The following is a 66,823-nucleotide window of genomic DNA, read 5'->3' as shown; positions in this document are numbered from 1 at the left end:
GACAAAACCAGATTTCAACATATATACTGAGGCTGTGCATGTGTTTGTATGTACATACACACATATATATTCAGTATTAATTTTGACTCTATGACTAGATCATTTTACATGTAAGGTTCTGTAAACCACATAGTTCATTAAATATGTTGTAGATGCCACTCCACAGAAGTATATGTAGAGCTTAACTGCTTTCTACTAATCGCACAACACAGTACTGAATAACTACAATTTAATCAATCCACTTGGAAGGGCGCTGAATTCTTATTTGTCATAATTAAAACAATTCTACAAGAAAACATTATTTATATCTACCTATTTATTCCAATGGGATAAAATTCCTAGATCTGGAATTACTGTTTGAAAAAAATTCACGTTTATAATGTTGATAGGTCATGCCATCCAAGGAGATAGGGGACGAAGTTACACTGCTAATAATGATCAAGTACCTGTTTTCCCACACTAATACCATTACTGGATATTATCCAAATTTTATATTGTAATCTACCTAAGAGCCAGGAAAATGTGGTTTCATTCATATTCTTCTGATTAATGAGGTTAAGAATTTCACGAATTTTCTTTATTCATTTCGATTTTTCAGGGTGATTTGCCTATCAGTGTGCATGGCCAGTTGTTCCCCACTGCTCTGTATATGTAACAGCATTCTGTTATTTTCTATAAGTTGTATACATTTTCCTTCAATTGTCTTTTACAAGTTTTTGGTGACTTTCACCATGCTGAAGTTTTAGATCGTTGCATAACCCAACTTGTTCTCGATTTCTTTATGGCTTCTAGGACTCCATGTCCTACTTGATAATAGGTTCCTTTTTTCTACATTTGCCTCTAACATGTTATTTTATGATTAGATATGTCAAATATGATAGTCATATTTCTCTGTAAGGTGTAAATGTGCTTCTAACTTTTTTCTTTGAGAGGGTGGATAACCAATTGTCAAACATAATTTCCCCGATATTGAAATAATAGTGCCATTATATACCAAAATCTCATATGCAAAGAAATCTATTTCAAATAATTTTGGGGAAGGGTGAGGCAGGAGAACCACTTGAGGCAAGGAGCCCAAGACCAGCCTGGGCAACAAAGCGAGACACAGTCTCTACAAAAAAAATATTTTAAGGTTACAGTGAGCTAGGATCTTAGCACTACACTCCAGCCTGGATGATAGAGTGAGGCCTCCATCTCTTTAAAAAAAAAAAAAATTCTTGGCCGGGCATGGTGGCTCATGCCTGTAATCCCAGCACTTTGGGAGACCAAGGCCGGTGGATCACGAGGTCAGGAGTTCAAGACCAGCCTGGCCAAGATGGTGAAACCCCATCTCTATTTAAAATACAAAAATTAGCCAGGCGTGATGGCAGGTGCCTGTAATTGCAGCTACTCGGGAGGCTGAGGCAGAGAATTGCTTGAACCTGGGAGGCGGAGGTTGCAGTGAGCCGGGATCATGCCATTGTACTTCAGCCTGGGCAACAGAGTGAGACTCCATCTCAAAAAAAAAAAAAAAAAAAAATCTTGCTATTCTTGCTTCATTATGCTTCCCTGTTACCGTCAAAGCAAATATATCTTACTGGGACTGAATTATAATTTACAAACATTTTAACAATGTTGAGTATTTCATCTAGAAAAATATCATTTCTCCTTTTATTGACATCTTTATTTTTCAATATAGTTTAATAATTTCCTTTCACCTCTATTGATGAGTTCCTTTATCATTTGTTTTGTTTCTGATGTGACAGTTGTATTGCCCTCATAAAATTAGAATATTTTATACATTTCTCTCTACTCTAGAGCAGAGGTTGGCAAACTTTCTGTTAAAGGATAGGAAATATTTGCAGTTTTGCGAGCCATATAGTCTGTCACAGTTGTCTAAAGCAACCATACTCAATAGCTAAACAAGTAAGCATGGCTGTGGTTTGATAAAACTCTATTTACAAAAACAAGCAGCAGATAGGACTTGGCCCATGGGCTTTAGTTTGATAACCTCTGCTCCATAGCAGGGATCACACACATTTTCTGGGTAGGATCAGACAGTAGATATTTGAGCTCTGCAGGCCACATGGTCTCCCGTCACAACTGCTCAACTCTGCTGCTACAGCCTGGAAGCAGCACAACCAAGGTGTAAATCAATGTGTGGCTGAAGCCAACAAAACTTTATTTACAGACACCAAAACTTAAATTTCATATAATTTTCATGTTGAAAATATTCTTTTCACTTATTTCAACCCTTTAAAATTTTTTTAAATTCTAGATCACGGACCATACAAAAACAGTCAGTGAGACTGTGGCCATGAGTCATAGTTTGCTGACCCCTATTCTGGATCAGTTTACCTCACAATGAATGGTTCCTTAAAAGTTTTAATACAGTTCATTTATAAATGTGATTTTTAAACAGGTCAAATCTTGCAAAGTTTTCTAATTCTTGAGTAACATGTCAGTTGTTTTAACTTTATGTATATAAATCTTGCATTTTTCTGATTTTTAAAATTCATTTGTCCCAGGTGGCCTATTCATTCATGGTCCCTAGACTTTCTAAAATAAATCAAGTCAAATGTAAAGTTTAATTTTCTCACCAACAAGGTCACATCACCTTACATTCACATAGGGCCAGATGGAAAGCCACAAAACTAACTTGGCATTATAGAATCAAGTTTTAAACCAACATAGGCAAAACCTCACCCACTACTAGAAAATGCTGTTCCTGATCTAAAATGTGTTTTTTCCTACCCTCATCCTACGGCATCATTTTTTTTTAATCAGAGCTGACTACTGTAACTTTTCAATGTTCAAATACAAAGTTTTTAAAACAGCTAAGTTTACTGAGCACTTAATATGGACCAGGCACTGTGCTGAGCACATCTCACACATTAACCAATTTAAAGAAACTATAAGTTTTACAAGAGGAGTGAATAAGTTACATTTACACTTATGTGAAGAACAAACTAATAAGGGACAAAAAGAAAATAAAAGGGCAGGGAGATGAGGTTTTAAACTGCTGGAGTAGTCAAACAGAAATGACGTCTCAAGGCTATGGTGACGGGAGGGAGGATGGATTCCAGAGAAATTTGGGAAACAGATCCACAGGATTCGACGTGGAAGGTAAAGAGGGGCATGTTGACGACTCTCCAGTATGAATTCGCTGATGATGAGCTAAGTGTGCAGTTTGCCTGAAGACTTTTCTGCTTTTCTTATAGTTATAAGATCTCTCTCCAGTATGAACTCTCTTATGTTGATTAAGGTGTCCAATTTGGATGAAGGTTTTCCTACATTCCTTACATTCATATGGTTTCTTTCCAGAATGGATTCTCTGATGTACACTAAGGGATTGACGATGACTAAAGGCTTTGCCACACACACTACATTCATAAGGTTTTTCTCCAGTATGACTTCTGCGATGACAAATAAGGGAGGATTTTGTCTTGAATGCCTTTCCACACTCAATACATTCATAAGGTCTTTGGCCAGTGTGCAGTCTTTGATGTTGAGTACAAGATGAGTTATCACCAAAGGCCTTCCCACATTCCATACATTTATAGGGTTTCTCACCAGTGTGAACTCTCTGATGTTGAATGAGGTGTGTGGTCTGGCTGAAGGCTTTACCGCATTCCTTGCACTCATATGGTTTCTCTCCTGTATGGGTTTTCTGATGCTGTGCAAGGTGAGCCTTCTGGGTGAATGCTTTACTACAAACCTTACATTCATAGGGCTTCTCTCCAGTATGGATTCTCTGATGAGTGGCAAGCTGAGAACTGATGCTGAAGGATTTTCCACACTCCCCACATTCAAAAGGCTTCTCCCCAGTATGAATCCTTAAATGACTGGCAAGGTGTATATTCTGCCTAAAAGCTTTTCCGCACTCTTTACACTTAAAAGGCTTTTCTCCAGAATGTACTCTTTGATGTTGAGTGAGTGATGCATGATGGCTGAAGGCTTTTCTGCAAACATCACATTCATATGGTTTTTCTCCGGTATGAATCCTTTGATGTACAGTAAGGGAGGAACCATACCTGAAGGATTTGTGACATACATCACATTTGTAAGGTTTCTCTCCAGTATGAATTCTCCTGTGTTGATTAAGCCCTATGTGGTCACTGAAGGCTTTCCCACAATCGATGCAATCAAAGGGTTTCTCCCCAGTATGATAGTATCTCCAGTGACGGATAAGGGATGTGTTCTGTATGAAAGCTTTCCCACAGTCAATGCACTCATAGGGCTTCTTGCCAGTGTGACATCTCTGGTGTCGGGCAAAGGATGAGCCGTCACTAAAGGCCTTCCCACATTCATTACATTTATAAGGTTTCTCTCCAGTGTGAATTCTCTGATGAACAGTAAGAGATGAGCTCTGGGTAAAAGTTTTCTTACATTCATTACACTTGAAAAGCTTTTTTCCTGCACAGATACCTGTTTGTTTTATTACCACCGAACTTTTTTGAAAATTTTTAATTGAATCACGATTATGAACTTTCTCTTCTGAATCGTCCAAATAGAACCATCTTCCAGATTTGTTATACGTACGTTCTCTTTCCTTAGAGAGGGTTTTGTTATGAGTAATTGGCTCTTGCCTGAATTGTGTCTCTTGACCCACTGCAAGCTTCCTTCCAAACACATAGTCAGAATCCCAATTTTCTCTGAAACTGGAACACTCAAGTTTAGTGTTTGAAGTTCTGTCTGTTACCCCTTCAGCATATGAATCTTGCTTTGGAAATAATTCCTGGGTCTCACGTACAGATCGCTGGCCTGAAAGATACCAAGAAAACACATATTTCCTTTTTCATGTGCTAAGAAAAAGGAATCTGCCAAAAGGAAAACCAGTGAATTAATTCACTAATTGGTGAATTCATCAACATACATTTTACAGCTCTAAAAACTATTACATTTAGGGCCAGGCACAGTGGCTTACACCTGTAATCCCAGTGCTTTGGGAGGCTGAGGCAGATCGCTTGAGGCAGATCACTTGAGGCCAGGAGTTGAAGACCAGCCTGCACAACATAGCAAGACCCTATCTCTAAAAAACTTTTTTTAAAATTAGCCAGGCATGGTAGTATGTGCCTGTAGTTCCAGCTACTCAGGAGGCAAAGGCAGGGGGATTGTTTGAGCCTAGGAGGTTGATGTGGCAGTAAACTATGATCAAGCCACTGCAATCCAGCCCGGGCAACAGAGCCAGACTCTGACTCAAAAAAAAAAAAAAACAATTATTTTCACATTTTCCTGGTTACTTCCACAAGCCTGAAAACATCCTCAAATCTCTGGCCATTCCATAATGAAGCCTTGCAATTTCTCTCTTTTTGGCAATATTTTTCCAGCTTTATTGAGGCATAGTTGACAAATAAAAATTGTATATATTTAAGGTATAAAATGTTTTGATATGCTTATACATGCTGAAATGTTTGCCACAATCAAGCTAATTACCATATCACCTCACATAATATACTGTCACTGAATTGTACACTTTAAAATGGTTAAATTTTATGTGTAGTTTTCTATAATAAAAATATGTAAATAAAACAAAAAATAGACCACACAGCAAAATACAAAAGAGAAAGGTAAGGAAAGAAGGGAAAAATGAGAAGGAAAGAAAGAAAAGGAAGGAAGGGGATAAAGGAGAGAGAAATAATTAAGTTACAGAAGGTCAAACAAATGTATTATATGATTCAAATGGGACTATACATCTATTCATTTTTAAAAAGCTAGGAGTGAAACAAATGAAAAAATCAACAAAGTACATGCTTCTATAAATGAAGATAATTCCCAAGTTAAGCTACTATATAGTAAGAAATACCATATGCAAACTTCTAGACCACACAAAATTGGGGAAAAATTTTATCAAACTTATTAAAAAATAGCATTCATATAAATGTTGCATAAATACAGGAAAATATACAACCCAATAGAAATGTGACTAATGAGTATAAACACACTATGAGTAGAATACAAACTCTAAACAGATTTAAGAGCACATATTCTCAACATCGTAAGTAGTTGGGGAAATGCAAATTAAATAAAACATTTTTCATCTAGCAGCTTGGCAAAAATTTTTTTAAACTACAAAATACCCATATTGGTGATGATGTCTAGAAACAGTATTCTCATATATTCTTTACCAATGGTACAGCAAAATATCCATGACACTTTAAAAATATGTATACTTTGACCATGCAAATTCATTTCCAAGCATATATCTTCAAGAAATATTCTGACATGTAAGCAAGAAGATATGTACAAACTGGACCACTGTTGATTATAGGTGAAAACTGGAGAAGACCTCCTAAATGTTTAAATATACTCAACAGTAAATAATTTAAATAAATTATGTATATTCACATAATACTAAATAGTCATTAAAAATGAAATAGAACTATATGTGTCAAGTTGTTAGCCACACAAACAGGAGAAATCACATTAGAAATAATATACTGGACTATATAAAAATTGAAAATTTTTACATGTCATAATTTTAAAAGACCTAATTAAAATTAAAACTCTTATTGCCATATGTGAAAATAGTTTGAGACAATGTATCACAGAATTAGTATGCTTATATACATAGCAATCACTGAGACTGTTAAGAAAATATTTAACACACAAGAGAGAACTGGGTACAAATGACAGACATTTTACAAGAAGATAAGAGAAAAACCAAATTTACGAAAAAATGTTCAACTTCTTTCGTAAAAAAAGAATAATTTTAGTGTATAAAATTATAAATTATTGTATAAATTAGTGTATAAAATTATAAATTATTCTTTTATATTATATAATATATAATATATATATTTATTATATATTATATATAATTATCATATATTAAATATATATAATTATATATTATGTATATTTATATTATAATATAAAATTATTCTTTTATATTATAATATAAAAGAATAATCTTTCAACAAATAATGAGCAAAAGTTTTCATGTAAATAACCAATGCTTTCAAGATGCAATTAAACTCATACATGTAATTGCTGCTAGTCACCAAAAACAAAAAAACTTTCAGAGCCTAGCAGGTGCTCATATCCAGGAATACAGCAATCCCCAAAATGTGTAGTTTTCACTTAACTTGAAAAAAATCTACTATAATTGTATCTTTAATACTAAGAAATGTAAAGCAACCTAACTGAACAATGGTATATACAACGTGGAATCCACGTGAAAAACGTGTATGCGTAACTAAATATACACTGTAATTTCTACTATGTGAAAAAATCTGTGTTTATCCTAACTTAAATGGGTCTAAGGTGTATGTTGTGATAACGTCACGGTTTTCTATTCTTTTGCCAAACAGTAAACAATTACATTTTCTACAAACCATTATTTTCTATGGAAATTTCCTTTCTTTCCCTTGTGTATCAAGAGGAAAAGATCCTTTACTTCCACCTTCTTGCAATTCAACTTCTACCCGCCTGTCCTACTAAGACATAGACGCCATTGGGAACAACATCTCCTTCATCTCTATAATGCCTTATTTGAAATTCTGCAAACTCTACTTCATGCAAGCTATCCATAAACATGTCTTATCCTTTCCATTAGAGTAATTCACTGATGGCTTACATTTATGTGTAATTCTCCCTTTTTCCAGTCGCCTGCCAATACTCAGCAGAGTGGCTCAATCCCATAACTTTCAATTTGTGGTTCTCACAGGAATGGATGCATGATGAAAACAATAGGCCATTTAACCATAGAAGAGAAAACCTTTGGAAGTCAGCTCAAAAGTGCATCAGGGTCCGGAAAAGATCATTTAAGGAAGTGAGTGGATGATACACGTCCCAGTGGCCAAGAAGAGAAGGAACTTCAGGGAAATGGGAGTTACTGGAGAGAAGGGGGCAAAGGAGGAGGAAAGAATTATTTGGAACTCCCAGAGTTCAATTTTCTTTCCAGACCCAGAGAGCCTGGGTAAAGTTTCCTACTGTATATTAGTGAGGATGCAGCCTTTTTAATAAAAGCTCCCCTCTCTCTTGCAGTAGATTTTCCACACCAGGCTCTCCTGCACTCACCTGAGAACAGGCTTCCTGTCAGCTCACGCTTCACCATCCAGGACTCCTTCTTTTGCTCTAGTAAAGAGATTAAATCTGGCTTAGCCACACAATGTCCTGCAAAAGTGAAAAGAGACGAGGTTTGGCCAATAGTCTTGGCATCCTAAAATTGAGAACCACTTCCTTGTTGATAGAAAAAGTGTTACTGCTGAAAGAAGCAGAAAAACAGGTGAGCAGGATCTGAAAGACACAAGAAGATAACGCTTCAAGCCTAACAAAGACATCAACTTTCACCTCTACAAATGCCAAATTCTTATCTTAGGAATCCACAAAAAAATTCAGGCCAGCACGTCAGAAGACACCCCCTCCCTCCTCCATAATTCAAAACTGAAGTTTGAAAATGGAGGTACCCGACGATAGATTCAGATATGGGAGAGGGACAGCCTTACCTGCTGATCCCAGGTCACTGTGGTTCTCCCATATCCCATTCTTACAGAAATTCTTCTGAGCTGGGTGTAGCTTCTGGGGGAAGTCAACAGCCAGGTTTTTGATAGTCACCAACCCCTGCAATGGTAAAAGCACGTTTTTAAAATCAAACCATGTTCGTGAACCCACCTGGTCTCAGTGGGATGGACTGTGTCCACACTGCAAAAAAGGCACTCCATACCAAGAACTGCAACTTAAGTTCTGGTACACCAGGTCACATAATGACAAGGCTTAGTTATAGCATATATGTTTAGGGAAAAACACAGAAAAATAGGAGAAACTTTCTGCTATGGAGAATTTGTCATACTTACACACAGTATGAACCTTTTAACACAGACGGAAGGCTTTCCCATATTCATACAAATTATTCAACAAGTCCACAGAGTTTTTCTCTTGTATGAAATCTTTGATGAAAAGGAGGGGTTGATATTCTGCTTAAAGCTTTCTTTTTTTTTTGAGATGGAGTCTTGCTCTGTTGCCCAGGCTGGAGTGCAGTGGCACGATCTTGGCTCACTGCAAGCTCCGCCTCCCGGGTTCATGCCATTCTCCTGCCTCAGCCTCCTGAGTAGCTGGGACTACAGGTGCCCGCCACCACACCCGGCTAATTTTTTGTATTTTTAGTAGAGACGGGGTTTCACCGTGTTAGCTAGGATGGTGTCGATCTCCTGACCTTGCGATCCACCCGCCTCGGCCTCCCAAAGTGCTGGGATTACAGGCGTAAGCCACTGCGCCTCGCCTCTGCTCAAAGCTTTCTTTTGTTCATCACAAGTCAAACATTTCTGACCTTGACAGATTTGTTTGTAATTCATTACAACTCAATTTCCCCCTCCACTGTTCTTATGTGTATCGAGATTAGGCACTCTCTGTTCTGAGGGGATAATCTGTCTATAAGAAGTATTGTATTCAAATGAAAACTTCTCCTATAGTTATTGTAGTCATGGTCTCTTCCCTCAAGAAGAGTTTCCTCATGAAGGATCCTTCCTCTTGCCTGAAATTGGACTTACCGGCTGTGTCTCAAACACAGCATCATAATCCCAGTGTTCCCCTAACAGAGAGTACTCCAGATTATAGCTTGTGAGTCTCTCTGTTATCACTGCCTGGGATAGCTTTCCTTCACAGAAGTCCTTCTTGAGAGGTAACTCCTTGATCTTCTGCACAGCCTTCAAGTCTGAAAGATGTAAAGAAGGCAAATATATCTTTTATCATGTGTTAGTATGAAGAAAAATTCCAAAATGCAACCATTAAATTAAAAGCCACAAAAAAGCATATAGTCATTTATTTTTATGGAAGAAAATGAAAAGCATATCATTTTGAAAGCTTTCTTATATTACTAGCAATATTCAACCAACCCTACATTCCTAAATTTGTGTAGCCATAGTCCTAAAGGACACAATAAGACCTTTCCCACCTAAAAGTTGTACAAGAGTTCACATTATGTTTTTAGCACAAGACTGGAAAAAGCAATTAAAGATCAAGAGATAAGGGAGCTCACAAAGACTTAAATGTAAAATAAAATGTCTAATATAAAGAGAAAGTGGAGGCTATAGAAGAAAACTGCTATATGATCCTTATTTCAGCTTTAAGTCAACTCTTTCACTCCTTGTCCATTTCATCTAGCAAAAATTTCATCTCTATCTCTACACACCTCCTTTTTTTTTATTACAATGCTAACTAATAAAAGTCCAGATCCTGGCCTTAAAAATGTAAGTCTTCATAATTAACTAGTCTCAACAAGAGATGAATGATCTGGAGGAAGAAAAAACAGTTCTATCTCATTAAACTAGCTCAAAGTATGTGATTTCATATGACGTTAAATTGGAAACTTTCACACATTCTTGTTCTCTTATGCCATATGATGACCCATGTGAGTCACTTTAATTTATACCTGTCAGTAACTTGTCCTGTTGTCAATGCAAGCGTTTCCTTTGAAGTGTGAATTGAACAAAGAAACCTTGTAAGATTCTCAATTCTTTAGAAACTGTTACCATTTCCTGTTAGGACAAAACCTCTGAAATAAATCTATAATTCTAATTCCTTGTCTTACTTGATAACTTGCTGTTCTGGAAATAATGCTGTAGTTGAAATTTCTGTATTCCTAAATAGTAAAAATAACAGATATTCCTAAGCAAGAGGCTTAGGAAGAGTCTGCTGAAGATGTTGCGTGTCTGAGTCAGCTGAACTATGACCAGCAGTGGCCTCACCCTACCTGGTTCTCCCACACTCACCTGGGCACCAGGCTCTTGTCATCTTTCTCTTCACTGTCCAAGGCTCTTTTCCTTGTTCCAACGAGGAGATCACATCGGGCTTAGAAACACAAAGTCCTAGACACATAAAAAACCACCTGGTCATACTGTGTGGCTGTCCAGACTGAGATGCAGTCCCCTTGGCTTGGCGCAAGAGGGCAGTGCAGGTCTTGGTGATAAAGGCATGAAAGGCTTCTTAGTCCAGGACGTGGGTAGGGTGAGGGGTGGGAAAAGGGGTGGGAGCCCTTACCCAGCGATGCCAGGTTCCTGTAGTTCTCCAACATCACCTTCCTGTACAAGTTCCTCTGAATGGGGTTCAGCCACTCCCACTCCTCTTGGGAGAAATCTACGGCCACATCCCCAAATGTCACCAAGCCCTGAAATGATATAACCATGTTCTTGCTCAACCAGTGCTTATGCCCCCACATGACTGGGGGTTTTTATAGAAAGAAATGTGTCCCCTGACAAAACTCCTACATTAAAGTCCTAATCCCCAGTACTTTTGAATGTGACTGTATTTAGAGACAGGGCCTACAAAGAGGTAATTAGGGTTAAATGATGTCATATGGATGGGGCCCTAACCCAATCTGTCTGGTGTCCTTATTAAAAGAGGAAGAGATACCACGGTGTGCAGGCACAGGGAAAAGGCCACGTGAGGACACAGAGAGAAGACGGCCGTCTGCAAGCCAAGGAGAGAGGCCTCAGGAGAAACCAAACCTGCAGGCACCTTGATCTTGGACTTCCAGCCTCCAGAACCTTGAGAAAAGAAATTTCTGTTGTTTAAGACACCCACTCTGTGGTATTTGTTCTGGCAGCCCTAACAAACTAATATAGGGGTCTAAAGATTCCTTGTCTTCATTTTGAGTAAGACACTATAAACTCAGTACTGTGGAGATCTAGTTAGGTATTGTACAGCTAGCCTCATTCTGTCTTAAACTCCAGGGAAAAGAGAAAAATATGGAGACAGCCCCTGACTTTGGAGAACTTGCAGTTTTGTGGAGGTGAAAGGAGGCAGCCACAAGAAAAACCCCTGACATCAATTCAAAACTATAAATAACAAAGACTAACTTGTTCTATGCACAACAGGTACTACAGCACTGTCCAATATGGGGACATTTGAGTGGCCTGAAGCAGCACAAGAATGGGGCAATAAACTTGAGATAAACCTCAAAGCATCAATATTATTCATGACTAAACTGGGTTCTAAGAATTTCTATTTTTACTGTTAGTCTTCAGTAGAGGTCATTAAAAAAAATCTAGCAATTTTTTTTTCTAAAATGAATATGTAATAAGAATGAAAAACAAAAAGCACTATAATGTTTTTAATTAATGAAATGCCTTTACGAACCAAGGTGCCATCTTGGAGAAGCTAGGCATTATGAGGAGCTATCAGGAGCACATTTGCTAACAGCTTCGCATGAGCAGGATTTTCTTGACCGACTGGCAAGATGGGGCTGCTCAGCTCCTGCTGGCAGATTTTTATGGAGCGTAGTTGTACAAATCCAGCCTACAACTCTGATACGTTCCAATGTATTTTAAACATCTATTCAGTTGCAACTCTAATCCCAGGAACCTGTGGCTAACAGAAGGCAGATTTAACTGACTAGCAGCTGTGGGATTTTCAAAGTCTAAACTGAAATGAACAAGCGAAACAGTTGGACTACCCCAAAAGCTGAATTACGATTCCAGCACTCACCAGCTCTGAAACCTCACTTGGTTACCTAACGCCTCTGTGCCTCAGTTCCCCAGCTATAAAATGGAAAAGGCAACAATACCAACCTTATAGATTATGTTTTGGATTAAATGAGGCAACACATACACAGCACTTAGAATGTGCAAGGCACAATGGAAGCATGCAGTGAACATGGCTTATGATGATGCTGACTGTCATAACTCTCATTCATAGGGATGCTGCCTCTTCTTGTCACCCTTGACCTATATATTTTCGGGCAGTCCTCACCCAGTCCCCATTTGTGTGTTCTAGATAGAAAAGGCCCCATACTATGAAATGACCACTGTCCTTCTGCATGAAGCCTGGTGAACCTGATAATGTAACCTTCAAGTTCCCTTACTGAGCCTTGAGCTCCCTTCAAAGTATCCAAGCCAACCCTGTCTTGGGAAACTCACCTAGATAATGCCCTGAACCTCAATAAAGGCTCCAGCCCACAGGTCCCTCCCTCTCTCTCGGTCCCCACTCTTTGGCTGGGCATGTGTGTCCTCAATGTCTCCAAGCCCTTCCAGTAAGCCCTGCAAGGTGTGCTGGCCACCGTTCTCTGGAATCTGTGAGTAATAAACAATCTTTTTGCCATTCTGCTCTGAGTGTCCCTCAACATGCTGCATCTGACTACACAAAACCTAATTTAAATACCTCACTTAACAAACCACAACACCAACCAAGAGCTGAACCTTTTAAAGATTCACATTATTCTACTAGAAACAAAAGTCCCTTTGAGGTTTGATATCTGCTGAATAATATACAATCACTTGTTCTTTAACCTGCTACCAAACTTTAAGGACATTTTTAACTGAATTGTGTAAAGATGGGTCAAAAGGGTTTTGTAAGTGATATCCCAATTTGAGTGAATATCAACTGCAGAGGGCGTTGAATCAGTCAGCCGCAGAGCTACACTCTTGACGGTAAACTCATCATGGAGAAGTCTCCTAAGCTGGGGACTGAAAGGCCCCCTGCAGTGTAAACCATGAGGTAATACTTGCAGGAAACAGCCAAGAACTGCTTAATGTCCTTGAGCAAAAGACACACTAATGTGGCTACCTGAGCAAGCTAGTCTAAAACAAATGCTGGTCAGCTCTGAGCAATAATTTTGCAAGTTGAAGCATCTTGGCATAAAAGAAGAGGAACGTATTTGCTTGCCAAGAAGAATCAACCCTAGTTTCCCAGGTTGATCATGCTTATGCATTAGTGATCTGTTTTTGTACCAGTGGTTTGTTAAATGCCTTCAATGTAATCACGTAGAGGGACCCAACATTAGCAATATACATATATCCTCCTAAGACATTTTGTGTTTATTTGGACAGCTCTTTATGTACAGAATCAATGACTTTTGTTTTAAAAATGTCTTTTACTGTAAATAACAGGAATAACAATAGCTGAAAGCACAACACTTCAGACACAATTCTATATACTTATATATTAGCTTATTTAATCCTCACAACGATCCTAATAGTCAGTACTATTACTATTCCCATTTTACAGATAAGGAAATATTGAGCTGTAATGTGCCCAGGATCACAGTCAGTCAACTGTAGAGCTGGGTTTTGAACCCAGGAATCTGACTCCACAGTCCATGCTCTTAACCTCCACTTCAGGTGTCAGCAAAGCTTTTCTGTAAAAAGCCAGAAAGTAAATATTTTAGGCTTTGTGGGCCACGTGGCCTTGGCCACAGCTCTTCAATTTTGCCACTGTAGCATAAAAGCAGTCATAGATAATACATAAACAAACAAGTATGTTGTGCTACAATTAAATTTTTTTTATGGACACCAAAATGTGACTTTCATTTAATTTTCACGTATTCTTCTTCTTTTGATTTTTTTCAACCACTGAAAAATGTAAAACTCATTTGTAGCTTGTGGGCCACACAAAAGGAGGTGGTGGTGGGCTGGATTTGGCCCATAGGCCATAATTTGCCCAGTTCTGTCCTATAGTAAACACTTTTTTTGAAGTACGCCATCTAAGTGTCTTGCCTGTAAATTTCTAAAACCGTCATGATGACATGAGGATGCTGCCAGCTAACACTAGTAAGTCCTTACTATGTGCCATGTACCTCGTTCCAGGCACTATACACATCTTAACTTAATCCTTACAAGAACTGCTTGAGGCAGGTCCGATTATTTTCCTCATTTTACAGATGAAGAAAATGTGGTCACTTGAGTTGCCTGAAGGTTAGGCAGTGATTAGATGCTAGGGCTAGCATGTGAACCTAGTCCATGATCTTTGACCACTTTGCCATTCTACTTCTATTAAAAGGTTCTACTCTGATAATAGCAGTAATACTTAGCATCCATTCACCCTGACAGTGAAACAAATTCCAGTAGAAAACATGTTTTCAGATAAAAATAAAACGAACTTTCCCTAACTGATGTCTGGATCAACCTACTTAATTTAGGTGGAGACAAAACATTGTCAAATGTGCAGGTCCTGTTCTTATTCCTGTCGCTGCAACATAAATATGCAGACTTCAAAATGGGTTTCACATTTTTACACTATACCACAGAGAAAACATTATACAGGCACAGAATCTACTCCTGATACAGGCATCTGATGTAAGTTAACTCATCTTAATATACATATGAACTGGGTATGGTGGCACACGCCTATAGGTCCAGCTACTTAGAAGGCTGAAGCAGGAGAATTCCTTGAGCCCAGGAGTTTGAGGCTGTAGTACACCATAACTGTGCCTGAAATTAGCCAATATACTCCAGTCTGGGCAAAAGAGTGGGACTCCCATCTCTTAAAAAAAATTATATATACATATATATATAAAATACATACATATATTAATATATATAACATACATATACATATATAATATATTCTATATAATATATAAACACACGTACACACACACACAAAGAGACATTAAAAGAATACCAACAAAAAATAAAAGCAACTTTATGCTTACAGAAAAATCTTTCTGTTGAAATTTCATAGAAAAGAATGAATAGGAAGTACGTTATAGAAAAAATACACTAAAAAGATTTGTTTAAATTCAATTCAGTTAATTTTTAAAATATATGAATAAACATTTATTTGGTAATAACTGTTTTTCCTGAGGAAGTGTACATTTTTTTCAAAGCATGAATTCTAGCTTTTGAGGCACCACTGCTGTTCTATCCAAAAATAATTTTAGAAGTATTCTGATTTCACATAAGCTTAGGAAACCTTAATCCATGAGGAAAGAAAAACTTCTAGGAATGTATTCATACAAAATAATCAGGGGCTGGGCATGGTGGCTCACACCTACAATTCCAGCTCCTTGGGAGGCCAAGGTGGGAGGATTGCTTGAGGCCCAGAGTTTGAGGCTGCAATTAGCTATGACTGTGCCACTCTACTCCAGCCTAGGTGACAGAGTGAGACCCTGTCTCTAAAAGCAAAAAACAAAACAAAAAAACAAAATCATGGACAAAGCACATTTTCGGGTATAAAAATGACTATTCTAACACTATACTAAATATCAAAACACTGGCCACAAGAGAACTTTAAGACTATATTCAAACATTCATCCACCAAATATTTTCTGTATCAGACATTGGGCAAAACTGCCCCAAATCCTTGCCTATGAAGTAAGGGAATGAGAGAAGAGAAACCGAGATAAATTAAGTAAAGTACATTTGACCTTCGAACAACATGGATCTGGGCTGCAAGGGTCCACCTATATGCAAATTTTTTTCAACCAAATGCAGACTGAAAATACAATTATTGTCTGGGCGCAAGGAATCACACCTCTAATTGCAGCAATTTGGTAGCCCCAGGCGGGTGGTTGCCTGAGGCCAGGAGTTCGAGACCAGCCTGGGAAACATGGCAAAACCCATCTCTACAAAAAATACAAAAATTAGCTGGGCGTGGTGGCACACGCCTGTAATTCCAGCTACTTGGGAGGCTGAGATGGGAACACTGCTTGAGCCTGGGGAGGTCAAGGCTGCAGTGAGCCGTGATGGCACCACTGCACTCTAGCCTGGGTGACAGAGTGAGACCTTGTCTCAAAAAAAAAAAAAAAAAAGATTATTTGTGGTATGTAAAACCTGTGTCCACTGAGGGCTGACTTCTCATATCTGCAGGCTCCACATGGCTGATGAATACGTGCAAATTTTGGTATATGTGGGATTTCTGTATATAGTATGTTGAAGAGTACTACAACGGCCAGGCGCAGTGGCTCATGGCTGTAATCCCAGCACTTTGGAAGGCTGAGGCGGGCGGATCACTTGAGGTCAGGAAATCGAGACCAGCCTGGCCAACATGGTGAAACCCTGTCTCTAAAAAAAAAAAAAAAAAAAAAAAAAAAAATTAGCCGGGTATGGTGACTACTCCAGAGCCTGAGGAAGGAGAATCGCTTGAACTCAGGACGCGGAGGCTGCAGTGAGCCGAGATCACGCCACTGCACTCCAGCCTGAGTCACAGAGCAAAACTGTCTCAAAAGAAAAGAAAAGTACTAAAAGAAAAAAGCAAAGCAGGGAAGAGGGATGTGAATAACTGGGGTAGGAGGCTCTGAAATTCTAGACAGGGTGAGCAGGAAAACGAGAAGGCGATTTTTCAGAAAGAAGAGAGTGATGTAGATGTCAGGGGTAACAATGAGCCAGGTCATGTAGGGCCTGGTCAGTCACAGGAACAGTTTTGGCTTGTATTCAGAGAAACCACTGGAGGGTCCTGAGCACAGCGTGACACAACGTGACATGTTTGAATAGAGCCCTCTGGCTGCTCATCGGAAAGGGGCTGTGGGGAGTGTGAGCAGAAGCAGGAGGTCACAGAAGCACAGTCAAGAAGCCAACAGTAAGAGACAGGCGGACTTGGACCTGCTGGTGGTGGTAGATGTGATGAAAACTGCCAGATTCTGCACATAATTTGCCAATAGAACTGACAGGATTTGCAACAGGACCAAATATGGAAGGAGAAGGAAAGAAATGAGACAATAATGACAAGGCTTTCGGACTGAGGAACTGAGAGGATGAAACGGCCACTGACTAAGACTCAAACTGTGGGAGGAGCCGGTTTATGGGGGACTCTCAGGACTTCGGGTCTGGACAGGCTGGCTTGAGTTACCTATTAGACACTCAGGCAGAGGAGTGGAGCAGGATACACAGGCCCGCAGCTCAGAGGAGAGGTTTGGGCTCACAGTGTGAATTTGGGAGGAGCTACCATGTGAGTAGATTTTACAGACAAGGAGCAGGCTACTATCCCCAGGAGACAGCATGCAGACAAAAAAAGAAACGGCCGTGAGCAGAGTGCTGAGGCACACTCTGTTCAAGGTCAGGGAGGTGAGTAAGAACTGTGGCAAAAACTGAGGTCAGGAAGATGAAAGTCAGATGAGTATGAGATCCTAGTAGCTAAGGGAAAAAAGGGGGCCTATTGAAGGACAGGGATGAGCTATTTGAGGGATAGGCAGCCACCTGTTTTGTAAATAAAGTTTTACTGGAACACACCCCATCCATTCATTTACATACTGTCTTTGGCTACTTTAGCTCTATAAGAGCAGAAAGGAGTAGGTGCAACAGGACTTTCAAAGCCTAACATATTTTCTGCTGTGGCCTCATCCAGCACAAGTTTGCCAACCTCTGAGCTATTTCAAATACCAATGATAGTCAAAAAAGACTAAGAATTGAGTACTGCATCTGGTAATGTGAAGGTCACAGTAACCCACTCAACAGCAGTTTGGGCAGGACAACTGGAAGCTGGTTCATCTGTACATATATTTTTTGAGGCCTCAGTGGAAGTGAAATGGTTCATCTATTAACGAGCTAGCTATGATATTTATGGGACAGAGCCAACAGAAACAAACACAACTATTTACTGGCATTTTTTAAAGCCACAAAATCAAGTGGGAAAAAGAAAGCCTTTCATATGGCGCCTCCTCTCCCTAAAATGTTGTCTTTCTTTACTGTGCCTCCCAAACATCTTCTCTCCCTTCAAGGCAAGGCTCAAAAATCACCTCCTTGGTAAATAGGCCTACCCTTCCGCTACAGGAGGCTGGAAGCCAGGAGCACCTTGTAGTACTCGTTCATAATACTTGGCCCAAGGATGATCACATTCTAGAATCTTGCTTGTTTCCTTGACATTGGGTCAACAAGCTGTGAGCTCCAGAGCAGGGAACAGGGCTTAGCTATTGGTTTGTCCAGTGGTTGGCACAAAGTGGTCACCGAACAAACCATGTATAGCAGAAGGGTCTGCCGTGTTCCTCAAGGAGCACAATTCCTCCATCAGAGTCCCTCTGAGAAAAACGGTACAAGGGAGAGGCTGAATCATTTCATCAGTAAAGAATGAAGGCTGACTGGGATGAAGAAGAAGCAGGCATGGAGGCCCTGGGCAGTTTAAACTTTTCCCGGTAGCCCATCACTTCACTAGAACGTGAAGAAATAGAAACCCGCGCCCAAACAAGTCTCTTAAACTGAAAACTTTCAAGAAAATAAGCAACATTAAGTCCCGAAAAGCAAGACTGCATTTCAGAGACAAGAGATGAAATGCCAACTCACCTGGGACATGGCTTTAGGTTCAATTCTTGTCCCCACAGCCTCCGTCTTCTTGTTTCTCTCCTGGGGAAGAGCAGTGTCCCTGGAAGGCAGAGCTGGAAGAGAAAGGAGTAGCTAGAGACCAGGTCTACACCACAGTCCCAAATCACCAGCCTAGAAACGTCCCTTCCTGCATGAGCAGGTCGGATCAGGTCATTACCCTGCCTAGGGACTGCCACAACGTGGAGACAGGTTTTTTTCCTCCCTGGGAGCACGAAAACAGGAAAAGTGTCTAGTTAGAGTCACCTTGGGAAAGTCAACACCCTTTTACCGCGGCTTGGTGCTCTGAATCAGTTGAGCTTCCAAATCTTCAGATTCCCCCACTCCACCAGCTTCAAAGACCAGGGGCACAGTTCTCCAGCAACTTGTCCCCGAGAGCCCAACCCCCTCCCAGATCTCATCCCGAGATGAATTCTTCCCTGTCCGCCCGGCCCCAAACACCTGTCACTCTCACCTCTGTGCCCAGGCCCCGTAGTGGCCGCTCCTCGCTGGCCTTTGGATGCGAGGCCATTCCTTGAGCGCGGCCTTCCCCGGGCAGGGAGGGCCAAGGTGGCTGGAGTTCCTACAGTCGGGCCTCGGCCCGCCCGGGGCTTTGTGCGGGGGGCGCCTCTACCCGGGAGCGGCGTCGGCTCACGGGCACTCGCGCTCGCCGCCCCCCGCATGTCACCCGAGGCCGCGCGACGCCCTTCCGGCCGGTCCCTCACAGACCCACACCCCTGGCCACACCCGCCCGCCACGCCCAGCAAACAGCCCCGCGCGCGCTCCCCCAAGGCCCGGCATCCACTGGGCCGCGCCGCGGAGCCGCCCCGCCCCTGGCCGCGCCACGCCCCTCCCCACCCCTCCCCACCGCCCCGCCCCTCCCCGCCCCGCCCCTCCCCGCAACCAAGCGAAGCCCGGCGCGTCCCATTCCCATTGCGCAGACAGCGCCGCCGGAACCAGGCGAGGCCTCCGCGCAACGCCCGCTGGGAAGCGTAGTCCCAAGAAGGGACGGATGCGGCGGCCCTCGGAGCTCAGGTTGCAAGATACGTTTTGGCTCCGGGCCTACGCAACGCCCGTCGGTCCTGCCCTCTGCGGGTCGCTCTCACTTGTCCCTGGACCGCAGCCGCGGCATAAGTGGTGCCCAACGCTGGGCCTGGGTGTGGCCGGAAGCAGAGACCGCTCTGACTACACACCCACCCCTCAAAGGCTTCTGGGAGTCGCGCAGGCGCAGCGGCAGGCCGGATGAGGCGGGGCTTGCGGCGAGGGGCGGGACCGCAGGGCCGGAGGAAAAGGGTTCTTAGCTGTGACAGGTGCTAAGTGCCTGGGCGTCAGCTCCTTGCGGGAGCGTCACTACCGACCGGGAAGGGAAAGGCAATCTTGGGGGCCTCCGGAGTCCGGAGGATCACTCTGATGGGTGATGTGTGTGGGCTAGGAAGGGAGATGTAGAGAGCTTGTGGGATTGTTTTGGGTGCCCCTCACCTTCTCCCATTCTCTCTGGCCACACGGGCCTCCCATCCTCCAAAATACCATTTTCCATTTTGTAACCTATGTATTTGCACGTCCTGGGTCGAAATAGTCTAACCCCAAATTTTCGTCTGGGCTGGCTCCTTTATGCCATTCACTTGTCATCGCCTCAGAGAGGGCTGCCTAACGTCTCAAAAATACCAGCCCTGGCGACCTCTTAAAGTTCCCTTCCTGTGTGAATCACGGTCTGAAGTTAGTTGATGGTTTTATTCTTGAACATGTTTAGGACCGGTCTCTCCCCCAGGGGCCTTATCAGAACTGGAGAGCTTCATCCTGGGAGCCAAGGGCCTTGTTGGCTCACAGGCAGTGATGCTGTTACACCAGTCATCACAGATGCACTGACCTCTGCACGCCCAGTCACACTGGACGCCTGGTCTCCTTACTCTAGAATTGATTTCTGTCAGGTCTCCTGGCCTCAGTGATGGAATTAAGATGACTTCTATCTCTGAATCCAAGGGTGACTGAAAGCCACAAGCTGCAGAAAGGACAAGGTCAGCATTTCTCTTCAAAGCACTTCAGTCTCATAGAAAAGGCTTAGTTTCAGTCAGGTGGACCTAGCCATGTAATAGCTGTGGCAGACACTGCTAGTGGTCTCTCTGGTGTCTATTTTGCACTCCTTCCACAGCAGAACATTGATGCTCTTCAAGTGGCCATCTGCCCAGCTTATAATGCTCATCTCCCCAGTCTCCTTGTAAGGAGTAGTGGCTCTGTAACCAATGAATTTTAAGTACATATTTGCTGGGGGTTTGGTGGATGTGTGGAAAGAGATACAGCTGGCATGTAACTCTGGCCTTTTGTCATCTCACACAACTTTCTTCCTGCTTGGGTATGACACAGGATGTCAACAGGTAGAACAGCTGTAGAGAGCTGGCAAAGGGATCGTGACCAACTCAACATTCCACTGGAGGCTATATGATCAAACAGCAAACTGTTTATCATGAATGCAGAATGTGGACAAATTCGCTTCTGCTCCAGCCACCAGAAGGTTTGCTGAAGGCAATCACTCCCTGGTGCCATGCTCCTTGAGGTTATCTAGTGGGACATCTAGAGCCTATTGGTTGACAAATGCAGTCTTGCAAGCCTGCTGTAAATCAAGCTACTGATGGACAACCACCCCCGCTTCTCCCTATTCACTCTACCTAATAAATTCGAAGGGCCGTAAAGGCTCAGGGCCCTTGTTCACTGGAAGCAAGGAGCTCCCAGACCTCTTCTTCCAAATATACTCTTTTGTGTCTGTCTTTATTCCCACATTTGTCATCCTTTGTTCAGTCCAACAGGGACAGGGTCCGCTGCAAACAGCCACCTTGACATCACGAGGATGAAAGTTGTGCTAAAGATGGCTTAGCAGAAAAAAAGAGAAATAAACAATCAAAGAAATGGTATTAGAAATGAAAAAGTGGACAGAATCACAGAAATTTTTACAATTTTGCAAATATTATGATCACCTTATCTCAATATATTTAAAACATACGCAGGGGCTTACCGTAGAGAAAATTATAACTACCAAAACTGACTCAAGAAGAAATGGAAAATCATTAAATAAGTTCTGAGGCTTTTCCATGAATACCAAAGCAATAGATAATCCCTATCCTATAAAACTATACTGGAGAATTTAAAAACTAGACACCCTTGATACCAAAACTGGACAAGGACAGTAGGGAAAGAATTTAAGTAGGGAAAGAATTGCCAATCTTCAACGACAACATACACATTAAAATCCTACCTAAAGTGACAATAAACAAAGTCCGGCAATACCTAGAAAAATATGTCATATCCAAGGAAGATATGTCAGAATACTTTCATGTTCTGGAATGTAGAGGCATCACCTATGTGGATAAAGACAGCATCCTTAGTTGATGGAGAAATGGCATAGAAGGAATTAGGTCCGTTAATGACATCATGGAGCAGAGCTGTCTTCTTGCCTTGACCTGCCACCTACCTACATGGGAAGCTGTTACTTGAGAAGGCAATAAAATCTATCTTCTTCATTGAAAGAGTTGACAATACTTTTTTTTTTTTATCTTATTGTAGCAGTCATTTATCCTCAAATGACTGCTATATCCTATTTTCCTATTATATGAGGCTATATGCATCCTTGTTCATATTTAGCAGAGAAGCAACAGAAGCACACTAAAGAATTATGAAGAAAAATATTTCAATATATCCAAATTTTTAGAGAGCTACAAGAATAATTTCATTATTAAGTTCTGCTGCAGCAGGAAGATGACAAAATTTCTCACCTTAACCACCAGGAGTTACACTGTGCTTTTTTATAAACCCAAAACTATAGCTTTTTGAAAAACAAAAACCAACAAGAAAGATGAATAATCTGCTGGCTGAATCATTTAGATTAAACTGATACAACTTATGAACTACTGCCAATCTTCACATTTGCTGTATTTATAAATTTTTATTAATTTTTTAAAAATTCAGTATAAAGAATAATATATACTCACAATAGGCAAAAATAAGATTTATAGCACAAAGAAAGGATGTCATATGCTTAGGTGTCAGATATTTAACAAACAGAATGTACAACATAATGACACTTGATTTGGGAAATAATACTTAGTCCAGTGAATTTAGTTATCCAGGGAATCTACTGATTAAAAATATGAATTTTGTATAAAATCATAATTTCTGATTTTATATTTTTCTCTGGAGAGGTATTTTATGTTGTATGTCCATAGGGCCTTACCACATCATGGGACATAAGTCTTTCCTTAGTCACTCAGGAAAAGCCTTGTGATATCTGGCTAAGACGAAGGGCAGTCTACTCCTGTCACTGGGAATTTGGTCAGCTTTCGATGAATCATCTGAGGGTGGAAGAGACACCTGAGCACAAGTTGAGTTTTGTTAGGAAAGACAAAAAGGAGACTGGATGCCAAGCAGGTAACCAACAGTATATACTGCGAAGAATTTATCACAGGAGTGCCACGGTTGGGAGCCTATTAATATCATTCACCACTATTAATAAATGAGGATGAAACAGTTCCTTGAATCATCTCAATAGATGATTGAGATGAAATGCAGCTCACACCTGTGATTTTAAAAAGGAAAAGCCTTAGCAAACTAGGAATGGTGGAGAGCTTCCTTATTTGGATAAGAAGATGGAATAAAATTATTATAAACCCCAAATACTTTCATTCAGCTTTGGTTAAAATGGTCTGTCAACATCAGACTGGAAAGCAAAGGTTTCCATAGGTAGTTCTGAAAATAGAAAGCGTGGCATAGACTTTGTCTTTTATTGTAAATAATATTTACTCATAACTTACTATTAATTGGAAAATGGAAAAAAAAGCCTCAGACCAAGAGGTGAAATCTCACTTAGGTTAGATTTTATGAGCCTACTTTAAAAGCAATAGAGTGATAAATTGGCCTCCATCAAACTGAGATACACAGCATGTGAAATAAAAAATTCACTGGGCTTAAAAGCAGAATGGAAACAAAAGAAGTAAGACTAAGTGAACTTGAAGAGAGATTGATGGCAATTATCCAATCTGAAGCACAGAGGAAAAAAAGTTGGGGGGAGAAAACACTGCTTCAGAGCAATGAACAGGCAGTAACTAAAATTCAAAATACAATACCATTTCCGATTATGAATTTTAGCTCCAGATCAACTGCGAGAACCAGAAATCCCAAGAGTACCCACAGACCCTCTGAAGGAGGCAGGAGACACCCCAAATACTGTGAGTGCCCCAACTTCGGAAATGGGAAAGAGAGATCCTCTCCCAAACATACCCCACCCCAACTGGAGAAACTGAAGGTCTGTTTTTGGGAGAAGTTTCTGACATTTCCTGGAGCTGTCAATTTAGAGAGCTGAGCAAAATACAGGGGTAGAGGAAACAGCAGGAAAGACCCTGGGAGCTTGCTGGGCCCCAGGCAGGCCATTCCTGCCTGGCACCACAGGGATCCATTGGGAGGGCACCCAGGGGAGAGGGGGAAAATACCAAAGGGAGAAGGAAATCTCCAGCTACACTTTGTGACACTTTGAACTGGGTGAGAAGCCTCCTGGTCAGAACTTGGGGCAGGGCACAGATCAGGTGCGCAGACTCCGCAGGCAGGGAAAGAACCAAGCCCTTTTTTCTTTTGCAGTTGGGAGGCGGGTAGCCTGGGGCAAGTTCTCAAGCCTGGTTCATCTACTGGCTGGAAACAGACTCAGTTCTGTTGGGGGGGTCACAGTGGGAGTGAGACCGGTTCTTTCGTTTGTGTGGGAGCTGGGTGAGGCCTGTGACTGCCAGGTTTCCCCCACTTCCCTGACAACCAGCATGACTCAGCAGAGGCAGCCATAATGCTCTTAGGTACACAACTCCATTCATGTGGGAACCTCACCCGAATCCCCCACAGCAGCCATAGCAAGACCTGCCCAAGGAGAGTGTGAGCTCAGACATACTGAGCTCAGACATACCTAGACCTGCCCCCACCTGCTGTTCCTTCCCTGCCCACCCTGGTAGCTGAAGACAAAGGGCTTATAATCTTGGGAGTTCTAGGGCCCCACCCACCAATGGTTCCTCTCCAAACTGCCACAACTGATGCTCTTTGGAAAGTACCACCTCCCAGCAGGAGGCAAACCAGCACAAAAATAGAGCATTAAACCACCAAAGCTAAGAACTGTCACAGAGTCCATTTTATACCACTGCCACCTCCACTAGAACAGGTGTTGGTATCGACGGCTGAGCGACCCATGGGTGGTTCACATCACAGGACTCTGTGCAGACAACGGCCAGTACCAGCCCAGAGCCAGGTAGACTTGCTGGGTGGCTAGACCCAGAAGAGAGACAACAATCACAGCAGTTTGGCGCACATGAAGCCACATCCATAGGAGAGAGTACTACATCAAGGGAATAGAAAAAGAATGGTAGAAAAGAATGTGAACAACAGCCTTCAGCCCTAGTCCTTCCCTATGACAGAGCATATCCAAATGAGAAGGAATCAGAAAACCAACTCTGGTAATATGACAAAACAAGTCTCTTTAACACCCCCCAAAATCACACTATTTCACCAGCAACGGATCCAAACCAAGAAGAAATCCCTTATTTACCTGAAAAAGGTTAGTTATTAGGCTAATCAGGGAGGCACCAGAGAAAGGTGAAGCCCAATGCAAGGAAATCCAAAAAGTGATACAAGAAGTGAAGGGAGAAATATTCCAGGAAATAGATAGCATAAAGAAAAAAAATAAAAATTTCAAGAAACATTGGACACTTATGGAAATGCAAAATGCTCTGTAAAGTCTCAGCAGTATAATTGAACAAGCAGAAGAAAGAAATTCAGAGTTTGAAGACAAGGTCTTAAATTAACCCAATCCAACAAAGACAAAGAAAAAGGAATAAGAAAATATGAATAAAGCCTCCAAGAAGTCAGGGATTATGTTACATGACCAAACCCAAGAATAATCCATGTTCCTGAGGAAGAAAAGAAATCTAAAAGTTTGGAAAACATATTTGGGGAAATAATCAAGGAAAACATCCCTAGCCTTGCTAAAGATCTAGACATCCAAATACAAGAAGCACAAAGAATACCTGGGAAATTAACTGCAAAAAGATCATCACTAGGCACATTGTCATCAGGTTATCTAAAGTTAAGACAAAGGAAATAATGTTAAGAGCTGTGAGACAGAAGCCACCAAGCAACCTATAAAGGAAAACCTATCAGATTCACAGCAGATTTCTTAGCAGAAACCCTACAAGCTAGAAGGGATTGAGTCCTATCTTCAGCCTCCTCAAACAAAACAATTATCACCCAAGAATTTTGTATCTAGTGAAACTAAGCATTATATGTGAAGGAAAGATACAGTCTTTTGCAGACAAACAAATGCTAAGAGAATTCACCACTACCAAGCCACCACTACAAGAACTGCTAAAAGGAGCCGTAAATCTTGAAACAAATCCTGGAAACATATCAAAACAGAACCTCTTTAAAGCATAAATCACACAGGACCTATAATACAAAAAAAAAGTTAAAAAGCAAAAACAAAAAAACCAAGGTACACAGGCAACAAAGAGCATGATGAATGCAATGGTACCTCACATCTCAATACTAACATTGAATGTAAATGGCTTAAATGCTCCACTGAAAAGACACAGAACTGTAGAATGGATAAGAACTCACTAATCAGCTATCTGCTGCCTTCATGAGACTCACCTAACCCATAAGGACTTCACATAAACTTAAAGGGATGGAAAAAGGCATTTCATGCGAACGGACACCAGAAAGAAGCAGGGGTAGCTACTCTAATATCAGACAAACCAAACTTTAAAGCAACAGCAGTTAAAAGAGACAGAGGGATATTATATAATGGTAAAAGGCCTTGTCCAGCAGGAAAATATCACAATCCTAAACATATATGCACCTAACACTGGAGCTCCCAAATTTGCAAAACAATTACCAATAGACCTAAGAAATGAGATAGAGATCAACACAATAATAGTGGGGGACTTCAATACTCCATTGACAGCACTAGATAGGTCATCAAGACAGAAAGCCAACAAAGAGGTCTGGCACAGTGGCTCAGGCCTGTAATCCCAGCACTTGGGTAGGCTGAGGTGGGCAGATCACCTGAGGTGAGGAGTTCAAGACCAGCCTGGCTAACATGGCAAAACCCTGTCTCCACTAAAAATACAAAAATTAGCTGGGTGTGGTGGCAGGCACCTGTAATCCCAGCTACTCGGGAGGGTGAGGCAGAAGAATCACTTGAACCTGGGAGGCAGAGGTTGCAGTGAGCTGAGATCATGCCATTGTACTCCGGCTGGGGTGACAAGCGTGAAACTCCATCTCAAATTTTTAAAAAAAGAAAGTCAACAAACAATGGAATTAAACTATACCTTGGAACAAATGGACTAAACAGATATATACAGAACATTTCATCCAACAACCACAGAATACACATTCTATTCAACAGCGCATGGGACTTTCTCCAAGATAGACCATATGATACATAGGCCATAAAACGAGCCTCAATAAAACGAGCCTCAATAAATTTAAGAGATAAGAAACCACTTTCCTAAAACAGTCCTTCTTTGAAATGTGCCTAGCATCCTATGGATGGTGAGTAAAGCACTCCCTAGAGGTAAAATGCTGCTCTCAAGCGCAGGTTCAGGAAAAGCTTTTCAGCTGTTTTTAGCCGAGGTTTTTCCCAGCAGGCTTAAACCCACCAGAGGCCTTAAAACATCCCCAGGCACTGATAAAGATATCTAAGCATCGTCTAGCCTAGATATATGAGCTGGGCTTGTGCGAGAATCACCACCCATAATTCTTCAGAATGACTGCAACAGAAGTCTACCTTCCTTAGAGCTCTCCCAGAAATACTATATCCCTTTCTTCAGTATGTGCATACCTTAGTTACAGTTCTTTTGGGACTAATCTGCCAATTCAGCAGGACAAAACATGTTTACAACCTGGCAGAAGCATGAATCGGGTCAGGTCTAGGGAGCACAGCAGCAGAAACTCATATACCATCTTTAAGTCTTGGCCGAAGGATAACTCATATTCAACTTCCCCCATGTCTCAAGGAGTATCTCATTTGATTTAAATGAACCATACACAGGCTGGACACGGTGGCTTATGCCTGTAATCCCAGCACTTTGGGAGGCCAAGGTGGGCAGATCATGAGTCCAGAGATCGAGACTATCCTGTAGTCCCAGCTACTCAGGAGAGTGAGGCAGGAGAATCGCTTGAACCTGGGAGGTGGAGGTTGCAGTGAGCCGAGATCACACCACTGCACTTCAGCCTGGCAACAGAGCGAGACTCTGTCTCAAAAAATAAAAACAAAAAATGAACCATGCACAACCAGCAACACAAAAAAACGCATGGAATAACATGAGAGCAGCTCACCCTGCCTGCTACCAAAAACAAAACAAAACAAAAACAAACAAAAAACAGGGAAGGAGTTCTTGTATCTGTGTGTGCATGGTTTCTATTTGTATTGTAAACAAAAACAACAAATAACAGATACTATGAATGCATTTTTAAGCTTTATAAAGTTTATGTAGTTAATAACGATGTCATGTTAGTTATGAAATTACATTTCAGTTCATAAACTGCAAGACATCTTTGAGTAGAGATCCATCTCATTTTCCATAACTACATAGTGATCTACTAATCTGATTTTTTGTAACTTAAGTAACCCATAACTTTACTAGTACTAAACACTTTTTCCAAATTTTTCACAATTCTACAACACATTTGCTTATGCATCTATATTTCTGCACTTGTGATTTTTGAGAACAAAAATGACTAGGTGTAGAATTGTGGCAAAGGGTAATTATATTCAAAATGCTGACAGGTAACACCACATTGCCCTCTAAAATGGCTTTCCTCTAATTTACCCTCTCAATGTATGAAAATATGGTTTCTCACATCTGTGACAATACTGGATATTATCCAAACTTTACATTCACATAAAATTTCTGCTGGTTTGTGTTGGTGGGGATGAGGACTTACAATCTGCACTTATCTGATCATTAGTGAGGTTCAGAACTTCTTCTATTTAACCATTTTAATTTCTTCATCTAATAAATTTTGTTGACATGCTCTGCAAGACTGTGCACCTTATCCTTGCTGCTTTCCAACAGCCCTTTTTCAAGGGCTATATCCTTTCTAATGTATGTTTAAGATATCTCTCAGCCTGTCATATGCCTTTTAACTTTGCATACAGTATCTTACGTCATGAAAAAGGTTTAAATCTTCTACATAGTCCTGTCATTCTCTCTTCATGGCTTCTGGACCTTGTCCTGCTTACCAAAGACTTCCTGAACCTAAAGGCACAGAAATACTCTACATTCTCCTCTACCATCTTAACAGTATTTCCTCTTACGTCTGTAATGAGTATACAATGAACTTCTGTGTAAGGAGTCAAATGGGATGCTGACTTTATTTCTAGTTGTATAACTGTCAAAGACATTTAATCTCCCCCAATGATACATCGAAAACACCTTTCAAATATAAAAAACCCATGGGATACAACCTTCTACAAAACCTCCCTTCCGATTCCTGCCTAATTAACACTCAACATGAATTTCAGAATTGTCAATGTAAAATAACCTACAGGATTACAATATTGAAACATTCATGTAGGAACATGTTATGGATCTCCATTTATTCAGAGCCTCTGTTCTCCATCAGCAGAGGCTAATAATTTCCTTTTGTATATAACTAAGTAAACTCACCTATAATTTCATTTCTTTCCCCTTGGTTTGTTATCAGAGTTGACTTAGCCTCATGAAAGAAGTGGAACATTTTAAGTTTTTGTTTTTTGTTTTTTTTTAAATATACTCCAGAACAACTTTACTAGTGGACCCTTGGAAGGTTAGAATAAATCTGTGAACCCACATGTTGAAATAGAACTATATTATTCAATTTCTCTTTCTTCAGTTAAACATTAGTGACTTTTTTTTTTTTACTTGACTAAATACAGTCTTGTATATATTCTCCCCAGGAATTCTAATTCTTTTGTTCGTCTTATCCAGAGCTGTATAGCCACTTCTTATGTTCTATATATCGTCATAATTAATTTCGTCACCAACAAGGGAACACAGCCTTAATCATGAGAGAGCCACTGTGATGTTTTATTATAATATTAAATGTTCAGCATACTACATGTGCTAATCACCATCTACCTTAAAATACCGTTTTAAGTCAGGCTGGTTGCCTGTAATCGCAGCCACTTGAGAATGAGATGGGAGGGTCACTTGAGCACAGGAGTTTGAGACCACCCTGGGCAACATAGCAAGACCCCATTTAAACCTTTTTTTAGTTTAAAAAAAGATACTGTTTTGGTTCCAAAATTTTTACGACTGCCATACTGCTCTCAAGAATACACTGTTTAAAAATAATTTACATCAACTCTGAAGAATATTTATCTAACATTTACTAAGCACTTAGTATGAGCTGGTCATTTTGCTAAGCACTTTATATACATCAAGTATTTTAACTAGAGTTTTTGAGTTTTAAGTGAGTAACTTAATTTGCATTTTTGAAAGGTCACTGTGGCTGTAATGTTAACTCGAAAGGGACAAAAGAGGATGAAGTTTTAGAATTCACGGGTATGCAACCCATTGAATGTGAGGACTTTTTTGCTTATCTGAGGTGGTGTATCACTAAAACTATGCACGGACTTTTTTTTTTCTTAGCTCATCAGCTATTGTTAATGTTAGTGTATTGTATGTGTGGCACAAGACAATTTTTCTTCTTCCAATGTGGCCCAGGGAAGACAAAAGGTTGGACACCTGTGTAATGATTGAAATAGTCCAGGTGAAATGACTGTGTTTTGGACTGGGGAACCAAAAGAAGTGGATAAATTCCAAAAATATTTAGCAGATATATCCACAGGACTTGGTGACGTAGTGAGTGAGGAAGAGCTGGCTGCCTGAAATGAACTCACTGATGAGCAAGGTGTGCCTCTTGTCTGAGGACATTTGCACATTCTTTACATTGTTAAGCCCTCTCTGCAGTATGAATTCTTCCATGTAAAGCATTCAATCTGGCTGAAGGTTTTTCTTGTGTATGCTTCACGAAGTTCTCATGCTGTTCTTCAGCTCCATCAGGTCATTTATGTTCTTCTCTAAACTGGTTATTCTAGTTAGCAATTCCTCTAACCTTTTTTCAAGGTTCTTCGCTTCCTTGCATTGGGTTAGAACATGCTCCTTTAGCTCAGAGGAGTTTGTTATTACCCACCTTCTGAAGCCTACTTCTGTCAATTTGTCAAACTCATTCTCTATCCAGTTTTGTTCCCTTGCTGGCAAGGAGTTGTGATCCTTCGGAGGAGAAGAGGCATTCCGGTTTTTGGAATTTTCAGCCTTTTTGCACTGGTTTCTTCTCATCTTCATGAATTTATCTACCTTTGGTCTTTGATGCTGGTGACCTTCAGATGGGGTTTCTGTGTGGATGTCCTTTTGTTGATGTTGATTATATTCCTGTTAGTTTTCCTTCTAACAGTGAGGCCCCTCAGCTGCAGGTCTGCTGGAGTTTGCTGGAGGTCCACTCCAGACCCTGTTTGCCTGGGTATCACCAGTGGAGGCTGCAGAACAGCAAAGATTGCTGCCTGTTCCTTCCTCTGGAAGCTTTGTCCCAGAGGGGCACCCACCAGATGCCAGCCAGAGCTCTCCTGTATGAGGTGTCTGTGGACCCCCGCTGGGAGGTGTCTCCCTGTCAGGAGGCACGGGCGTCAGGGACCCACTTGAGGAGGCAGTCTGTCCCTTAGCAGAGCTTAAGCGCTGTGCTGGAAGAACTGCTGCTCTCTTCAGAGCTGTCAGGCAGGAACATTTAAGTCTGCTGAAGCTGTGCCCACAGCCACCCCTTTCCCTCACGTGCTCTGTGCCAGGGAGATGAGGGTTTTATCTGCACTTTTTTCAAAGATGCGCTGCCCAGAGAGGAGGAATCTAGAGAGGCAGTCTGGCTACAGAGGCTTTGCTGAGCTGTGGAGGGCTCTGCTCACCTGGAACCTCCCCATGGCTTTGTTTATGCTGTGAGGGGAAAACCACCTACTCAAGCTTTGGTAATGGTGGACGCCCCTCCCCCCACCAAGCTTGATCATCCCAGGTCGACTTCAGACTGCTGTGCTGGCAGCGAGAATTCCAAGCCAGTGGATCTTAGCTTGCTGGGCTCAGTGGGCATGGGAACCACTTAGCTTGACCACTTGGCTCCCCAGCTTCAGCCCCCTTAACAAGGGAGTAAGTGGTTCTGTTTCACTGGCATTCCAGGTGCCACTGGGGTATCAAAAAAACTCCTACAGCTAGCCCGGTGTCTGCCCAAATGGCTGCCCAGTTTTGTGCTTGAAACCCAGGGCCTTGGTGGCATAGGCACCCAAGGGAATCTCCTGGTCTATGGGTTGTGAAGACCGTGGGAAAATCATAGTTATCTGTGCCGGAGTGCACCATTCCTCATGGCACAGTCCCTCATGGCTTCCCTTGGCTAGGGGAGGGAGATCCCCGACTCCTTGCACTTCCCAGGTGAGGTTATGCCCCACCCTGCTTCAGCTCACCCTCCGTGGGCTGTACCCACTGTCTAATCAGTCCCAATGAGATGAGCTGGGTACCTCAGTTGGAAATACAGAAATCACCCACCTTCTGTGTTGATCTCACTGGGAACTGCAGATCAGAGCTGTTCCTATTCAGCCATCTTGCCAGCTTCCTGGCTGAAGGTTTTTCTACATTTCTTATATTTATATGTTTTTTAACCAGTGGGACATCTCTGATTAACAGTAGGGGATTGATGATAACTAAAGGCTTGGACACATGCACTACATTCTTAAGGCTCTTCTCCAGTATGACTTCTTTGATGACAAATTAAGGATAACTTTCTTCTGAATGCCTTCCCACATTCAAAACACTGATAGGGCCTTTGGCCAGTGTGGAGTCTTTGATGCTGAGCACAGGATGAGCTATCACTAAAAGCCTTTCCACATTCAGTACATTTATAGGGTTTCTCTCCAGTATGAATTCTTTGATGTTGAGTAAGATTGGAAGTTTGGCTGAAGGCTTTCCCGCATTCATTACACTCATAAGGTTTCTCTCCTGTATGAGTTTTCTGATGTTGGGCAAGGTGTGATCTCTGTTTGAAAGCATTTCCACATTCAATACATTCATAAGGCTTCTCTCCAGTATGAATTCTCTGATGAGTAGCCAGCTGCGAACTGATTCTAAAAGCTTTTCCACATTCTTTACATTCATAGGGTTTTTCACCAGTATGAATTCTCAAATGACTAACAAGGTGTACATTCTGCCTAAAGGCTTTCCCACATTCCTTACATTCATAAGGTTTCTCTCCAGAGTGTACTCTTTGATGCTGAGTGAGTGATGCATGATGGCTAAAATCTTTCCCACATATATCACATTCATAAGGTTTCTCTCCTGTATGAATTCTCTGATGTACAGTACGGGATGAACCAGAGCTGAAGGTTTTTCCACACACATCACATTTGTAAGGTTTCTCTCCTGTATGAATTCTCCTATGCAGAATAAGTCCTATGTGAACACTGAAGGCTTTCCCACAATCAATGCAATTAAAAGGCTTCTCTCCAGTATGATAACTCCTCCAGTGACGAATAAAAGATGTGTTATACCTAAAAGCCTTCCCACACTCAATACATTCATAGGGTCTTTTGCCAGTGTGACATCTCTGATGTCGAGCAAAAGATGAGCCATCACTGAAGGCTTTGCCACATTCTTTACATTCATAGGGTTTCTCTCCAGTATGAATTCTCTGATGCTGAGCAAGGTGTGCAGGCTGTCTGAAGGCTTTTCTACATTCCTTACATTTATATGGTTTTTCTCCAGTATGAATTCTTTGATGCTGAATAAGGTGTTCACTTTGTTTGAAGGCTTTCCTACATTCTTTACATTCAAAGAGTTTCTCTCCAGTATGTGTTCTGTGATGTTGAGCAAGGTGTTGCCTTTGCTTGAAGGCTTTTCCACATTCCTCACAGGCATATGGTTTTTCACCAGTATGAATTCTAAAATGAACAGTAAGGGATGAGCTATGGGTGAAGGTTTTGTCACATTCATTACATTTAAAAAGCTTCTTTCCTACATAGACTTTCTTGTGTTTTATTACCATAGAATTTTTGGAGAAGCTTTTTTTATCTGATGTGTGATTATAAATATTCTCTTCTATGTTTTCCAGATGGATACATTTCCCAAATTTAGTATATTTGAATTCTGTTTCCTTAGTGATAGTTTCTTTATGAGTGATTGTTTCTTTCTTGCTAAACATCTCGTGACTTCCCATCTGCTTCTCAAAAAGATCTTCCCATTTCCAATTTTCTTCAAAAGTGGAACACTCAAGTCCATAGCTTGTAATTCCCTCCATGCATGCATCATCATACATGAACTGCTTCAGAGGTAATTCCTGTGTCACATATATAGATTCCCAATCTGAAAGATAAAAAAAAAAAAAGTGAATGTTCCCTTTATCATGGGCTACAACAAAGGAGACATTGTGAAAAAGGTAATTTAAAAATATTTAATAAATCTCACAAAACCTGTTATGTACAGGCATGTCAACTGGAAAATATGCAGGGAGACCCCAAGAAAGACAGCTCATGAAGGACGGGAAAGGTGATTAAGAAAACGAAATGGGCTAGGTGTAGTGATTCAGGCCTATAATCCCAGCACTTTAGGAGGCTGAGGTAGATTGCTTGAGCCCAGGAGTTCAAGACCAGCCTGGTCAACATGGCAAAACGCCATCTCTGCAAAAAACACAAAAATTAGTCAAGCATGGTGGTACATGCCTGTAGTCCCAGTTACTCAGGAGGCTGAGGTCAGAGGATCACTTCAGCCCAGGAGGTTGAGACTGCAGTGAGCCATGACTGCCCTACTGCACTCCAGCTTAGGCAACAGAGCAAGACCCTGTCTCAAAACAAAAACAAAAACAAAAAACAAAAACCTCAATGTAGGATGAAATCCTAGAGAAGTAGTCTACAATGGTAATATTTCGTGCCTGTATTGACCTAACAGACTATAAATTAAGCTCTCTTCATCTACTCTCTTCCACTTGTAATTGGTTTTCATATACAGTTATGTATATGTATTTAACTTTGTTTAAATACCAATATTGTATCACTACTGCTGCTGGAAAGTCTCTAGAGTTCTCCAGTAACCACATACGCTATGGCTTGTGATTATATTAGGATTTAGGTGAAATCCTATGGTTATCTTTTCATAATGAGAAAATGGTGTTCTTATGAAATCATCTACATGTTTCAATACAGCGAACTCTTCAATTCTCAGAGTTCCCTGAACTTTAATCTGCATATTAAGAGATTTTCCCATTCATCTTACTTTCAACAGCCTGGTAAAATTATCACTTCTTATACCATCTTTTTATTAAAAAAAAAAAAAAGAGGATTTCACTCAGTTGTCCAGGCTGCAGTGCAGTGGCATGATCATAGCTCACTAACTCCTGGACTTAAGCAATCTTCCCACCTTCTCTTGAGTAGCTAGGATTACAGGTGTGAGCCACTGCACCTTAAGCCACTGCTTAACAGGGTTTTACCATTTCCCCTTTTGAAGAAATGAACTTTATAATGATATGTAGGTTGATATCACTACTATTAATCACATTCTTATTTACTACCACGAGTAACTTTCTTAACTCCTGACCTAGAATATAAGTTTACAGAAGGAATAAATGTGCTTTAAAAATTATTGCAACATCGGCCAGGTGCAATGGCTCATGCCTGTAATCCCAGCACTTTGGGAGGCCAAGGCGGGCATGTCACCTGAGGTCAGAAGTTAGAGACCAGCCTGGCCAATGTGGTGTAGCCCTGTCTTTACTAAAAACACAAAATTAGCAGGGCATGGTGTCACCTGCCTGGAATCCTAGCTACCTGGGAGGCTAAAGCAGGAGAACTGCTTGAACCCAGGAGGCATAGGCTGCAGTGAGCCAAGACTGCGCCATTGCACTTCAGCCTGGGTGACAAGAATGAAACTCCATCTCAAATGTCCAACAATGATAGACTGGATTAAGAAAATGTGGCACATATACACCATGCAATACTATGCAGCCATAAAAAATGATGAGTTCATGTCCTTTGTAGGGACATGGATGAAATTGGAAATCATCATTCTCAGTAAACTATCGCAAGGACAAAAAACCAAACACCGCATGTTCTCACTCATAGATGAGAATTGAACAATGAGAACACATGGACACAGGAAGGGGAACATCACACTCTGGGGACTGTTGTGGGGTGGGGGGAGGGGGGAGGGATAGCATTAGGAGATATACCTAATGCTAAATGGCAAGTTAATGGGTGCAGCACACCAGCATGGCACATGTATACATATGTAACTAACCTGCACATTGTGCACATGTACCCTAAAACTTAAAGTATAATAATAATAATAAAAAGAAAAAATATATTGCTACATCATTTGCCATAGATAGAAGAAATCTGGGCATATATACAAAGTTATCAGTAAAATATAAAGAAATTTGTATTGAAGAGATGATACTGAGAGAAAACCTGAGGGAAAAGGTGGTTTCAAGAAAAGGCAAAGGAAGTACTTTCCTTTTCTATGTCATCCACAGCAAATCATCGGCTAATCCAGTATTTCCTAAGCAATTATACATTATGCACTAAGCATTTGTGATATCAAAGTAATGAAGGAATTGTTCTTGAAAAGTTTAGAAAGTAATTTAGGAAGACAAGACCAACAAAAAAAGTTTTGAGAAGATAATACAAAACATAATCAAGTGTGAGATAAAGATTAAATTGTTATAAAAATTCAGAGATGGGAGAGATCAAATCCACTAGAGCAGTCAAGAAAGGTTTTGAGGTATTAACATGCTTTGTAGTCCAGGTCTTCATGGTATCAGGAATACCCAGTGTCTTGAATAACTTGGGTTGCTATAACAAAATAGTCTTGTGTCACTTAATGATGGAGAAATGCTCTGAGAAATGCATCATTACGGATGGGCAATTACAGAGTGTACTTATACAAACCTCGATGGTGTAGCCTACTGCACATTTAGGCTATATGGCCTATTGCTCCTGGTCTACAAGCCTGTACAACATGTTACCAGTGAATACTATAGGCAACTGAAGCACAATGGTATTTTTGTATCTAAACGTATACAAACATAAAGAAGGTACAGTAAAGTATGCTATGAGGACATTTTATATATTTTTTTTTGAGACAGGGTCCCCTCTGTCATCAGGCTGGAGTACAATGGCATGATCATGGCTCACTGGATCCTCAAACTCCTGGGCTCAAGTGATCCTCCTGCCTTAGCTTCCTGAGTAGCTGGGAGTACCAAGTGCATGCCACCATGCCCAGCTAATTTTTTATTTTTGGTAGAGATGAGGTCTTGCTGTTGCCCAGGCTGGTCTGGAACTCCTGCTGAAGCAATCTTCCCACCTCAGCCTCTCAAAGTGCTGCGATTATAGGTGTGAGCTACCATGCCCAGCAATAGAAGAGTTTTTTTTTTTTTTTTTTTTTGAGACTGAGTCTCGCTCTGTTGCCCAGGCTGGAGTGCAGTGGCGCAATCTTGGCTCACTGCAAGTTCCGCCTCCCGGGTTCATGCCATCCTCCTGCCTCAGCCTCTCAAGTAGCTGGGACTACAGGCACATGCCACCATGCCCAGCTAATTGTTTTGTATTTTTAATAGAGGCAGGGTTTCACCATGTTAGCCAGGATGGTCTCGATCTCCTGACCTCGTGATCTGCCCACCTCAGCCTCCCAAAGTGCTGGGATTATGGGCGTGAGCCACCACGCCTGGCCAGAAGAGATTTTTTTAAAGTTATACCTGTATAGGGCAGCTCCATCATAATCTTGTGTGACTATCTTATATGCAGTCCATAATGGATAGATACATTGTTTATGTGGCCCATGATTGTACCATATACTGGGTAGCTTATTGATGTGGTTTGGCTGTGTCCCCACACAAATCTCATCTTGAATTGCAGTAATACCCACATGTCAAGGGTGGGGCCAGGTGGAGATAATTCAGTCATGGGGGCAGTTTCCCCCATACTGTTCACTGGCAGTGAATAAGTCTCACGAGATCTGATGGTTTTGTAAATGGGAGCTCCCCTGCACAAGCTCTCTCCTGACTGCCACCATGTAAGAAGTGATACTGCTCCTCCTTTGCTTTCTGCCATGACTGTCAGGGCTCCCCAGCCACGTGGCACTATAAGTCAATTAAACCTCTTTCCTTTATAAACTACCCAGTCTCAGGTATGTCTTTATTAGCAGCTTGAGAACAGACTAATACACTTGCAAACAACACTTATAACTAAACAGACTAATACACTTATAAAAAACTAGCTGGGCCTGGCTAATTTATTTCTCACAGATCTGCAGACTGGGAAATCCAAGATCAAGGGCCAGGCAGATTTGGCGTGGGCTGGCTTTCTCACAGACGGTGCCTTCTTCCTGTTTCCTCACACAGTGGAAGGGGCAAGGAAGCTCCTTTGGGCCTTTTATAAAGGTAATAATCCCACTCATGAGCCCTCATGACCTAATCACCTCCCAAGGTCCCCTCCTACCACGAGCACTCTAGAGAAGATGATTTCAACATGAATTTCAGGGGCACACAAACATTCAGACCAGGGCACCCACGCTTCAAGAATTGAGGCAATGTGGGATTAATGAACTAATCACCTATAATTTTTCCTACATAGACAGACTGAAGAGAACAATACTAGAAAAAGACACAGAAAGCTGAGTCCATCATCTACTGTTTTCTCTCATTTTACTTTTTTGTCACATGAAGATTGTCTTCAACTCCAATTTCCTGCAGAGAGCCATGGTTGTTCCTAATTTCCTGGCCCTTTTTAACAGACACTAAGATATCTTATGCATACAATAATACTTATATCTACACATTGACTCAGCATCCCACCAGACTTATAACTTCTTCCTTTTCCCCTCTTCCACTTGTTCTTCACAGGGCCAATTATCAGGAAAGTTCTTTTCTGTTTCTCTTATTTAAGGCAGATGGCATCTTCATACAAAACTGAAGTATAAAGTGCATCCAAGCAGGGTCTATTTCCCTTCTGATGTGTGGGTATAGTCATCCCACCTTATCCACAGTGGATACATCTCAAGACCCAGTGGATGCCAGAAACCTGGAATGATACTGAACCCTATATTCACTACACGCAACAGATCTGAAAAGCTAGACGAGACTAAGAGACTAAAAGGCAGGTAGGGCATACAGCATGGATGTGCTAGACAAAGGGATGATTCATGATCTGGGCAGGACAGAACAGAAAGGTGCAAGACTTCGTCATACAACTCAGAATGGTGCACAATTTAAAACATATAAATTGTTTACTTCTGGAATTTTCCATTTCATATTTTTGGACAGTGGTGGACTGTGGGTAACAAACTGCAGAAGGCAAAACCTTGAATAGGGGGACTATTGTATTTGGAGGACACGGGAAGTTTAGGATCCAAATTATTCCAAAATGTAAAGATCAAACACTGTTACAGAAGGGAAAGGAGAATGCTTTAAGGCATAATTGTAAGGGCATATACTGATACGCCCTTTTCTTTTGGAACTTTAATTTCAGTGGGAGAGGCAGAATATAAGCATTAAACAATAAGCAAGTTAATTGTAGGCTTTCCTGAGTGTTAGAAAGAAAATAAACAGTGGCTTGGTGGACAGTTATTGGCTTGGGATGGGGAAATGTTCATCATATAAGGTGGTTAGGGAAGGCCTCTGATGAGATGATTTTTTAGCGCTGATTTGATATTCAGGATAGACAGACCCCAGGAGAGGAACATTCTGGGTAGGGGAAACAGGAAGTGCATATGCCTGAGTCAGTAAAAAGCTTGGTGAGTTCAGAAAAGTTGACCCATGGGCTAGATGAATACTCATTCAATATGACATTTGTAAAACACAGGTGGAGCAGGCAAAAGAAGGATATTGTCTGTGACTCAGAGGCAATCAGATTTGGAATTACCTCTGGACCCATCTAGTCTCCCAAGGCTCTTGAGAGACTCAGTAGCTTGGTATACCTGTAACTCATTTGAAACATACCCTGGGTATCTCACATAATTTAGCAAACCCTGGATTAAAGTATAATGAAAAAGCTAAAAAGTAATAAAGAATGAGGTTATGGAAGTAGGAAGGAGCTGATCAGGAAGAGGCTAACAGGGTTTAGATTTTTCCTATCTGCTACAGGAAAGGAATGAAAGAGCAGCAGGGTACATTATAATTTGTAAGCAGTACCTAATTCAAGAGTTAAGAAAAGATTTAAGAAACATAGAAATTTATATAAGTCTGTATGGCAAAGCAAAAGAGGGGATGATAAGGAGCTGGATAAAGATTTTTGCAAAACAAAAATCTTAGAGATTTAAGATTCTCTAATCTCCAGAGAATATTAGTTCTTAGAGAGAAGACAGTCAAGTGGAAGAGAAGATATTTGAGGGACCCATGTGAAGCATAAAGTTTCAGTTTTCTCTCCAGGCCTGTAAGGCTTATGAAGAGTTTCTGAGATGCATAAGTGAGAAGGTATCACCTCTAAAAATGGCTGAGCCATTATGTCAAAAAGATTCCCCTCTCTGGTTCTTCCACACTCACCTGAGAATGGGCTTCTTGTCATCTCACTCGTCATCTCCCAAGGCTCTCTCCCTTGCTCCAATAAGGAGATCACATATGGCTTAGAAATGCAAAGACCTACATACAAAAAAAAGACATGAAAATTGGTCACGTTTTGGGTTTTTTCAGAACTAAAAGCCAGTACCTTAATTCTGGTGGAATGATATGGTAGGAATACTAGATAAGAGATAAAGCACATCTGAAGGACAGACTACATAAAACTCTGGAATAGCCTAGTAAAACTGCTATCAGTTAATTCTGTGAACTATTTTATAAGGGACTTGAGGGCAGAAATTTAGCCCAACATTTTCTGAATATTATCACACAGTAGTAAATGAGGTATTTTAAAAGGTCCCTAGAAACAGTTTGAAGTTTTGAGATAATTACCTGCTTTAGAAAAAAATCAATATTCTTTAGGGGAATATGACAGAATCCAGAGGCTCTGGATTTTATCAGTATACATGATAAAATTAAAATTACTTGACGTAAGAAAAGGAAAAAGTGAATCATGCCCATTAGAAAAAGCAAGCAATAGACGCTCACACTGCAATAACGAAGAAGAAATAGCAAAGGATTTTAAAACAGCTATTATTATATTGATACTTAAGAATATAAAGGCAAATATGCTTGAAATAAATGTACACACAGGAAATCTCAGAAAAGAAACTACAAGAAGAACCAAATAAATATTATATGATTTAAAAAATACAACATCTGAAACTTAAAAATTCACTAGATGCACCTAACCAAGCATTGAGGATAAGGATAGAGTCAGGGAATTTGACTATGAATCAACAGAAATTATTCAATCTGAGCTGGGCACAGTGGCTCATGCCTGTAATCCCAGCACTTTGGTATGCTGAGGTGGGCGGATCACCTGAGGTCAGGAGTTCAAGACCAACCTGGGCAACATGGTGAAACCCTGTCTCTATTAAAAATACAAAAATTAGGTCGGGCGCAGTAGCTCACACCTGTAATCCCAGCACTTTGGGAGGCCGAGGCAGGCAGATCACGAGGTCAGGAGATCAAGACCATCCTGGCTAACATGCTGAAACCCCATCTCTACTAAAAAAATACAAAAAAATTAGCCAGGTGTGGTGGCGGGCACCTATAGTCCCAGCTACTCAGGAGGCTGAGGCAGGAGAATGGCGTGAACCCAGCAGGCGGAGCTTGCAGTGAGCCGAGATGGTGCCACTGCACTCCAGCCTGGGTGACACAGCGAGCCTCCGTCTCAAAAAAAAAAAAAAAATTAGCTGGGTGTGGTGGTGGGTGCCTGTAATCCAGCTACTTGGGAGGCTAAGGCAGGAGAACTGCTTGAACCTGGGAGGTGGTGGGCCAAGATAGCGCCACTGCCCTCCAGCCTGGGCAACAGAGCAAGACTGTCTCAAAAAACAAAGAAACAAAAAAAGAGCGAGAGAGAAATTAAAATTAAAACAGAACAAAGATTTTTAAAAGTGAAACAATCCTTAGTTACCTAGGGCACAATATCAAACAATCTAACATAGGTGTAACTGAAGTCCAAAACAGAAAAGAACAGAAAAAAGGATTTGAAGAAATAATGGCTAAAAATTTCCCAAATTTGGTTTAAGATATAAATTTAGTTTCAGGAAGCTCAATGAACCACAGCATAATCAAAAGGGCTTCTAGAGAACAGAAAGCTAAACTAGCCAATGGGGTGGCCCCAGTGCTTAGAAGAAAGGTCCACATGAATTTCCCTAACAGTAAGTGATCTGAAGCCATTTTCAGTTTGTGTCTTCAGTTTGTTACTTAATACAAAGATACAGATTTTAAGTGATATTCTGAATTTATAGTAATGTAGCTATATATTCTTTGTGAACCTTGTTGTTGTCTAGTGGTGATAATAATTCTGCAGGAGAGAGAGAACAAGGAAACCAAGGAGACTGGTGAGATTCACATTGTGTCTTGTGTTCCCAATTGCCTTAAGGGTGTACGCATGGAATATTTGATAGTCACCAAATTCACTAACTCTAAATCTCAAGTTTTCTTCAGTCCCTCTATATCCTCTGTTTCTCAGATTCCATTCCCAAATTCCATTCTGACCTACATATAATAAAAGCAAATTTAATAATATATAGACAAAGAAGTTCCTTAAAGGTAGATAATGCAGGACGGAAAAGATCCTCACCAAGTGATACCAGGCTCTGATAGTTCTCCAACATCATACTCCTGTATAAACACTTCTGAGCAGGGTTCATCCATTGCCATTCTTCCTGGGAAAAATCTATTGCCACATCCTTGAATGTCACTAAGTCCTGAAGTGACAAATATATTCTTAACCAACCAATGCTCATGTCCAAAGATAACTCTGAGTTGATCCAAGATGTCTCTACTTTAGGTGAGAAATAACTCATAGAAGAGAAAAAAACATAAATAGGAAGAGCCAAGCCAAAACAGTACTTATGGAAGTGTTTAACTGCATTGGGTACAATGGTGCCAATCAATTCTGAACATAGGGAAATATGGGTGCATAACTACAAGGCAGTGAAGAGGGCTTCAAGGAAGAACACATACCTGTGTTGAATCTTCAAAAGCACACAAGGAATATCTAAATTGGTATTTTTCAAATGATACTCCATGGGATCCAAGTTTTATTGGCAGGGGCTGGAGAAAGGCATTGAACTAATGTAGCTGATTTTTTTTTCTTAAATAATAAAAACATGTTGAGAATGAATATCTTCTTAATCTTAGTGCCTGATTTGCAAAGTTATCAAAAATATAACTAAAGACAAGGTTATGAGCACATTTTAATTCGCTTTAAAGTCATCTCTGTACCATGTCTTTGTTCTAAAGATTAGTGTTTAAAAGCAAATTTTAAACAGATATTCAATGTATGAGACTTTAGAAGATATACATACCTTTAGGAAAATGTTTAATATATTTTTCATATAAAAGAATTACAAAATTGTTTAAGTTTCTCTGTGTACTCACAGTTTTCCTGAATTCTAGTTTCCACCTTCTAGTGAGTTGAGAACTAAGAACCATCATTTCACACATTCTTATAAAATGAGATGTATTCCTCAATGCAAGCAAAAGGTGCTCACATTCTTTCCGATATTTAGGATAATTTTGGTGACTATTAAGGACAGAGGAGCTTTGGCTGTTCCCACAGAAAAAACTGCTTTTGATCCTGGTACTTATGGTTAATAATCTAGTATATATACTACCAGAATTTTACCAATATCTATAGAATAACTTTATATATATGTATGCATGTATATGTAGTGATTTTTTTTAATTGATAATGCTATAACCAATGAAGTAAATCCCAATGGATAGCATCTGAAGAGCTTGTAATTCTTTTTTCTTTTTAAGGAAAAAACCATTTATTGCAAGGTATCAGATAATTTATGAAATTTCCAGGAGGATTAATACTGAATAAGTGACTAAATTAAGACTAAATAAATAAATGAGGAAAATAGGCAAACATCTCATTTAGAAGATTTTTCAAATGATTTATGTTTGCCCTTAAAGAGGTAGAACATAATTTCCCACTTCTGGAGTGTAGGTTGTGCATAGTGACTTCCTTACAAACAGTACAGTATGGAAAAGTGAGGGAAAAAAGAATAACCTTATTATAGAGAAATCTGACAAACACTACCTCAAAGTTAATTAAGTTAACATCTATTAACATCAACAGTAATAAATAATGTTTACAGTGTGCACCCCTGATTTGATGTGATGAAAAAGGAACTTTACCTCTGCAGTCTTCCTCCCCAAAACACAGTACCCTAGTCTAATCATGAAAAAACATCAGATTTGAGACATTCTACAAAATAACTGAGTATTCCTCAAAGCTGACAAGGTCATCGATAAGCAAAGCATGAAAAACTATCACAGCTAAGAGGAGTCTTAGGAAATACGACTACTAAATGTAATGTAATTTCCTAGATAGAATCCCGGCACAGAAAAAAAACATTAGATAAAACCTAAGAAAACCTCGCCGGGTACAGTGGCTCACACTTATAATCCCAGCACTTTGGGAGGCCAAGGCCGGTGGATCACTTGAGGCCAGGAGCTCAAGACCAGCCTACATAGCATGGCAAGGACAACATGGCAAAACCCCACCTCTACCAAAAATCCAAAAATTGGCTGTGCATGGTGGTGCATGCCTATAATCCCAGCTACTTGAGTGGCTGAGGCATGAGAATTGCTTGAACTGGAGAGTCAGGTTATAGTGTGCTATGATCCTGCCACTGCACTCCAGCCTGGATGGAAGAGTGAAACTCTGTCTCAAAAAAAAAAAAAAAAAAAAAAATTAAAAAGTGAAAACAATGAAAGAAAATCTAAACTAAGCACAGACTTTAGTTACTAATAACATATCAATATTGGTTCATTAATTTTAACAAAAGTACCACACTAATGTAAAATATTAATAGGGGAAGCTTGGTGTGGTATAAGATTTCTCTATACTATCTCTGCAATTTTTCTACAAATCTAAAACTATTCTAAAAAATAAAATTTATTTTTTAAGTAAACCTTCTCAAGAGGAGGACATCAAAGCTTCAAACTATCTTTTAAAAATATATAAAGTCTAGCACTAAACCCAAAATGAGGCATTTAAGACAAAAATCAAGACAATTTTCAAAAAATCAGAAAATAGAAACACATAAGAGATCCAGATAATGGAATTATCCAACAACGATACCAAAATATTATGATAATATTTTTAAGGAGCTAAAAGGAAAGGTAGTGAATTTAGGAAGAAAATAGAAAATTACATAAAACAATTAAATAGAAATTCTAGAACTAAGTATGCAATAACAGAAGTTAAGAATTCCATTATGGGCTTAACAGGAGATTAGAGAATTAAAGAGAGAATTAAAGCATAAGTGACATATAAAACAGTGTCAATTATGTATATAATTGTAATCTTAGAAAAAGAGGAAAGTTTCAGAATATTTGTGGTTGAAAAATTTCCAAATTGATGAAAGACACCAAGCTACCCTGAACACTGACTTAAAACAAAAATAGTGAATAATGTTCACAGTCTATCAAATAAGCATGTGTGTGTGCATTTCAGGTGGTGGGGTTAATGGACTGCATCTTTATCATCTATAGTAGTAGGTTACTGGATCATTTCTAAAACTAAAATAACCAAGAAATAGTGTATGGAACATTATTCAGGAGTGAGGTTAAATATCAAAACTAAAGACAGTAAGTGGTATTGTGGAGATCCCAACTTACTTCTATAGGGCAAATTGGAGGGGACTAATTCTGTTGTGTTAATTGGTGCTTGTGACTTCAGGTAGAATTTTAACGACAACATCAGGCACACAAACTCTAAAAGGTCTGTATCTTTGGAAAATTATGTTAGGTAATTCACAAAATGGTTTCAATGCTGAGGAAGACACAGATGACCACAATCCATGTAAATATTTTTTAATATCTCATGAACTCTGACAGCGCAAGAAAAAAAAGCAGTGTTTCAAAATTAATTTAACGTAACTTTCAATATGAAGCATATAAATTAATTAAGCATTAATTATGGACATCTGACACTCATGTATGTCATGAAGACAAATTTTCCACTTAGAAAAAATGTGAATTTCACAGTGGGAGAATTAAGGGTTCCTTTTTATACATTGTTCCTTATACATGTGCAATATAATATTTAAAAATTAAAAGATTAAAAGCAGAAATTCAAGTAAAACTGAGTGTAGTACAGCAACAGAACCAAATATACACAGGAATTTAGTGCATCATATAGCTGGCATTTCAAACTAGTGAGAATGAGATGAATAATTCAATTAATGCCATTGTGCCAACTTGAAAAAATAAATCTCTGCCTCACTTATTATAAATTATACATTTAATGTAAAATTTTAATGTAAATTAAATGTAAAAATCTAATGTAAATTAAATTTAACATAAAAAGTTAATGTAATTTCAGCCCTACCATGATAGAAAACCACAAAAATCAAGTCTAAGCTTACCAGAAACTTAACTGTGAAGGATAAAACAAATCTTATAAGAAAAACAGGACCTAAAGGTAGACAAAAATTTCATCAACAAGACACGAAAAATCATTAACTTTGAAGGGAAGTAAGTATTTATGTATACACACAAAGGCATAACAGCTCTGAATGAGATACATGGTGAGAATAACTTCTTAAAATAACTGGGAATTAAGGGTGAAATCTGTTTTTAAATTTTGTACCATGTGAACATCTCACCTATTTAAATTTATAAAATTTGCAAAAATTAAGTAGAATAAAATTTTTCAGGTGAACAAATGAGGTTGGTAATTCATACTTAAAATGTAAAGAAAAACTTTTAAAGAATTTATCTTAAGGACATAATCAGAGATTTGGACAAAACTTCAGGTAGAGGAATAATTCCTGATGCATTCTATATATAGGAAATGCACTGCATGCACATTTAACCTGGAACCCAACTCACTAGTACTAACATATCCACATGTATATTCCATACAACATAAACCAAGTCTTTTCACAAGAGTCAGCACTAAATTTAAAATGTACACAAGGTGGGAAGAGGAATCTCAGAGGGACCTCCATGACTTTTTATACTAAGCTATTACTCACTCATTGGGTAATTAGAGTTAAAGACAGTGGCCCCTGAGAGAAGTGGGAACTAGGCTCCTGGACTGTTAATTAGGGAATTTTCAAAAGAAAAGAAGCATTACAAAGTCCTAAACAGCAAGACTGCCTTTCATGAAGAGAAAGAAAATATCAACTAACCTGGGGCATGACTTTTACTACTTCAACATTCATTTTTGCCTTCTCTTCTGGTCTTTCTCTTGAAGAACAGTGTCTTGAGAGGGCAAGGCTGAAGGAAGGGAAAGGTTAGAGAGAGATGAGGCCTTTGCTGCACTCCCAGAATGACTAGCCTAAAACTTTCTTCTTCTTCCCAGCTTTGGTTGATCCCATAACTGGGTATAAGCAACCTATGGCCAATGAAGGGCTATAACTCATAACTGGGTCTTTTGTTTTTCATGCTTGAGGTCCGAAATTTAATCTTTTTCAAAGAGCCACCTTTCCATTCAGATGTATTAGGTACTCTGCATAGATTAGATTATCTCGATTTATTTTTGAAATAATTCTATAAAATAGTCATTTCTTCTACTTTACAGGTAAAGGTGGAGCCATTCTCTTCTTGGGTCTCTGCTTCATGCTTTGAAAGTCTACTGTTGTATATCTAGAAAACCCCATTGTCTCAGCCCAAAATCTCCTTAAGCTGATAAGCAACTTCAGCAAAGTCTCAGGATACAAAATCAATGTACAAAAATCACAAGCATTCTTATACACCAATAACAGACAAACAGAGAGCCAAATCATGAGTGAACTCCCATTCACAATCGCTTCAAAGAGAATAAAATACTTAGGAATCCAACTTACGAGGGACGTGAAGGACCTCTTCAAGGAGAACTACAAACCACTGCTCAATGAAATAAGAGGATACAAACAAATGGAAGAACATTCCATGCTCATGGGTAGGAAAAATCAATATCGTGAAAATGGCCATACTGCCCAAGGTAATTTATAGATTCAATGCCATCCCCATCAAGCTACCAATGACTTTCTTCACAGAATTGGAAAAAACTACTTTAAAGTTCATATGGAACCAAAAAAGAGCCCGCATCGCCAAGTCAATCCTAAGCCAAAAGAACAAAGCTGGAGGCATCACGCTACCTGACTTCAAACTATACTACAAGGCTACAGTAACCAAAACAGCATGGTACTGGTACCAAAACAGAGACATAGATCAATGGAACAGAACAGAGCCCTCAGAAATAACGCCACATATCTACAACTATCTGATCTTTGACAAACCTGAGAAAAACAAGCAATGGGGAAAGGATTCCCTATTTAATAAATGGTGCTGGGAAAACTGGCTGGCCATATGTAGAAAGCTGAAACTGGATCCCTTCCTTACACCTTATACAAAAATTAATTCAAGATGGATTAAAGACTTAAACGTTAGACCTAAAACCATAAAAATCCTAGAAGAAAACCTAGGCATTACCATTCAGGACATAGGCATGGGCAAGGACTTCATGTCTAAAACACCAAAAGCAATGGCAACAAAAGCCAAAATTGACAAATGGGATCTAATTAAACTCAAGAGCTTCTGCACAGCAAAAGAAACTACCATCAGAGTGAACAGGCAACCTACAAAATGGGAGAAAATTTTCACAACCTACTCATCTGACAAAGGGCTAATATCCAGAATCTACAATGAACTCAAACAAATTTACAAGAAAAAAACAAACAACCCCATCAAAAAGTGGGCAAAGGACAGGAATAGACACTTCTCAAAAGAAGACATTTATGCAGCCAAAAAACACATGAAAAAATGCTCATCATCACTGGCCATCAGAGAAATGCAAATCAAAACCACAATGAGATACCATCTCACACCAGTTAGAATGGCAATCATTAAAAAGTCAGGAAACAACGGGTGCTGGAGAGGATGTGGAGAAATAGGAAGACTTTTACACTGTTGGTGGGACTGTAAACTAGTTCAACCATTGTGGAAGTCAGTGTGGCGATTCCTCAGGGATCTAGAACTAGAAATACCATTTGACCCAGCCATCCCATTACTGGGTATATACCCAAAGGACTATAAATCATGCTGCTATAAAGACACATGCACACGTATGTTTATTGCGGCACTATTCACAATAGCAAAGACTTGGAACCAACCCAAATGTCCAACAATGATAGACTGGATTAAGAAAATGTGGCACATATACACCATGGAATACTATGCAGCCATAAAAAATGATGAGTTCATGTCCATTTTAGGGACATGGATGAAACTGGAAATCATCATTCTCAGTAAACTATCGCAAGGACAAAAAACCAAACACCGCATGTTGTCACTCATAGATGGGAATTGAACAACGAGAACACAAGGACACAGGAAGGGGAACATCACACTCTGGGGACTGTTGTGGGGTCGGGGGAGTGGGGAGGGATAGCATTAGGAGATATACCTAATGCTAAATGACGAGTTAATGGGTGTAACACACCAGCATGGCACATGTATACGTATGTAACTAACCTGCACATTGTGCACATGTACCCTAAAACTTAAAGTATAATAAAAAAAAAAAAAGAAGAAGAAAGTCTACTGTTTGAAAATCTGGCTCCTTTCTGGGCCAGATGGATGGGGTTTTTGGGGAAAAAAAAAAAAAAAGAAAAAGGAAAATCTGACTCCCAAATGCCACCAGAGGCCAGGGTTATCCTCCTTCTTCACTCAATCCCCACCACTGCATCCCTGCCCCGCCCCCTGGCAATGTTTCACTTTCCTCACCCTGAAACGATGGAACCTTTAGCACTCAATTCTGCCACTTTCACTCTCACCACTGTCCCAGCCCCTTGATTACCCTCCTGTCACACAGAACTGAGGGTGTCTCCTGCTTCAGTTAGGAGCTTCAGTCACCCCAGCTTTTGCTTCTTACTGAAACCCCTGGACTGGGGACAGGAATTCTATTCCACGTTTCCTATCCCGGCAACACACAATTCCAAATAGCCACACTCATAAAGAATCCAATCCTATCAATCTTCCAAGTAGTCTCCATACACAGCAGTCACACAGGGCCACAATTACGGGTATACAGGGTGACATACAGACACTAACACAGGTTTCGTGGTCACACGGAGGACACAATCACAAGCACCCCAAAACAAACACATATACACAGTCACATTTCCATTGTCTGAGGACGTGAATATAAGCACACATGGAGATTCACCAACACCTTCACACATACCCCCAATCTTACTTCTCTCACACACACAGCTCACTGTCCCTTATCTCTGTCTCACTCACACGTGCATGCTTCACAGCCTCACAGAGGTTATATTTGTAAAGCCTTTTGGATAACACACCATGGTTCACATAGTGTCTTTCTCACCCATTTTGGTCTCTCACACAACCACATCACTAGTCTTTCTCTCCCTCTTTCACACATACAAACATGATGGTCTCTCATACATACACATTCAATGGTATCTTTCAAAGAGGCCTCAGTTACTCAAATGCTCCAGTGTCTCACACAGATACACAAACACACTCTGATCTCTCATATTCCAACTGCTTTATCTCACGCACACAAAATACATACTGGTTGCTCTCACTCCTATCTTTTTCATACTGTGATACACCCTCTCACAACCTACCAGGCCAGACAGAGACATACTCTAGTCTCTCACATACCCATTGGTCTCTCACACACTCACACCAACATACCCCAGTCTCTCTCAATCACTGAACTCTCAGTCTAGTCTCTTGCTTTTACTCAGACACACACATGATCTTTTCTCAGACTCCAGGGAGCCTCATAGTTGTTAATCTTTCACACAGGCACATCTATTTCTCTCACACATTGATATACCCTGGTCTCACACTCTGGATTCTCACAATCCAGTCCCTGATAACACACTCAGGTGACAAAGAGGAAAAATAAACTGTTTCTCCTACTCTACTCACACAACACAAAACAGTTCTAAGACCAGATGTGTGGGGGTCTACACACACACACACACACACACACACACCAGGCAAGCAATAAATTCTTCAGTGAATACCAGGTGGGTGACCTCTAGGGCAACCCAATTCTGACACTATCTACCTGGAGATAGCATAAGATCCCACAGGTTGAGGGCTCAGCCCTACAAAATTGCTCCCCACTTCCAATGCCAGTTGCAAACCCCAGGTTGTTTTACTTGTGCTTCTGACTAGCTATAAATCAGGGTTCCTATGACCCCCTCCTTGCATTCAATTAATTTGCTAGGGCAGCTCACAGAACTTAGGGAAACACATTTGTAATAATAAAGGATATTACAAAGGATGCAGGTGAAGAAATGCATAGGACAAGGTTATATAGGAAGAGGCTCATCCTACAGGAACCTCCAGTGTTCAGCTATCTGGAAGTTTGATGAACCCAGTCCTTTTGGGTTTTTATGGAAGCTTCATAATGTAGGTATGACTGGTTAAATCACTGACCACTGACGATCAGTTTAACCTGTGGCTCCCTTTCCTTTCCCTGGAGACTGAGGATGGGGCAGGTAATCCCAACCCTCTAATCCTGCCTAGATTGTTCTGGTGACCAGCCCTTACCATGATCAACCTACAGGCTGCCAGCCCACCAATCATTAGAATGCAAAAAGACACTTAACACTTTGGAGATTCCAAGGATCTTAGAAGTCGCAAGCCAGGAAACATAACTTTGTCCCATACTTTGATCGTCTCCCTCTCTCTCACAAACTCTTAACAACATACCCTAGTCTCACTCTTTGGACTCTCACAGTTTAGTCTCTTTCTCTCTCTCATACACACACACCAGCCTCTCAAGGAGCCTCACATAATGACTGGTCTTTCACACACAGCCACATGGTCTCTCGCTATGTTGTCTCTCTCTCACTCACTGGTCTCACGCTATGTTGTCTCTCACACACACACGAACACACCCTGGTCTCACACTCTGGTCTCTCTCTGTCTGTCAGACACACATACCACGGCCTCACACACTGACGGGTCTTTCACCCAAAACACCCATTTCTCACACTCACTGGTCTCCCTTTCACACATTAACACACCACAGTCTCACACTCTGTTCTTGCAGTCTAGTCTCGCATACATGGTGATTCTTCTCTCTCTCGCACACACACCGACCGACCGGCCTTTCATACACACAGGCACACGCCCATCTCTCACACTCACTGGTCTCTCACACTCCATCCAGCCCATCTCACTCTCTCAAACGAATACATCCTGGTCTCACGCTCTGGACACCTGGTCTGTTACACACTTACACACCCACACACCTCGCAACCTCTCACTGAGCTTCACACGCTCTCTTTCAAATGCAGGCACATCCCTCTCTCTCTCACACTCACTGGTCTCTCACACTGGCCCGTCTCGCTCTGTCACACACGAATATACCCTGGTCTCACACTCTGGACTCTCGGTCATACACACACACACACACACAGAAACCGCACCCTCTCATGGAGCCTCACACGCTGACCGATCTTTTACACACAGGCACACCCCCATCTCTCCCACAGCTCACTCCAGTGGTCCCGCCGCCCCAAGCCGCCCCGAACGCCCAGCAGCCCCGAGCCGCGGCCTCCGCCCCGCAGACTCGAGTACGCGCGCCGCGCTGGCCTCTGGGAAATGTAGTCGTCCTGGGGACAGACGACGCGGCTGGGCCTTCGCGACCCGCGTCGGAGCCGCCCGCCTCGCCTGCCCTTCCTCGCCCAGCCCTCGAGCTCGGTCTCCCAAACCACCCAAAACAAACCCCCGGCCTCGTCTGGCACCCAGACGCTCTCATCCGAAGGACTCTGTGAGTCGACGCTGGAACCCCCATCGCGCAGGCGCCAGCCTCTCTCCAGGGGTCGGACAAGAAGGGCAGAGACAAGGCGTGGCCTAGCGTTGAGCGGATTGTCCTCCGGCTGCTGAGGGAGTGAGAGGGACCTTAGAGCAGAGCGGGCGGTGCCTGCGCAGTGCGTGATTATGCGAGCCGGGCGTGGCCCAGGGTTCCGGCGGGTAAGAGCAGGACTGTGCGCAGGCGCAAAGATTGCGCTCTCCCCCTCTCCTCGCCTAGACCAGAAGCGACCCTAGTTACCAGTTCCTGGGGCCTGGGAGGGAAACGCGCGACGGCTGAGCCTTCGGTGTGAGTACGTGTGGGGCTTTGTGACGCTGTCTGTGCCTCTGTGATCGCGATGTCATTCAGAGCGCGGCCTTCTGTGCCAGTCCGTGGGAGTGTGATTATCTTTCTGTGTTAAGCTTATTTTGGAATAAGAACAGCGACGAGGAACTCCAACCGTGTTGTGACTCTGGCAAATTAATACCTCTTTCAGCTGCAAATGGGAATGTCACTGATCAGAGGCAGTGAATAACGCGACGTTTTTGGAACCAATCTGCTAGGCTTGAACCGCGTTCCGCCCCTTAACAAAATGGAAATGCTCCCTGTTTTAGGGGACTAGCCCTGACTAGGAGAAATGTAGAATTAGTATTGGAAGGTGAGACAAATAAGGGAAGCAATTCAGGGGGATACAGCAGAGACAAAAAAAATCCCTGCCCTCCTATTATGTAATTTACTTTGAAGCGGAGAGAGACAAGCCACAAATTCATGAGTTAGATAAACAGTCTGATGAACAGTAAAAAGGGCTATGGAGAAATATAACTCAGAGAAGGTTGTATCGTATACATTTTTTCTGTTGTCTCTTATAATGTCTTAACATCTCAAAAAAAACCCTTCCGCAGCAGACACCAGGCAGGTGACCGCTACTACAATTCAGTTCTGACGCTACCTGGAGAACATCAGATCCTACAGGTTAGACAGCTCAGTCCCACAAGACTGTCCCCCCACTTCCCATGCCAATTCCAAACTCCAGATTGTTGTACCTGTGTTTCTGAGAGATTTGCTATAAATTGGGGCTCCCACAACCGGTTCCTTGGGTTCCATTAGTTTGCTAGAGCAGCTCACAGAACTCAGGGAAACATTTATGTTTACTGGTTTATTATAAAAGATATTTTAAAGGATACAAATAAATAGCCAGATGAAGAGACATGTAGGGCAAGGTCTGAGAGAATCCCTAGTGCAGAACTTCTGTGCCCGTGGAGTTGGAGTGCACCACCCTCCCAGCACAAGGATGTGTTTTTGTCTACCTTCTTGAAAGCTGCTTGAACTCAGGCCTTTTTGGTTTTCAAGGAGGTTTCATTATGTAGATGTGATTGATTAAATCATTGGCCACTGGCGATCAACTTAATTTTCAGCCTCTCTCTTTTCCCAGAAGTAGAGGGTGGAGCTGTGAGTTCCAGTCCTCTGAGCACATGGCTGTTTCCTCTGGCAACCAGCCACCACTCCCCCCAAATATTGGGATTATCTTGTGAGTTTCCAAAAATCACCTCATTAACATAAACTCATGTGTGGTTGAAATACTGTCTTTCACCTTTATGGCTCTGGAGCTGTTCTGGAACTTTTTCAGGAACCAAGAACAAAAGGCCAGATATTTTAACAAAAGATACTTTATTGCTGTAGTCATTTAGGAAATTAAAAGGGCTGTAGGAACTGTGAGCCATGAACTGTACCTCTCTTTCTAACTCCACATTCAGTGATGTCATATTGGTAGATTGAAATCAAAGAGAATAAAATACCTAGGAATCCAACTTACAAGGGACGTGAAGGCCCTCTTCAAGGAGAACTACAAACCACTGCTCAATGAAATAAAGGAGGATACAAAGAAATGGAAGAACATTCCATGCTCATGGGTAGGAAGAATCAATATCGTGAAAATGGCCATACTGCCCAAGGTAATTTATAGATTCAATGCCATCCCCATCAAGCTACCAATGACTTTCTTCACAGAATTGGAAAAAACTACTTTAAAGTTCATATGGAACCAAAAAAGAGCCCGCATCGCCAAGTCAATCCTAAGCCAAAAGAACAAAGCTGGAGGCATCACGCTACCTGACTTCAAACTATACTACAAGGCTACAGTAACCAAAACAGCATGGTACTGGTACCAAAACAGAGATACAGATCAATGAAACAGAACAGAGCCCTCAGAAATAACGCCGCATATCTACAACTATCTGATCTTTGACAAACCTGAGAAAAACAAGCAATGGGGAAAGGATTCCCTATTTAATAAATGGTGCTGGGAAAACTGGCTAGCCATATGTAGAAAGCTGAAACTGGATCCCTTCCTTACACCTTATACAAAAATTAATTCAAGATGGATTAAAGACTTAAACGTTAGACCTAAAACCATAAAAACCCTAGAAGAAAACCTAGGCATTACCATTCAGGACATAGGCATGGGCAAGGACTTCATGTCTAAAACACCAAAAGCAATGGCAACAAAAGCCAAAATTGACAAATGGGATCTAATTAAACTCAAGAGCTTCTGCACAGCAAAAGAAACTACCATCAGAGTGAACAGGCAACCTACAAAATGGGAGAAAATTTTCACAACCTACTCATCTGACAAAGGGCTAATATCCAGAATCTACAATGAACTCAAACAAATTTACAAGAAAAAAACAAACAACCCCATCAAAAAGTGGGCAAAGGACAATGAACAGACACTTCTCAAAAGAAGACATTTATGCAGCCAAAAAACACATGAAAAAATGCTCATCATCACTGGCCATCAGAGAAATGCAAATCAAAACCACAATGAGATACCATCTCACACCAGTTAGAATGGCAATCATTAAAAAGTCAGGAAACAACGGGTGCTGGAGAGGATGTGGAGAAATAGGAAGACTTTTACACTGTTGGTGGGACTGTAAACTAGTTCAACCATTGTGGAAGTCAGTGTGGCGATTCCTCAGGGATCTAGAACTAGAAATACCATTTGACCCAGCCATCCCATTACTGGGTATATACCCAAAGGACTATAAATCATGCTGCTATAAAGACACATGCACACGTATGTTTATTGCGGCACTATTCACAATAGCAAAGACTTGGAACCAACCCAAATGTCCAACAATGATAGACTGGATTAAGAAAATGTGGCACATATACACCATGGAATACTATGGAGCCATAAAAAATGATGAGCTCATGTCCTTTGTAGGGACACGGATGAAACTGGAAATCATCATTCTCAGTAAACCATCGCAAGGACGAAAAACCAAACACCGCATGTTCTCACTCATAGGTGGGACTTCAACAATGAGAACACAAGGACACAGGAAGGGGAACATCACACTCTGGGGACTGTTGCAGGGTTGGGGGAGGGGGGAGGGATAGCATTAGGAGATATACCTAATGCTAAATGATGAGTTAATGGGTACAGCACACCAGCATGGCACATGTATACATATGTAACTAACTTGCACATTGTGCACATGAACCCTAAAACTTAAAGTATAATAAAAATAAAATAATAAAAAAGAAATCCACCACAAGGGGACTATTTACAGTATGGAAATACAGTCTACATTGCTAAAGGATGAAGATACATACTGAGAAATGGGTTCTTAGGCAATTTCCTAAGAACCTTGTTGTGCAAACATCATAGAGTGTACTTACACAAACCTAGATGGTGTAGCCTACTACACACCCACACTCACTCAGACTGGGACAACTTAGACATACCAGTTAACTTATTGTGCACATCTTTGGGATGTGGGAGGAATCTGGAGTACCCAGAGAAAACCCATGGAGACATGGCGAGACTAGTCAGATTGCATTGGGACCCACCCTAACGACCTCATTTTAACTTAATTAACTCTGTAAAAATCCTGTCTCCAAATACAGTCACATTCTGAGGTACTGGGAGTTAGGACTTCAACATTCAAAATTTGGGGCAGACAAAATTCAACCAGTAACAAGAGATTATTTTGATTCTTCTGTCCTCATTCATCCCACCAAGGAAGTAAGGGATATTTCCATTATCATGCTTTATATTAAATTATCATTCCATTACATATATAATGTTTTCTTTATCTAATTTTTACTTTATATATACCACATTTTTGTTCATGGGCCATCAAAGGTATTATCTCACGTAATTCTTGTAAAAATAAAATTGAATAACTAACTTTACAGTTGAAGATTTAAACAATAAGGGACTTTTTCCAAAGCCACATATCTAATAAGTTTCAGAGGTATTACTCTTATTCAAGTTTCTTCTTTCCAAATTCAGAACTCTTTCCATCCTGTAACAGTGCACTATTTTTAAGCTTAACTCCTTTCTGAAGAATATTAAATTTAACAACAGCGTTGGTGACCTGGTGAATTTGGATTACAAAATAATTTCTAGGACAGAATATGATATTCTCAACTTTTGGAACTTCAGGTGAGAGTTGACCAGTTTTCCCCACAGGCTCCATATGGTCGTTATTTGTTTAGAATTGGAAATGGCCTTGTATGACACTGGATCCAACTTATCCTAGCTTGGGGTCAGCTTTATTAATTCAAACAAACTCTTTTTTGTTTGTTTTGAGAAAATGCAAAGTTTGTTTAATCTCTTCAGGTTTCACAACCAGTGGCAGCATAGTGAGTTTATTCACGCCATCATGTTGAATTTTATAAAAGAATCTTACATATGGTTGACTGCTAACATCTACTTGCTTAGTCCCTGAGATGTGCTTATATGGGATAGAGTAGGAATTCCTACAAAAAGAAAGAGAGGTCTGAAAGATAAAATTTCCTGGAGTAGCACTGAGTCGGAGTCTCTGGCAGAATCCCAACAAACTCACAGTTCCTGATTTACAGCCCAGGGATTCTTAAACAGTGGTGCCCAAGTGTAATAACATCATTTGATGGTCCAAACATTAGTTAGCCTCTTCCCTGCCTTATAATGTTCTTCAGGGCAGAAATGACCCGTATCTTATCCTCTGTTCCTTCTACAGTGTCTAAGTAGATGTCAAGCACATAGTGGGTTCTCAATACATTTTGTTAAATGAATGAATTAAAGAAGGACAAGCTATAGCCAAAACTTTAATAGGAGTTTGATGTTTTTTGCCTTTTGCAAGAATCTTGAAGCAAGAAGAATGGATACATTTATTCTTATTATCTCTTTTTTTCATTTAAGATTGTTTACCTAGTGAGAAATCCCAGAGATGTAGTTACTTTTGGTTATTATTTCTGGAGAATAATGAGGATAGTCAAAAATACGGAGTCATTTAAATAATATTTGGAATGGTTTCTTCAAGGATACGGTGAGTCTGACTCTAAATATGGGTTCTTGGCCAGGTGCAGTGGCTCACACCTGTAATCCTAGCACTTCGGGAGGTTGAGCTGGGAGGACTGCTTGAGCTCAGGAGTTTGAGACTGGCCTGGGCAAAATGGCAAGACCTCGTCTCTTCTAAAAATCAAAAAAATTAGCTGGACATGCTGGCCCATGCCTGCAATCCCAGCTACTCAGGTGGCTGAAGTGGGAGGATTGCTAGAGCCCAGGAATTCAAGGCTGCAGTGAACCATAGTCACACCACTGCACTCCAGCCTGGGCAATACAGCAAGACCCTGTCTCAAAAAAAAAAACAATGGATTCTTCCAGGTGCGGTGGCTCACGCCTGTAATCCCAGCACTTTGGGAGGCCAAGGCAGGAGGATCACCTGAGGTCGGGAGTTCGAGACCAGCCTGACCAACATGGAGAAACCCTGTCTCTACTAAAAATACAAAATTAGCAGGGCGTTGGTGGCTCATGCCTGTAAACCCAGCTATGGGAGGCTGAGGCAGGAGAATCGCCTGAATCCGGGAGGCAGAGGTTGTGGTGAGCCGAGATCACGCCACTGAACTCCAGCCTGGGCAGCAAAAGCGAAACTCTGTCTCAAAAAAAAAAAGGATTCTTGAAGGGGTAGTGAAGTTTCTGCACCTCAGCAGGTATTACTGTCTCACAGTTTAAACGAATGTTGCCATCCAAACTTCTAAGTGTTGTTAAATATCCGATACCTCCAGTTAGCAACAGAAGCTCTGTCAACGTGCTTTGTCCATCCAAATTATTCTAAGTACTATGAACATTAAAAAAGATAACTTATGACATTCAAAATAAGAGAAGTGTAATTCACACTACACTGAGATACCATTTCTTACCTATCATACTGAGAAGTGTATTCATTTTTTTATCTCTGCTGTAACAAATTACCACAAACATAGCAGTTAAAGCAAAACAAAACAAAAAAAATTATCTTACGTTGTGTAGTTCAGAATTCCAAAATATACTTTATGAGCTAAAATTAATGTCTGGGACTAGCTGCCTGCCATTCCTGAGGCTCCAGGGGAGAATCTACTTCTTGCCTTTGCTGGCTTCAAGAGCAGTGGTCCTCAACCTTTTTGGAACCAGGGATGGGTTTTCTGGAAGATGGGTGGGGCAATGGTTTCAGGGTGAAACTGTTCCACTTCAGGTCATCAAGCATTAGTTAGATTCTCATAAGAAGCGTGCAACCTAGATCCCTCACATGCGTAGTTCACAATAGGGTTCACGCTCCGGTGAGAATATGCTGCCACTGATCTCACAGGCAGCAGAGCTCAGGCGGTGACGTTCGCTCACTGCTCAACTCCTTCTGTGTGGCCTGGTTTCTAACAGGTCACAGACTGGTGCCGGTCTGCGGCCCAGGGGTTGGGGACTCCTGTTCTATAGGCTGCCCTCATTTCTTGTCACAAGGCTGCGTCTCTCTTGTCATCAGGTCTCCTTTGCTTCTTACACTTCAGCCTCCCTCTTATAATGACCCGTGTGATTACAGTGCCTTCACCTGAATAGTCCATGGTGTTCTCCCTGTTTGAAGATCCTTTAATCACATTGGCAAAGTTATTTTTGCCATGAAAAGTAACAAATGCACAGATTTTGAGATTAAGACATGGACATCTTTGGTGTTGAGAGCGGTGGGGAGGCTCCTTCCTACCACACAGCTAGCATTCAAATTATTCAAATCACTCTAGTGGAGAGACCCTGGGTAGACAGGTATACTCATATGTTGGTGGTTAGAAGGAAAATAACACAAGTCTGTGTAGGATAAGTTTGCAAATTCTCACATTCTAACACTTATATTTACATTTTCATGCAGAATTCCCCCTTCTCCAATGAAAAAAGTATACAAGCAAAACCACGAAAAAGGTAGATTTACAAAACTATTCAAATGTTCCTTATTTGTAATAGCAAAAAAAAACCAAAATTCCCACCGACAATATCCTGGAACAGTACCCAACTTACAACAAGAATAAGGAATACTGCCACACCACTGCAGAGTGGCCTCTAGGATCCACTGTTAACTTAAAAAGATTAAGGTATGGAACAAAGTTTGTGACTATTCTACCAATGAACCAAGACAGAGGACAACCCAGAAGACTGCACAGGGAGAGCAGAGCTGGCACAGCTTGGAGTCAGGGTTGGGAGTCAGGTGTGGTCAAGACATGAAGCTACTAACATCTGTATGGTCGATATCATGGACAGCCTTAAATACAGAATTAAGGAGCCTGGCTTTTAACCTGTATTCCGAGTTTTAAAAAATACTGTTTCTGACAAGTACTCTCAGATTTTGGAAGTCGAATTTTTATAAAAGATATTTTAAAGGTTGTAATGCCCCCGCCCCAAATTTAAAACACCTGTTCTAGTTTTGTCAGCTTATCCAAGTCTTTGGCATCTTGCAAGGTTCCCCGATGAACCCATGGAGTATCCATATTTTTAACTACTTCAATTTTGGTATAGCAGCATGGCATGGCCCCAAGGTCCATGATCTTGCATGTTCCTGCATAAATGTTCTCCTTTCAGAGCTCCAAGTGTCTGCATTCAAACAGTGATTAACCAACTTTTTACTAGCTGTTTTTCAGCAGAAAGATGACATAACTTCTATGAGCCTCAGTTTTCTTATTTTTCAAATGGGAATTGGGACTGTATTCATCGAAATAGCGCTGAGACCCCTTCCATGAATAAAAATAATGTAGTATCTTCAGTGTAAGATGAAAAACAAGTCTTCATTTTGGTTTTTGAAGATCTTGGAGTTTATTATCTATATCAGGTTGAACACATCACTTGGTTATTAGAACGTTAGATTGTGTCCACAATCAGAGCTCCTATTGGATTATTCCAAACCCTGAGTTGCAGGCAACATTAGACATGACAAGGAATTCAAGCAAAAGGGAAACAGAAAACACTGTGCTTTTTCAATGAATCCAGTGTAAGAATTGAGCTCCACCTTTTTCAGGAATAGCTGGAATTGCGGAATCAAACAGAAGTCCCTACATCTCTGCAGTTTTCTGCTTGAATGTTTCGTTTTCTAGGTCTCAGTGTAAGTTTCTATTATTTTGTGCCCACATGACCTGAATGTGACCTGACCATTTTTGAGTATGAGGAATTCGATTTTATTGTCCAGATATACAGAGAGAAACAACAAGTTCACTGTTGATACAAAGAGCAAAAATGTCAAGAGAAGAGGCACTGGTGTGCATATGTCAGATGCCCCACTCTGCAAAAATCAATAATATCTAAGTAATAAGATTCCTCAGGACATGACCCTTCCAGCCACAGTCATCTTAAGAGAGTAAAAACGTGAGGGGAAAACTCCTGATAACATGTGCTGTCCCAGAGGTTTGTGTGGGTGGAAGATAAACTAAAGATACATGTTTGCTGCAGTTAAGTACATCATTTTCTGGCATAGCAGAAAGTAGCCAGATTCACAGTAGAAAGGACAAAGTCATTGACTCTAAATTAGAGGATATTTAAGTTTAGCTCCTACATTGCTACCTGTATTCTCTTTGCAATTCGCAATCTATTTCATCACAGACAGAAGTGAGACTCATCTTCAATACTGTATCTCACACAACACCCACTGCTCTGCATTGAGGCTGTAAAGGCAGAATTCTATTTCTAATGCAAATGAGGGAAACAGGAAAAGAATACATGTGTGTAAACGGTTAAGTAATACTGTTCAGGACAATTGCAATGGGGGAGAGAGAGTGAACTCAACTCCCCAATATAGCAACAACAGTTGGTTTTGTAGCCAACTGTAAGAGTAAGGGGGTCAGTGGGTGGGAAATCACAAACAGGAACTTCATTAGGTATTAAGGGTAGAATCCTGCTAAAGGCAGGCCAAGGACTGAGACATTAAGGGTGGAAGATGAGGAACCTGATCAAGGATAAGGGAATTCTCACTAAACCTACTTAACAGGATTCTTGCTAAAACTGGGTACAGCAAGGATGGACACAGAAATCCAAGGTCCGGGCCTACTCAAGAAGAGGGCTCAGGGATGCCTAAGAAAAGTCTGGTTGAGGAGAGGTCCGGGGCTCAGGAGGACTTACCAGCTCTACCGGAGGAGAAGCTTGAACTCAGTGGGGCTTCAATGGGCCCCTGCTGGTACCTTAGCTCCGGTTTCTGGCAACTCCTTCGGGGTCCTGAGTCTTCTCTGAGGCCCCACATGTTTGGGCGCCAGATTATTGTCGACGAAAGGAGTCAGACTCTGTAAAATATTTTAAGAGATTTATTCTGAGTCAAATATGAGTGACCATGGCTCATGACACAGCCCTCAGGAGGTCTTGAGAACAGGTGCCCAAGGTGGTTGAGGTACAGCTTGATTTTACAGACTTTTAGGGAGGCATGAGACATCAATCAAATACATTTAGGAAATACATTGTTTTGGTTCAGAAAGGCAGGACAATTCAGAGTGGCGGCTTCCAGGCTATAGGTAAATTTAAACATTTTTCTGGTTGACAATTGGTTGAGTTTATCTGAACACCTGGGATCAATAGAAAGGAATGTTCAGGATAACATAAAGGATCGTGGAGACCAAATTTTATTGTGCAGAGGAAGTTCTCAGCAGACTTCAGAGAGAGAGAGCAGGTTGTAAAATGTTTCTTATCAAGCCCAAAAGGGTACCTGGCTCTTAGTTGATTATCTCCTGGATCTGGAAAGAAAGGAAGGAAAACAACGGGGAAAGGAGATTCTCTATAGGATGTGGATTTCTCCCAACAGAGACTTTGCAGGGCAATTTCAAGGTGTGGCAAAGAAATATATTTTGGGGTTAAATGTTTTTTCCTGGTCTCATAATGTTATGCCAGAATTAGATTGAAAAGTAACTCATGATGTGTAGGGTCAAATAAAACTCATCTGATGAGAATTTATGGTTGTAGGGCATGACTCCTTAGATCCCTTAGGTAGGAATTTGGGCAACATAAAAAAAATCAGAGCTTAGTCCTCATAGCGTAGCATAAAAGTCTATTTCTTTCTTTTTTTTTTTTTTTTGAGACAGAGTCTCCCTCTGTCACCCAGGCTGGAGTGCAGTGGCGCAATCTCAGCTCCCTGAAACTTCTGCCTCCTGGGTTTAAGCAATTCTCCTGCCTCAGCCTCCAGAGTAGTTGGGACTACAGGCACATGCCACCACGCCCGGCTAATTTTTGTATTTTTAGTAGAGACATGGTTTCACCATGTTGGCCAGGATGGTCTCAATCTCTTGACCTCGTGATTTGCCTGCCTCGGCCTCCCAAAGTGCTGGGATTACAGGTGTGAGCCACTGTGCCCGGCTATTTTTATTTATTTATTTTATTTTACTTTATTACTATTATTTTTTTGAGACATAGTCGTGCTGTGTCGCCCAGGCTGGAGTGCAGAGGCACAATCTCGGCTCACTGCAACCTCTGCCTCCTGGGTTCAAGCCATTTTCCTGCCTCATCCTCCCGAGTAGCTGGGACTACAGGAGTATGCCACCACACCTGGCTAATTTTTTTGTATTTTTAGTAGAGACAGAGTTTCACCGTGTTAGCCACGATGGTCTCAATCTCCTGACTTCGTGATCCGCCCGCCTCGGCCTCCCAAAGTGCTGGGATTACAGGCGTGAGCCACCGTGCCAGGCCTATTTTTCATAGTATAAAATTCAGTGGCCTTGTTAGAATCAGAGTTATGCAACAACCACCACAATAGTTGAGACTACTTTAACTACAAAAAGAAATCCTACCCACTAGCCATTACTTTTTTTTCTCTTCTCTCCCCAGTCCTTGGCAACCACCAATCTAATTCCTCTTTTTATCTATTTGCCTACTTGGGACATTTCATAAAAATGAGATCACAATATGTGATGTTTTGTGTCTGATTTTTTTTTTTTTACTTAGCATAATGTCTTCAAGATGCATCTAGATTGTAGCATGCATCACTATGTCCTTGATTCAACATATCCCACTAAATTAAAGGGTCAGTTTAGAAACTGATTAAGCCTGTTTGAGCCTATAGTTTCCTTGTGTAAACTGAGATAATGCATCCACAGTGCTTTGCACCATAGAACATGGGTTGATGTGATGGTTAATGTCAGGTATTAACTTGAATGGATTAAGGAATATGTATGTAACTGGTAAACATTACTTCTGGCTGTCTTCAGGGTATTACCAGAGGAGATTGGCTTGTACATCAGTGGACTGAGTGGGGAAGATACACCCTCAATGTGGGTTAGCACCAGGCTTACCTTCATGAACTATAAATAGCCTTCAAATCAATGCTCATCCACATTTCTTTGACTCACTATATATTTAAGTAAATAAAACCTCTTAATTACTTTTGTTCTGCCTTATCGGCTAGTACACATGTGATTTTAGCTGGATGTACAGAATGAGATCAATTGTTTTGTGGGGTCTCTTTTGTGAAAGGGCTGTATATGCAAAGCATTCCCCAACACAGAAGGAGTCAAGAAACCAAAGAATGAGGTAGACAAATCTAGTATGTGCCTGTAATCTCAGCACTTTGGGAGGCTGAGGCGGGAGGATCACCTGAGGTCAAGAGTTTAAGATCAGCCTGGTCTCTTTATTTTCTCATCTCTGCAGAAAATAAGAAAAGTTAGCTGGGCTTGGTGGCGCACCTTGATGGCACACTCCTGAGTAGTCCCAGCTACTCAGGAGGCTGCAGTCGAAGGATCGCTTGAGCCCAGGAGGTCAAGGCTGCAGTGAGCTATGATGGTGCTACTGCACTCCAGCCTGAGTGACAGAGCAAGACCTTTTCTCAAGAAAAAAAAAAAAAAAAAGCATTGGCTAAATCAAATACAGATGATAAGTACCTATAGTTTGTATAGTTGTTCTATCACTTAGATGATATTAGGCACAGCAGGGTATATGTCAGCAAATACCTTATTGAATTCCCTGTAGTTTACTGTCACGTGCCCAGTGCTGTCAGGTTTCCTTTCCCAGTCACACAGAACTGCCGAAGGGACTCTGGGCTGGCCAACTAGTATTAACTTTGGCTAGTTCCTCTATGGTGGCTGTCATTTCTTTTATTCTGCCAAGAAAATAATTTGTTATTTCACACTGATAATACATTATGGGGGAGGAAAAAGTACAGGTGCCTATTTCACTGCCACTCTTTAAAGAGCGTTTACCACCCAAACTCATTGGTGGAATTCCCCCATGGACGTTTGTAAAGTGCACCCTTAAAGGATGTCCATATCCAACATGTTTTCTGGAATAGGTGAGATAAAGACAGTATAGTAAGCAGGGAAACTCCACCGTCCAGTACCAAGAAGGGGAGGAGTTTGTCCCACTAGGATTGTTTGTCCCCAGTAACCATCTAGAGCTGCCCACTTACCAGTGTGTCTCTCTGGGCTTCCAAGAACTAAGGTGCACTCTGCACCTGTGTCCACTACAACTAGTGTCCTCTGCATGTGTTTTTCAACTCTGATATTGTGAGCTCCACATGGAGCCTCTAGTCACCCTCTACTGCTCATCCCTAGTGGCAACCTTGGCCCCCCTCCCCAGTGTGTAGGCTGGATAGGAGTCCAAGGCTGGAACAGAGACTGGAGTTCTTTTTTAATATACAGAATTTCATCTCCTCCATCCTCCTTTTCTGGCCGGATGCTGGGAAGAGGTCTAAACAGTTGGGCAGAAGTTAAGTCCTTTCAAATGCCCACCAACAAGGCATTAGGTTGCTGATTTCATGTTTCTTGGTTTATTCCAGCTGAGATCAGATTGTACCACATTTGTTTTCTGGTAATCCTAACAGGGCCTTTTAGACCTTCTTTTTTGAGTCCAATAGACTTGGTACCTCCTTTTCTTTTCCCTTGGTAACCAGTCAGACCTTATCCCTTCCCCTTTCAGTTTCTCCAAGACCAGCTACAGCATCCCGCACATAATATACATCTTGTCCTACAAGGGGACAACTGCAACTGCTGGTCATAGATGGCCTGTTGCATACCCAGCTCCCCTGAATTGCTCTGTGCCTCCTCCAGAGACCACCATGCCAGTGTCTGACCTGGGAAGTCCCCTTCACTGGGCCAGGCCTCTCTCATGGCCACACCACCATCCATGTGGCTATGCTGTCTCTTGGCAGCTGCTTTAAGAGTTCTTGCTGTGTCCAATAATTCTGCTGAGGTGTACTCTCAGAGTTAAGCTTTCCTGTGAAAAGACTGCTTGCTATTGTACAGCTGTATCTGTTGGGTTTTGTTTTCCTCCTGCCCTCAAAAGGGGAGGACAATCCTCCTACTCTGAGATAACCTCTGTTTTCATCTGACTCCGAAGTCGATTCCCAAGGATTCCAGGTCTCAGCTTCTTGGTCTGGTCTAGCAAGGACAGCTCACAGTTTCAACCAGTGCAGTTTTTGTCCTCACAGCTGCATAAAGCAGCAGACAAGTTTCCAGCTGCACCTCCTGAGTTTCAAGCTTATGCACCAAATTAGATGCTAACACAGATGTGGAGATTCTCGTATCCTTCTTTTACTGTAATTACTTCTCTAGCTTCTGTACCTTTGTCTCGGTTGCTAACTGTACTTCTGGGGTCACATGTGCAACCCATAATAGCAGCCACCCCTCTTTTGCCACCTTCAGTGACCTTCAGTCCATGGTGTGGTTTTCTTCTCACAAGCACTCTAGACCCTGTAGCGTTCTGGGCCATCCCTGTACTCAGGCG

The 66,823-nt window shown here is 41.1% G+C and overlaps 2 protein-coding genes across 3 annotated transcripts; both read right to left on the bottom strand.

The window, feature by feature from the left end:
* Positions 1 to 2,535: 2,535 nt before the first annotated feature.
* ZFP28 (ZFP28 zinc finger protein) lies at positions 2,536 to 19,747 on the bottom strand. The gene is made up of 8 exons (XM_009233184.4): positions 19,402 to 19,747; positions 18,912 to 19,003; positions 10,960 to 11,086; positions 10,692 to 10,787; positions 9,471 to 9,634; positions 8,430 to 8,544; positions 8,002 to 8,097; positions 2,536 to 4,743 (listed from the first exon to the last, which is right to left on the bottom strand). Exons 1-8 carry the CDS (start codon positions 19,607 to 19,609, stop codon positions 3,035 to 3,037), a joined length of 2,607 nt encoding a protein of 868 aa, XP_009231459.3. The 5' UTR covers positions 19,610 to 19,747; the 3' UTR covers positions 2,536 to 3,034.
* Positions 19,748 to 22,840: 3,093 nt separating this feature from the next.
* On the bottom strand, positions 22,841 to 62,241 carry ZNF471 (zinc finger protein 471). Of its 2 annotated transcripts, XM_024237182.3 has the most exons (6): positions 53,116 to 62,241; positions 47,219 to 47,306; positions 43,029 to 43,118; positions 42,643 to 42,769; positions 40,479 to 40,574; positions 22,841 to 34,318 (listed from the first exon to the last, which is right to left on the bottom strand). In XM_024237182.3, the coding sequence occupies exons 1-6, from the start codon at positions 53,217 to 53,219 to the stop codon at positions 32,694 to 32,696; spliced, it is 2,130 nt and encodes a 709-aa protein (XP_024092950.3). In that variant the 5' UTR covers positions 53,220 to 62,241; the 3' UTR covers positions 22,841 to 32,693. The 2 variants fall into 2 exon arrangements, with proteins under 2 accessions (XP_024092950.3, XP_054395125.2); XM_054539150.2 differs by lacking the exons at positions 43,029 to 43,118; positions 53,116 to 62,241.
* Positions 62,242 to 66,823: the final 4,582 nt, after the last annotated feature.

This window comes from Pongo abelii, chromosome 20, assembly GCF_028885655.2.
Source record: "Pongo abelii isolate AG06213 chromosome 20, NHGRI_mPonAbe1-v2.0_pri, whole genome shotgun sequence".
Taxonomy (NCBI): Eukaryota; Metazoa; Chordata; class Mammalia; order Primates; family Hominidae; genus Pongo; species Pongo abelii.
This window is presented reverse-complemented; position numbering and strand designations above follow the sequence as displayed.

What these genes read in the sequence shown, in the direction of transcription:
- ZFP28 (XM_009233184.4), bottom strand. Translation starts at nt 19,609, where the DNA reads ATGCGGGGGGCGGCGAGCGCGAGTGCCCGTGAGCCGACGCCGCTCCCG. An exon ending in CTGTGTTTGAGACACAGCCG is followed by an intron (nt 8,545 to 9,470) that starts GTAAGTCCAATT and finishes TTACCATTGCAG; the next exon opens with GGGTTGGTGACTATCAAAAA. An exon ending in CAGTGACCTGGGATCAGCAG is followed by an intron (nt 8,098 to 8,429) that starts GTAAGGCTGTCC and finishes TCACTTTTGCAG; the next exon opens with GACATTGTGTGGCTAAGCCA.
- ZNF471 (XM_024237182.3), bottom strand. Translation starts at nt 53,219, where the DNA reads ATGACATCGCGATCACAGAGGCACAGACAGCGTCACAAAGCCCCACAC. An exon ending in CTTTTGAAGATTCAACACAG is followed by an intron (nt 42,770 to 43,028) that starts GTATGTGTTCTT and finishes TTGTCACTTCAG; the next exon opens with GACTTAGTGACATTCAAGGA. An exon ending in TCAGAGCCTGGTATCACTTG is followed by an intron (nt 40,575 to 42,642) that starts GTGAGGATCTTT and finishes TTTTGTATGTAG; the next exon opens with GTCTTTGCATTTCTAAGCCA.